The following is a 68,363-nucleotide window of genomic DNA, read 5'->3' as shown; positions in this document are numbered from 1 at the left end:
CCCCGCCCGCCCCGCAGAGCCTGCCCCCGCTGCCGGCGCCCCCCCGAGGACGCGGGCGGGGGCTGCGGCGGGGCCGGGGGGGGGCGCGGGCGGGGGCCCAGGCGGGGGCGGCGGGGGCTGCGGCAGCTGCTGCCCGGGCGGCCTCCGCCGGAGCCTCCTCTTGCACGGCGCGCGCAGCAAGCCCTACTCGTGCCCGGAGTGCGGCAAGAGCTTCGGTGTGCGCAAAAGCCTCATCATCCACCACCGCAGCCACACCAAGGAACGGCCGTACGAGTGCGCCGAGTGCGAGAAGAGCTTCAACTGCCACTCGGGCCTCATCCGCCACCAGATGACGCACCGTGGCGAGCGGCCCTACAAGTGCTCCGAGTGCGAGAAGACCTACAGCCGCAAGGAGCACCTGCAGAACCACCAGCGGCTGCACACGGGCGAGCGGCCCTTCCAGTGCGCGCTGTGCGGCAAGAGCTTCATCCGCAAGCAGAACCTGCTCAAGCACCAGCGCATCCACACCGGCGAGCGGCCCTACACGTGCGGCGAGTGCGGCAAGAGCTTCCGCTACAAGGAGTCGCTCAAGGACCACCTGCGCGTGCACAGCGGCGGCGGACCGGGCCTCGGGGCCCAGCGGCCCCTCCAGGCGCCGCCAGAGCGAGACTAGGGCTGGGCCGGGGGAGGGAAGGGCCCGGCGGCAGGAGCAGGGGGCGGGGGCGAGCCTGGGGGCGTCCTGAGGCCCCACCATCCGATCCTGCCCTTGGTTCTCGGGGCGCCTTCCCTCCCTCTACCCCGCCACCTGCTGGAAGTCGGGAACAGGAATTGCACTCCAGATGGGGTCCCCTGAGTGTGGGGCAGGGGTACCCTAGACCTGTCCGGCCTGAATGGACAGCCCAGCTCTTCTCATAGGGTGGACCAAGGGGGCCGGCGCAGGGAAGGTGCCGGAAGGACAGCGGGTAGGTCCCTCTTCCGGCACCCCCCCTCAGACACCTAGCGTGCCCATTGGGCCTCTGGGGTCACAGATTGTGATCAGGGGAAACCACCAGGGAGTCTCGGAACCCTTCTGAGATAAAGAAATAGGTCCTAAAGTTAAGAGACCCTAAAAAAGGAAGCGAAGGTGTCCTGGTGAGAGGAGGGACGTGCTAAGGGATGGATCTCCGTGATGACAACACTGCCTCGCGTTTGAATAGCGCTTTATACTTTTTTAAACACGTTTTCTATCCGTTATATATTTTCACCCTTAGCCTATCCCTCTGAGGTACGTGGGGTAGGATTTTCCTGACTTGATAGCTGAGGAAAGTGAGACACAGGTGAGATGGTTTGCCCGAGATCACACAGAAGAGAGTGGCAGGGCTGGGACCAGAGCCCTGCCCCCAGCGCAGTGTCCCCACCACACACACTGCCTACCTCTGGCATGTGAGAGACCTCTCTGGCCTGGTCTCTCTCCTCTCTCTTTCCCCTGACCCACCAAAAATAATCAGAAGCAACAGGGGCCAACTCATGGGGTTACTGGGAATGGGGAATAGATTGACTAGAAAATACCCGGGGTTGTGCTTCCAGAAGGTTCTTCCTGTGTGGGCACTGCTGGGCGGGAGGGACGGCCCCCGGCCCCCAGCCTGTCCCTCCCACCTCCAGTCCCTCTACCTGGTGCAGCAGCATCTTTCCACTGCACAGCAGTGACCTGGCCCTCCAGAGGCAGCTAGCACCCTGGCTCAGACCTCATCCTGATGATTTATTCGTTTCCCAGGGCACAGGGGTGAGGGAGAGGCTCTTGCTGCAAGAGCAGCTATCAAGGAAGTGAGTCTCTTCCCAGGAGGGCCAGGGCCAGTAGGTGCTAGTGTCTGAGAGCCTCAGTCTCTCTCCTGCCCTGAGCCTCCCAACTGGTGCTGTCTGTTAACCGACCATGCTCGTGGACATGGACACAGACCCTCCTCTGCTCCAGACCCTGCAGGCGCCTCGGGAGGCGCCCAGAGGACTCCCCGTGTCAGTACATCTGCTCTGTGGTCCTGATGGGCCACAGCCTCCCTATCTGCGTCTTGCATGGCCAGGCACTGGGGTGGGGTGGCACGCCCCAGGACCCTTGTTTGTGTCAAGAATGACTTCCGCTCCTGCCATCGATCCCACTTCTCTCCCAGCTGGGGAGCACATGTGTGAGCGCTCTGCTTCTGCCCTTCCCCTCATCTGTGCCGCTCTGCTTTCCTCAGACCCCTTTTTGCCGTGCAAAGGGAATTCTTGAAATTAAATAAAAGGTGTCCAGATTGCAGACTGCATGTTCACAAGGCCGGAGGGCTCTCCAGCGTGGCTTCGTACAGTAAACCCTCAATGAACTGGAATCCAGCTAACTGGGATTTTTTCCCCCTTTTATTCTGCTTTTTGAAGGAGGCAAATCTTAAGAAAATGAGAAGTTAAATATAGACAAGCTCAATGGAGTTCTGTTGGAGCAGAAGGGGACCCTCTAGTCCATTGTACTGGTTGGGAGGCAGCAGTATTCTGCTTTTCAAAAGCACGTGGAGAAAATCAACATTTTCATAACCTAAATCATGGGAAGTAAGGCCAACAGTTTTTTTTGTTTGTTTGTTTGTTGCTTCTTTGGGCTGTTAAGAGTATGAAGGAGGGGGAGAAATCCCTACTGAGACATGGGTTTGAAACATTTGAGCCCATAGCTCGAGTCTGTCCCTTTATTTTACCTTTGAGGAGCTGATTCCCAAAGAGGTTTAGTGACGGATGAGTGAGAGAGCCAAGGCCAAGTTTCTGGTTTCTCGCGTCCTAGTCTGGTGGACCCCACGCACCAAGTGCCCCTCGGTTATGCCACAAGTCAACCCAGCCTCCAGCACCAGCCCCTGGGGGAGTCCTAGAGTGAGCTCTAACGCCCCCCCCCCCCCCGCCCCGGAGCTGAGCGAAGGTGGTGACACTCAGTGTGGACCTCCCCCAGGCAGCGAGGATCCTCAGTGTGGACCCTGCAGTCCACTTACCGAAGCAGGGCGGCGGTCCCACTTTGGGGGTGGATTTTTATTTTCCTCCCGATAATGTGTTAATTAAAAGTATTTTAATTAAAAGATTAATGCATGCAGTAAAAATCGGTTTAAAAAATAATGAAGAGTAAAACTCTTTCCTACCAGATTCCTGTGGAGAAGCACCCACTGCTGAGAGCTTATATGTCCTTTAGACCTGGAGGAGTCGGGGCTTAAAGGGTGCATTGAATGCAGCAGGGGAAGGAGGGAGAGGCAAAGTGGGATGAGGATGGAACATGTCGGGGAGGCAGGAACTGGGGCAGTAAGGCCGGAGACTGGCCTGGCTAGAGCCGGGGTGTATGAAGTTGTAGGTGATGTAGATGTAAGGTGAGTTGTGACTGGGCCACGGAGGGCCTTCAGTGCCAAGACTCTTCCACAGACGGGCTGCCAGCTAGCCTGCGATCTGCTGTGCCACAGACACCCTCATCCCCCCCTTAGAACTCCTTAGAAACAGTGCATAGCTTCCTCAGAGAGGAAGTCTTGAGACGGCAGGTTTAAGCTGGATGCCACTGAAAATGAAGAGCCACAGGTGGACAAGGTTATCTCACCATCAAGGATTTGGGCGCTGTAACTGGCTCTCTGATCTCTGGTCCCGGAATATTGGGTGATGGCAGAGGGTAAAGGAAAAATGAGTAAACACACCAGGCGCAAGATGAACCAGCCTGTGTCCGTGTTTTATAGTGTTGGCCCATCGGTTTGTTACTGTTAGAAAAACATGTAACAGCATTTTATCATCCTGGGACCCTAATAGTTTGGGGGAGGCCATGGCCGTCATTCCATCCAACACTGACTCGCTAGGGAGCCGTCAAGGAGGGACATCTCTAAAATGGTTATTCTTGAGAAGAGGGGCCCTGGATATAAGAATCTTACATCCCCCTACCCCGTCCAGCGAGGTTCCCATAGGTCTGTAAATCTAGTGAGATGCTGGCAGTGTGTGCTAAAGGCTGACAACCTCTGTTCAAACCTCCTTAGACATATTTTAAACCCATATCATTCCTCAGCATTCTAATCGCTATAGGCTTACTATCTCCTGTTATAAAAGAAGACTCCCATTTAAGAGTACAGGGAGGGACTTCCCTGGTGGCGCAGTGGTTAAGAATCCGCCTGCCAATGCAGGGGACAGGGGGTCGAGCCTTGGTCCGGAAAGATCCCACATGCCGCGGAGCAACTAAGCCCGTGCGCCACAACTACTGAGCCTCGGCTCTAGAGCCCGCGAGCCACAACTACTGAGCCTGCGCCTTAGAGCCCACGAGCCACAACTACTGAGCCTGCGTGCTCCTAGAGCCCGTGCTCCACAACAAGAGAAACCACTGCAACGAGAAGCCCGCGCACCGCAACGAAGAGTAGACCCCGCTCGCCGCAACTAGAGAAAGCCCACGCGCAGCAGCGAAGACCGAACACAGCCAAAAATAAATAAATTTATTTAAAAAAAATTTTTTTTAAATAGTCGGGAGAGAGCCTATATCCAGTCTTAGAAGCGTAAGCCAGCGTTGTTTACCCGGATGTCCCCACACCTTCCGTCCCAATGGGATCGATATCCTTTAATGGTAAAGGGGCTTGAGTCCCCAGCACATAGTGTCAAAACCAGCAGCCCTGCCCCCCATCTCAAGGATCTGGGCGTGAGGAGAGGTTTGTTTTCCTTAGTTACTGCGCGCTTTCTGGATTCCCCAATTCACATATATCTTCCTTCACACTGCCGGTCTTGCCTGTCAGCTCTGCGTTAACCCAGACGGTGGAGCTCTGTGCCCTTCCTTTGCCTTTCCCAGGTAAGACACTTAACGCGTAGTAGACTTTTATAGTTTGAAGTTCATAGAGAGGGGTCTCATCTCAGCCTAGCGCAGGACCTTGCCAACCTCTGAAGAGTAGCTCCCCTTCCCCTTCTCCAGTCCCTCACTCCCCAGGGAAACCCCCCAATCCCAATTTACTCTGGAGAGCAATTTAGTTTTATCTTTGCCCACCTTCTGCCTTCCAAGCCCTGCCCAGGAGCCTATTTTCCCACGATTAAAATGGCCAATAAAACTCTTTTGCTAAACAAAACAATTTTCTCTCCCTAAAAGGAACTCTGCACTAGTTTTTTTTCTTTCTTTCTTTGTTTTTAAATCCTGTTTCTTGTTTGTTTGGGTTTTTTTGGCCGCGCTGTGTGGCGTGTGGGATCCTAGCTCGCAGACCAGGGATCGAACCCACGCCCCCTGCAGTGGAAGCGCCGAGTCTTAACCACTGGACCACCAGGAAATTCCCATCTGCACAAGTCTGGTACATTCAAAATGGGTAAAAGGATGTGCAGTAAAAAATCTCCTTGTCACCCAGACACCCAGTTCCCCTACCTGAGGCTGACTGGCCAACCATGAAGAAAGGGGAAGTTTCTGGAAGGAACCTGGAATCATTCACAGACTCAAAGGAACATTTGAATAACCAATCCTGGACAGAGACAAAAATGTGTCATCTCTGCTCCTTTCTGTGTGTTGGGATCATTCTTTCAAATTAACTTACTCCAAAGAAAACGGGGAACAAGACTATTCCTGACTCACATCTACAGCTTCACCAGACAGAAAATTAACCTGTTCCCTCAGCTCCAGTAGAAGAATCCAAGGGAAGAGCTTAAGTCATATGCCCACCACTGGCTCAACTACTGTGGCCAGGAGGCTGGGGTGTTATGATTGGGCTGGCTTGAGTCAGATGGCTGCTTTTCAGTCATTGTGACCAGGCTGGAATTGTCACAGAACAAGATGGCAGCATCTGTTTGAATTACACGGCTAGAGCCCAGAAAGAGCCATCCCCAAAGGGAAGGAGGTATATATATGCCCAGAGGAAGGGAGAAGTGCTAGGCTGACAAGGTTAACAGGTACCTACTACATACGTATATACAGCGGGGTTCGGGGGTCAGCTTGAGCCAAGGAGTGTTCATTCTGGGGTTCTCACTGACCCAGAAGCTGAGTGGAATATGCTCCCCAGGGGGTTATTGATGGGAGAGGAGCACAAAAGACATGGTCCCGGACATCTAGAGACTTGCAGGGTAGTAAGGGGAACAGACTAGAAAGGGTCTCAAAGCTGTGGTCTATAAACGTTCTCGAGTTAAAAAAAATGTTTGGGCATACATATATGTACATAAATGTGTTAATATGTATGCTATAAATCATATGATAGAAAATTAAAGGGACGAGATAAATATTTTACAACATTATTAAACTTTATATTATTTGTGATTCAAAGAATACTTTTTTCTGTCACTGAAAATGAGGGTTCGGGTAAGATGATGTCTAAGCTTGCTCTCAGCTCTGCATGTTACGTTCATAGTGTACAGATGTGGAGATGACAGGATACAAGTACTAAGAGTATATTTCCTTCATTCCTCTAATACCACTGCCACCAATGGGAATAACTGTGAACTGCATTTAAGTTTATTTAAAGGCATGTGTCAAGATCTGAGTGTCATTGGCAAAGGACAAGTGGGTGGCATCTAAGAGATGCAACAAGGTGACATTTATCTTGGTGAATTCATTGCAGTTCAAGGCTTGGACCTTGCCAAAGCCAAAACAAACCAAAATGAGAAATTGCTTGTTACCGAGCGCTTGCTCTGTGTTAGGCATTCAGCTGCACAAGCACCTTACTTCCATCTGTTATCTTGCAATGAGTAATAGGGATCGGAAGTGCTTCTTGAGCTCCTAACCTGTGACAGGCACTGTTCTAAGCACTTGATTTGAACTAACTCATGTAATCTGCACAATAACTCTATGAGATACGTGCTACTATTATCCCTCACTAATAATGAGGTCATGGAGGTGCTGATAAGTTCATGACTTGCCCAAGGTCCACATCTAGTAAGTGGCAGCGCTGGGCTAGGGACCCAGATGCTCTCACTCCTCATCCCACTTTCTAATCACTGCACCATCTCTGCAAGCCCGTGAGGCTGCAAACCAGCACCTGGTGCTACCTCCCTTGCACATTGGGAATTTGATCTAAATATTTTCCCAGAGTTCCAGGCAGGGATGCTAAATCATGCTGACTCTCAGAGACTGACAGATAAGGCAGAGAATCAGTTTAATAATTTCCAGGGGTGGTCTGGACATTTGCATCCGTCTGACCTGCATGTTGTCTCCCAGAAGCTACACGGGAACCTGCATCATCAGAAGTTTGCCTGGTGGACATAGAAACAGAATAGAGAGTGTGAGTTCTATAACTGAACCGTTTAATCCTTTGTCCTGATATGTCTGCCTCCACAATCATAATACTTTTTTTTTCTATATCTGACAGTAAGTTTTTGTTGGCCTGAGACATATCTCCAAGGCTGACTAATTTGGCCTGAGACATATCTCCAAGGCTGACTAATTTTCTCAGCCTGTCCCATTTTTTCTTTAGGTGTATTAATGATTCAACCAATCCCCTGTCAGTCTGGTTGCTCTGGACATCATGCCTTCTCTTGGGGCTGACTTTTCCTATCCTTATCTTCTGATTCACCATTCAATCATCCAAAAATATTCATGAGCATTTCTGTGTGCAAGAAATGGAGGATAACAGTGGAGATATTTTAGTGAAACATAATTACTATGCAAACTAATGAAAAAAATGAGGCTATTTCAGATAGTGATAAATGCTATGAAAAATTTCGGGCAGGATAACAGGATTGAGTGTTGGGATGGAGGAGGGTGTTGGGCTGTAGACAGGGTGGACAGGGAATGTCTCTCGGAGGAGGTAAGGTCTGAACTGAGCCCTGCACACTAAGAAGGAGCCAGTCACGTGAACATACTTTCCTGTTGATCTTAAGAGTTTAGCTCTCAGGGGAATTGCTTCATGCCTATCATTCGAAGTGGAAATTCATCGCCTGTCTCTATAGAGAAAATGTGGCACAAATTACATAATTACGTTGCATTAGTGTTGTGTGTTGCGTACTCAAATGGTAAGATAACCATGCTTTTCAATCCAAAACGCAGAATGCATGGTTTAACGTGTAGCGTGTGGGCTGGGTATGAAATCAGGGCTATCTTGGATTTTCTAAGGCATGATTACTATCATTGATAAGCTTCAGGGGGTTGGCCTGGGCACCTAACCCACTGCTGATATGAGAAGTGTATTTCTAGTTTCTAAAAAGTGAAATAACAGGTGTACTTTTGGAATAAAACTGCTTGCCATTTGGGACCGTGTCTCTTTTCCCCAACCAGATTACACGTTCTTCCCTCAGAGCAAAGTCTGATTTTTATACTTTTTTGAATCCCTCAAAGCACCTACCAGAGTGCTGGTTACGTAGAAGACACAAAAAGGTCCATGGGTTTGCCTTAAATTCCGAACATGCACTTGACTGGGAAGCACCGAGTCCTTTTGTCCCTCTCGGGCTCAGAGTGCCGAGGTGCTGTTCACCCTCCTGCCGCATGGGAGCGCAAAGGGAATGCCGCGCGGTGAGGAGGAGCGGCTGGAGCCGGTATTGGCCCGGGAGGGCCGAACTCCCATAATGCACCTTGTATCAACACGGCGTTGGGGGCAGCTTCGAGGAGGTGCCGGGGGCGCCCAGCGGACCCGCACGCACCCCGAGGCGTATCAGGCGGGGCCCGGGTGTTGGGGGGCGACTGGCAGCCATGGCGGAGTCGGCGCCTGCTCGGGTAAGAGTCCTCCTGGCGCGGACCCGAGGGCGCGTTCGGGACGGCGGAGCCCCGGCCGGGGCGGGGCTTCGAGGTGCGGGGCTGGGCGGCCGTGGTCCGCAGCTGGCGTGGGTCAACGCCGACCTCCCCGCGCAACCCCAGAGTTCTGCCCTCCCCCTGTCGGTTTCCTCCGCGTCGGGCCACAGCCCCAGTGCCACGCGCCTTCGCCGAGAAACTTATCGGAGGTTTGTTTCGTGTTCTTGGATTTGCTACCGTCCCTACACGTTTTTGTCCCGCCCTAAGAGAGCCCGTTTCCAGGCTGGCGAGGGGCCGCGGATTGGAAACCCTGGGTCCCCGTCACTGCCAGTGAACTTGCCCGGTGCTTCGGGGACCCCAGGACTCTGCCTCTCTGCGACCAGCTCGTTCTCGGGCTGATGGGTTTCCCTCGTTTTTTCTGCCGTGCTCTCCTGCTACAGACTCTGCCCTGGGTTGCAGCCTCAGGTTGAAGTCAGGCTGGGCTTCCTCTCCTTGGGACAGGTGTTATCTCACTGTGTAGTTGTTGGCTTTTGTCTGTAAAGCTGTCGATCTCTTTCCCTCTCCCCCTTCCCCAGATGTCCCCATTCAGGGAATGGCAAGACGTGGAGCTTGGGCACGGTGTCGGGAAACTAGGTGTCAGCCGTAACTCAGCTCTCAGCTATCCACTTTAGTGATTTTAGGCAACTTTGTTCACTTGAAGCCTCCTTTTCCTTAGCTGTAAGTTGAGAGTGTTGGACTAGTTACTAGACGATCTCTAAGGTTTCTGGCAGCTCTGACACTCTCATATTATTACAAAGTGGTGTTTATTTTAATGATACAAGATGATTTGTTAGAGGAAGGGTAGATGGAGTTTAATTGGTTTTTAGTGCAGCATTTCTCGATCTAGAAACACTTTCAAAATCGTGTGAGACCTTTGTGAGGATAGAGGGCTAAGGAGATCCTGTAGTGAAAACTTGACCATGAGCTGGGTACATTGTATTTGTTTCTTGTAGGAAGTGGGTAAGAACTAAGAGGGGAAGGATTGGAAGACTTAAAGAACACAGTGTTTGCTTTCAACAAATTATGGAAACAAGACACAGATGTTCATGATATCACAATATTTACCTCGTTTTGATTCCTTTAAGTTAAGGTGATCCAGTCAAAGACTTGCCTTTTCCCTAAGATCAAACTGTAGTACTAAAGTCGGGCAGGAGGACAAGTTACTAATTTCCAGAGTACTTCTTGACTGGTCAGCGCCGTTACCTACATGTCTACAACAGACCTTGTTAAAAAGAAGTCTTGGGTTTCCCAGGTGCCGCAGTGGTTGAGGGTTCGCCTGCCGATGCAGCAGACGTGGGTTCGTGCCCCGGTCCGGGAAGATCCCATATGCTGCGGAGTGGCTGGGCCCGTGAGCCATGGCCACTGAGCCTGTGCGTCCGGAGCCTGTGCTCCGCAACGGGAGAGGCCACAACAGTGAGAAGCACGCGTACCGCAAAAAAAAAAAAAAAAAAAAGAAGAAGTCTTAAAGATCCTCCAAAGTCCCCAACTATCCTTTAAGTAATTTATGGATCTGTCATTGCAGAACGTATTTAAATTGTCCTTGAGCATATTTCTTTTCTCATCTTCAGATGAAGATTCTGTACCTATTATTTGACAGTATGGCCAAGTGGGTGCCCTGATGAAAACAACTAAAAATGCTGAGGGGGAAAAACAAATATATTTGAAATGTAGCTAGTAAAGAATACGTGGAGGGGCTTCCTTGGTGGCGCAGTGGTTAAGAATCCACCTGCCAATGCGGGGGACCCGGGTTCAATACCTGGTCTGGGAAGATCCCACATGCCAGGGAGCAACTAAGCCCGTGCACCACAACTACTGAGCCTGCGTTCTAGAGCCTGCATGCCACAGCTACTGAGCCCAAGTGACGCAACTACTGAGGCCCATGTGCCTGGAGCCTGTGTCTGCAACAGGAGAAGCCACTGCAATGAGAAGCCCGTGCACCGCAATGCAGAGTAGCCCCCGCTCGCCGCAACTAGAGAAAGCCTACACGCAGCAACGAAGACCCAACACAGCCAAAAATAAATAAATAAAATAAATTAAAAAAAAAAAAAGAATAAGTGGAGCCCAAAGACTAAGTGGAAAATGGAGTGCTTAAGAGGTAAGCAGAGTTCTGAAGCCAACTTTGAGGGCATTTGCTGAACATTCATCTGTAGCGTTTATGACCTCAAGGGGCCTGGAAAATAGAAGACAAAACTCAGAGCCTATGGTGGGGAGTCTAAGATGCCTCCTACTCCAGTCTCATAAAACTGAGACTTCAAAGGGCAACGTTCAGTGTGAACTGGAAGTAAGCTCTTACCCCCAAGGAGTGATTGCAAAGAAAATCATGTCAAACCTTGGTGCTGGGAGATGGGTGCAAGGTGCCCCTTGAAAATTCATGTTGACTCTCAAGTGGGTTTATTGCCTGAATTCACACGACCTTGGTGTCTGGGAAACCTTAAGCCAAGAATTTAGTTTAAAGTAGAGCCTCCAGCCGTCTATAAGAAATAAACACAGATCTTCTCCAGAGGAGTCTACACTTAACTCAGACTTCAGATAATTCTCAGATAAAATTCCAAGAAAAATGAATTCACAATAAAAAGTTATCCAAAAAGCGATGAAAAACTATGAGAAAAAGCCAGTAAAATTAATGGGCCACAAAATTAGACCTTCAGAGATTTCAGATATTGCAATTCCAGAAGAAAAACATATTGGAATTCCAGTAGGAAACACACACACACACACACACACACACACACACACACACATGCACACACACAGTCTGCACTGGAGGACATATTTGATGAATATCTAGTGGCTGAGGATATTGTAGGACTGATGCAAATACTAATACTTAGAAGTCCTGTAGATCCCAATCAGGATAAACATAAAGAAATCTCTACCTAGACACGTAATAGTGAAAGTACAGAATACAAGGCAGAGAGAATTCTTAAAAGCAGCCAAACAAAAAAGATTAACTTCAAATGAACCACTGTAAGGCTGATGAGGTTCAGCTTCTCAGCAACAGTGGAAGCCAGCCAACAGTAGAATGGTTTCATCAAAGGGCTAAAAGAAAATAACTATGTAATCCCATATTTTAAAACTGTGCAAAAGTACCTTTCAAAAAAAAAGGTAAAATAAAATATTTTCAGACAAATTAAAACTGACAATTTGTTACCAATATACTCTTATTAAAGGAAGTTCTAAAGGATATACTTCAGGTACAAGGAAAATTATCTTAAGTGGAAAGTGAAAGTGTAAGAAAGTATGATGATCCATTAAAATGGGTAAATCTAAACAACTATTGACTGAATAAAACAGTAATAATCTCTTGTGGGTTAAAACCAAAGGCAGAATTAAAATACATGGCAGCATTGTTGTAAACATTAGGAAGAGATGATCGGAATTCAGATATTTAAAGGTCTTTGTAAGTAATTTCTAGGATGGTTGCTAAAAGACTAGAAATTGGCTGTATAACTTACAATTTAAAAGGGAGGATAATAGAATAAGAAAAAATTATCTAAAAGAAGGCAAGAAAAAAGATGAGATAAATAGCACAAAAAAGGTAAAAATAAATAAAAATAGGTCAACAATTACAGTAAATGTAAATGGACTAAATATTCTAGTTAAAAGGCAAAGATTGATAGGATTGGTTAAAGTTCAGCAAATGGCTTATAAGAGATACAACTGAAAGATAAAGCTATAGAAATGGTTGAATATAACAGGATATGAAAACATGTACCAGGCTAATACTAATCAAAAGAAAAATGGCTTAACTGTATTAATATTGCTAGAGATAGACAGCTACTACTACTTTTATAATAGTAAAAGACTCAATTTACCAGGCTGATAGGACATTTCTAATCTTATGTGCACCTAATTATACTGTCTCAAAATATATAAAACAAAAATTGATAGAACTACAAGGAAAATCCATTATCATAGTAGAAATTTTAACACAACCTTAGTATTTTATCAAGCAGAGAAAAACTAGTAAGGGTGTAGTGCATTCAATAGAACTTTCTGAGATGAAGGAAATATTCCCTCTGTCCTGTTCAGTGTAGTAGCTACAAGGTACATGTGGCTATTTGAGCACTTGCAATGTGGCTCAATAGCTGAGGAACTGAATTTTTAATTTAATTTTAATTAATTTAAATTTAAGCATCCACATGTTTCTAGTGGCTGTTATATTGGACAGCACAGATATAGAGGATAATACTAATTTTTTTTATCCACATATCAATATATAATTTCAATGTTCAGAGAGATTAGTGAAAAAAGAGAGAAGGCAAAAGTACCCCATTAGAAATGAAAGTGTGTTCTGGTGGCTGATGCTGACTGTAGACCGGGACCTTAGGTAGGGTTGTTGAACAGAACATCACCATCACCACCACCAACATCCCTCTCCATGTGGCTTGGGATTCTTCAGGTGATTCCAGCACCTACATGCCTATGATTTGCTCTGCTTGACATGGAATGGGGCAGACACAAACTGTCCCTGACAAACCCTCCTTTAATTGCAGATTCGTGAACAAAATAGATGTTGTTGTCTTAAGCCACAAAATTTGGGATTATTTATGATATAGCAATTGATGATTGGAACAGATACCTATGGAATATATTTAAATACCAAAAGGTATTAAAGAATACCTTACAAAAGGAGTATATACTGTGTGTGTGAATTGAAACATTTTATCCTAAAGATGTCACTTCTCAAATTTATCTATGGACTTGATGCAGTGCCAAACAAAATCTCTAAAGATATTTTTATGAAACCTTTCGAGCTTGTAAACTATCAACAGGCCAAAATTAGTCAAGATACTCCTGTAAAATAAGGAGGTGGGACTTGTATCAATAATTATCAAAAAGCTGTGGTCATTAAGATGGTAATTTTGGTAAAGCAGTAGAAAAATTGACCCATAGAACAGAACAGAGATGCCAGAAACAGACTGACTGTATGTATGAAAACTTGATTTATGACAGAGATAGCATTAAAAATTAGTGGGTAGGGCTTCCCTGGTGGCTCAGTGGTTGAGAGTCCGCCTGCCGATGCAGGGGACATGGGTTCGTGCCCCGGTCCGGGAAGATCCCACATGCCGCGGAGCAGCTGGGCCCGTGAGCCATGGCTGCTGAGCCTGTGCGTCCTGAACCTGTGCTCCGCAGTGGGAGAGGCCACAACAGTGAGAGGCCCGTGTACCGCAAAAAAAATAAAATAAAATAAAAATTAGTGGGTAAATGATGGATTTTTCATTATATAGTATTAGATCTATTTATTGACTTTCCATATGAAAATCAAAGGTTGCACTGTACAGAAATACTGTCTCAGTTCTAGTTGAGATAAATGCTTAAATGTGAAAGTCAAAACTATGAAGTGTTTAGAAGACAGTATTGTGGGATATAGATTTTTTTTTTACACCTGACACAAAAGTTCAAACCACAAAAGAATTAATACTGATAAAACTCAACTACATTAAAACTAAGGACTTTTAATCAAATGATAATAAAGAGAATTTTAAAATGAGGCACAAATAAGGGAAGTTATTTGTAACACATATGACTGATAAAGATTAGTATACAGAATTTACAGAGAAATTGTATGAGACAACCTCATAGATCCTATGAGAAGTCAGATAACCCAAAAGATAAATGGATTAAAGATTTCAGTCAGAGGAAGTTTGAATGGCCAATAAACATAAAAAAGATGCTTATCCCTTGTTAAAAGTCAAGGAAAATGCAGGTTAAAACCATGATGAGGTATCATTTTAGATCTACTAGAGGGATGCAAATTTTAGTTTGACAGTAACAAATGTTGATGAAGCTGTGGAACAGCCAGAATACTTACAGACTTCTGACAAGAATGAAATTGGTATGACTGCTTTGGAAAACATTTGACATTATCTGCTTAAGTTCAGGATGTGTATATACCCTATGAGCCAACAATTCCCCTCCTAGGACTATACCCTTGGGAAACTTGCCCATGTCCACTAGAAGCCAGACACAATTCTATTTATCATAGCACTGCTTGTAATGACAGAGATGGGGAAACATCAATAGTGGAATAGAAAAATAAACTGTGGTATAGTCACACGATGGAATATCATACAGCAATGAAAATGAATTAATTAAAGCCACCTGCAACAACAAGCTATTTCCAGGAGTTGTAGAAGAGTGACTTGTTCATATAAAATCCTAAAACATGCAAAATTTAAAGAATATATATTTTTTGGAAACAAACGTAAAAAAAAACAAACATGAAAAAGGGCAGTTAATAGTAAAAACCAAATTTGGGATAGTAGTTACTTCAGAGAGTTGCACAAAGGACTGTAAAGGTGATATATATAAAACACACACACACACACACACACACACACACAGGCATACCTCATTGTATTGTGCTTTGCTTTATTGCACTTGGTAGATACTGTGTTTCTTACAAACTGAAGGTTTGTGGCAACTCTGTGTTGAGCAAGTCTGTCATCGACCATTTTTCCAACGTGTTTGCTCACTTTGTGTCTCTGTGTCACATTTTGGTAATTCTCAAAATATTTTGAACTTTTTCATTGTTTTTATATTTGTTATGGTGATCTGTGAACTTTGATGTTAATATTACAGAAAGAAGGCTCAGATGATGGTCAGCATTATTTAGCTGAAAAAATTTAATTTTTAAATTAAGGTATATACTTTTTTTAGATGTAATGCCATTGCATTAGACTGCAGAATAGTGTAAACATAACTTTTTCTATGTACTAGAAAACCAAAAAATTCATGTGACTTGCTTAATTGTGATACTTGCTTTAAGAACCCACAGTATTCTCCGAGGTATGCTGTGTGCGTGTGTATATGTTTGTGTATATACATATATATTTAATTTTAATTAATTAATTTTTTAAACTGACTGGTGGTTACATGGAGATTTGTTGTCACTACTTTATATATTTTATGTATTATGTAAATATTCTTTTTTAAACTATTCAGTAAGTCATGGTATCTCAGAGTTAGAAGTGACCTTAAATATCATCTAGTCCAGCTTAAGCAAGTATCACTTTAGAGCGTTATTTAATTGTTCAGTGTTTTACTCAAGCAGATTGTAGGTGTCTTAACAACAGGGGCTGTGTCTTGTACTTAATGGGTTTCAGACCATGGCTGCAGGCCCAACGTATGATACATGATCTGACACTATGATACAATATGCAAGCAGGACTGTCCCAGAAAATCTAGAAATACAGTTAGTGTAAGTATACTTTTAAAAAATTTCTCACTACCTTCAGGAATTTTCTTATATATGGAACTTAAGAAAAAAATTATGGAGGAATACGTGTTTATTGAAAAAGTCAAACAAGCAATAGTTTATAATCAAAGATTAAAATTCCTCTCTCTCATATCTCGAGGCTGACTCATGTTAGTATAGTTTGGTGAATACCTTCCCAAACCTTTCTGTGTGTGGAAACATATACACGTATCTTTTCTCTTCTTTAGGAAAATGAAGTCAGAATAAATATGTTTCCCTAAAAGTTGACAGCCTATCAATGTATGATGAACAGTCTTCCAAACCATACATATAGATCTAACTCATTCTTTTTAACAGTTGTATAACATCATCTTTGGTCGTGCCATAATTTATTTAACCACCCTCTTATTAATAGACATCTAGAGGGAGTTCCCTCGTGGTCCAGTGGTTAGGACTTGGTGCTTTCACTGCCATGGCCCGAGTTTAATCCCTGGTTGGGGAACTAAGATACCGCAAGCCACGCGGTGTGGCCAAAAAAAATATTAGACATCTAGATTATTTCCAAGTTTTGGCTATTCCAGAGAATGTTGCCAGTAATCATCTTTGTATGTATGTCACTAAACAGTAATGCCATTTATTTTTGAAGATTCCCATAGCGGTACTACTAGGTGAAAGGGTTTTAATGACTTTGTGGATATTTTCTTTCCTCAAAGTTTGTAGTATTTTTCATTCCTTCCAGGAGTGTTATGAAAGTGCCAGTTTTACCACGTCATAGTCAGCTCTGAATGTTGTTCCTGCCCCTTTCTTGCATGTTTCTCAACCTCGTGGGTGAAAAGTGGTTTCACTTGATTGTATGTGCATTCCTGACTGCTAATGTGGCTGTCTTTTCATTGGCTTATTGACCACCTGCATTTCCACTTTCGCAAATTATTTATAGTTGCAGTTTTATCTTTGGGTTGTTTATCTTTCCTTTGTGCTTCATATCCTGTTTACAGATATTCTCTCCCAGTTTGTTTTTAGACTTTGTTTATGGTATCTTTTATAATAGCTAATATTTTCTCCTTAACATTCTGAGTGTTGCTTACTGAGATATAATTTACATACAGTAAAATTTACTCCTTCGGCATAACTGTAGTTAAGTGAGTTTTGAAAAACGTGTAGCCATCATATTACCAAGTTATAGAATATTGTCATCATCCCAGAAATTACCCCTAAGTAATTAATTTCCCCCAATCCCCGCCTCTGGCAACCACTGATCTCTGTTTTGTGTCTATAGTTTTGCCTTTTCCTCAATGTCACGTAAATGGAATACAGTATGTAGCATTTTGTGTCTGGCTTCTTTCACGTAGCCTAGTGATTTTGGTATTTACCCATGTTGTTACAAGTCTCAATAATTTGTTCCTTTTCATTGCTGAGGAGTATTCTGATATACGATATGTCTTTCCTAGGGCTGCTGTAAAAAAATCCCACCAACTAGGTGGCTTAACCAAAAAATTTATTGTCTCACAGTTGTGGAGGCTAGAAGTCTGCAATCAGGGTGTCCACCGGGTTGGTTCCTTATGAGGACTGTGAGGGAGAGTCTGTTCCATGCCTCTCCCCCAGCTTCTGGTGGTGCCAGGTGTTTCCTTGACTTGTTGCCGCGTAACTCCAACCTCTGCCTCCACTTTCACGTGGTTGTCTTCTCCTTGTATGTGCCTTCACATTGTCTTCTCTCTCTGTGTGTTTGTTTCTGTCCGTATTCCTCCTTCTTTACTAGGACACCAGTCACATTGGATTAGAGCCCACTGTCATGACCTCATTTTAACCTGATTACTCGATAAAGACTATCTCCAAGTAAAATCACATTGTGAGGTACTAGGGGTTAGGACGTCCACATACCTTTTTGGGGAGACACAATTGAACCCATAACATACGAATGGACACTGTTTGTTTGTTTATCCATTCACCAGTTGATGGACATTCAGATTGTTGCTGTCATGATAGATAATTTAAAACAAAAGAAAAAAGGAACCTTGGCTTGCCTGCTCTTTTTAGCCTTTGACTATGTGGAAGAGGAGAGATGTTATTTCTCTGCTCAGATCCCAACCCACCTTCCTGTTTGGAAAAAGTGCTAGAAAGCAACACAGTGCTGGCCACAGAAAGGAAAGAGGAGATTCCAAAAAACTAGAGACTTAGAGACTTAAAAGCAGAACATGTGATGAAATGAATTTACCCAGTAATCTAATTTTTTTGTTTCATTTGTATTTTTCTTTTACATTAAACTTTCCTTTAAATCTTTTTTAAGGGGGATATTTAAGCTTTTGACTGTATGCTCAATAATGAACTGAGTTGGTTAACTGGAGTAGGTCATGGCCAAACTTAAGAGTTCAGTTCTGTGCCGGTTGGTTTCATCTTGTCCCCTCTTTCTCCAGACCATAAGCTCTGGCCCTAGCAGTTCTTTCAGAGATATTTCCTTTCAGTGCCTTGTTCTCAGTGTCCTCATTATGGTTAGAGAAGCAGCCTTGAATCAAGTGTATGCTGTTACACTTGAGAATATGAAGTTTCAGGGGTTTAGGACTGAAATGAACATGCAGTGAGACAGTGAGGGCAAGAGGCAGTTCAGGAAGACTTCCCAGGTGTTGGTTTTAGTAATTTTGAGGTTCAGCCACAGTGATTTTTCTACTGTCTGGGACAGACCATAAAAATGTGAAGTCTAAGGACAATGTCCGAGGACTTAGTCAAGTCATTTAAGTAAATGTTTATGAAGGATTTAGTAGGTGTTTTCACTATACTAGTTGCTAGGGTGCAAAGATGAATGAGGTGAGTCTTGTAGGTCCTGCTAAGGAATTTTGTCTTGATTGTGGGGAGCCACTGAAAGGTTTTTAGCAGGGCTGACGTGATCAGCTACAAGTCAAGAAGGAATGTGAAGTTGAGTGTGGATGTAAGTTACATCATTTATCATAGCAAAGTGTTAGAAATAGTCCAGAATATCAAGTAGAAAGAAATGGGCTTAAAAACTGAATACTGATGCAGGAAAGTCTTACGGAATATGCTGACAGTGAAACACAGGTAACAAAACATGTACAATATGATTGCAGTTTTGTTGCAAAAGAAATAAGTTAAAAGATGAAAAAAACTTATAGGAAATACACCAAAATTCCAAGCTTATTTCTGGATGGTGGTATTTTACATACATTTTTCTTTCTTTCTTCTTTTCAGCTTTTTCTTGTTACAGGATAGATGTATAGTTTGCAGTATCAGAATGTAAAAGCACCTGCTTTTTATTTTTATTTTTTTATGTTTTTCATGCTTTTATTAGTTTACTGCGTGGTACATGCCTCTTAATCTTTTTTTAAAATAAATTTATTTATTTATTTTTGGCTGTGTTGGGTCTTCGTTGCTGTGCGCGGCCTTTCTCTAGTTGCAGTGATCAGGACTACTCTTTGTTGCGGTGCGTGGGCTTCTTATCGTCGTGGCTTCTCTTGTCGTGGAGCACAGGCTCTAGGCGCGCAGGCTTCAGTAGCTGTGGCACACGGGCTCAGTAGTTGTAGCTTGCGGGCTCTAGAGCGCAGGCTCAGTAGTTGTGGCACATGGGCTTAGTTGCTCCGTGGCATGTGGGATCTTCCCGGGCCAGGGCTCAAACTTGTGACCCCTGCATTGGCAGGCGGATTCTTAACCACTGCACCACCAGGGAAGCCCCACACATGCTTTTTAAATTGAAAAGAAAGAAAAGAAGTAGAAACTAGGTGCTGTAAGCGCTCCTGGACCCACTGGACCCATTGCGTTTTTTCACCTGTTGTTTGGAAGTGACACTGACTGCCTGACGCCGTATCTGGTTCTTCAGCACAGGAGGAAGCGCCGCTCCACCCCTCTGACTTCCTCCACGCTGCCCCCACAAGCACCAGAGGAAAGCTCCTATTTGCAGACTACAGATATCTCGCTCTGGACAGTGGTGGCCGCTATTCAAGCTGTGGAGAAGAAGATGGAGTCCCAGGCTGCCCGGCTGCAGAGCCTGGAGGGCCGGACGGGGACGGCTGAGAAGAAGCTGGCCGACTGCGAGAAGACGGCCGTGGAGTTGGGGAACCACATGGAGGGCAAGTGGGCGGTGCTGGGGACCCTGCTGCAGGAGTACGGGCTGCTGCAGAGGCGGCTGGAGAACGTGGAGAACCTGCTGAGGAACAGGAACTTCTGGGTCCTGCGGCTGCCCCCGGGCAGCAAGGGCGAGGCCCCCAAGGTAAGCCTTGAGGGTTGAGAGTCAGACCAGAGGGGGTGGGCCCAGCCCTTTGTTAGTGAACATTCTCAGTGGCTGGCTTTTCCTTTGTGGCTTTGGTAGGAGACACTCACTATGTGACATTTGTGATTTCAGGTGTCCAGGTCACTTGAAAATGATGGAGTCTGTTTTTCAGAGCAGGAGTGGGAGAACCTGGAGGGCTGGCAGAAGGAGCTGTACACAAATGCGATGAAAAGCAGCTATGAGACTCTGGTCTCTCTAAGTAAGTAGCAGAGTTTTCTCCCTAGAATTTGCTCTCAGGCATCCTACAATTCTTGGCCAAGTAGCTTGTGACCCAGGCTGCATCTGTGATTCTAGTGGGCTGTGGATCCTCTCTTGGCCTCAGCCAGGTTGAGAAATGGGAGTCTCCAGGCCCTCAATTTATGAAGACTTTCGGAAAGGTCTTGATGTTGTGCATTTTGTATTTCTTCCCTGTGCTCATGTAGTCGGTTCACCGCTGTGGCCTGTCCTGTTGCGGAGCACAGGCTCCGGACGCACAGGCTCAGTGGCCATGGCTCACGGGCCCAGCCGCTCCGCGGCATGTGGGATCTTCCCGGACCGGGGCACGAACCCGTGTCCCCTGCAGCGGCAGGCGGACTCTCAACCGCTGCGCCACCAGGGAAGCCCCCAGTCAGTTCTTGATAACATTTACTAATAGATAAGATGTCATCATGTGCCTTAGAGTTTAACATGGCTAGGGTTCCTCATGCTGCATTTAATACTTAGGACTGCTTGACAGGAAATCCTTTGTCGCCTGGGATGGGCAGACAGCATGGGCTCACCAAACACTGTTTCTTGGCGTTTACCTGGAATTACAGATGGTCCTTGTGGTCCCAGTGTTCATTTTGTGTTGATGAGAAGTGCCGGTTGATAGATGTACATCTTTATATGTAAAATGTAGGCTATTACGTAATAAATGCATTTTGTTTGGTTGACAAAATCTTTTAGCACCTAGGTCCGTGGAGGCTTGTCAAGAAGGCCAGCGTGCCTGGAGCGAAGCGGAGGGGGAGGGGAGTAGCAAATACGTCAGAGATGGGACTGTGTGACCTCGACTGGCTCACGTGTTCTGCTAGTGGCTGTTTCCTTGTCTGTCATAGTGCGGGATAGCAGTGCTGACCTTACCTTGCAGTGCTGTAGCCCAGATGAAGTTAGATACCCGGAGAGGAGCCCATGTCTGTGGGTGGCAATGGTGGTGTTGGAAGGAAAGCAGTGGGCTCTGAAGCCTGACCACCTGTGCCTCAGACGGCTGAGAAGGGGCACTGAAGGCAGCAGTTAGCTGAATGGATCACTCGAATTGGCCATAATTTTCTAATTGTCCCAAACTGCTAAGGGAAAGTGACTTTGAATCTTTTGAAGTTTTAATATCAGCTCCTTGACATTGGTCACCTTGTTCATCGGCAAATGACCAGTACTGTCTCCTGGGCTCACACTGTGCCGTTTCCAACCCAGAGGTGCTCGGCCAGCCAGAAGGAGAAGCGGAGTTGGGTACAGAGATGCTGGGTGACTTGGAGGAGGAAGACGCTCGTGGTGTCCACCCAGGTGAGTGGCTCCAGAACACTCCACCCCAGGCCCGCTCCCTGCAGCCTGTGGTGAGCTGCCCCACTGCTAAACAGCCAGACACTGATTGTTAGTAACCTCACCTGGCATTTAGTTGTTCTAAAGTCCTTTATGATTATCATCAGCTCACCTATTATATGTGTATCTTACCTCCTTAACTGCTGTGTGGAGTCCCTAAGGTTCACGGCCGTGTCACACTTCTGTATGCCCTGCAGACAGTGTAGAGTGTCTAACAGGCCTTAGTCAAAACCCACTGGAGATTGAGAATAGGGTTGGTCAGATCTTCAGGAGTGAAGCTAACTGGGTAAGGGGCAGGAGAAACCGTTGTAAACCAGGTAATTTGGGGAGAATATGCAGGAAGAACAGAGCTGGATACGTGAATTTTTAAGCTATAGGTTCAGTTGTTTGGTTATTTTTAAATTATTCACATGTATTATTTTAACACTCTGTAACACTTAAATTAGCTTAGGTGTTACCTATGTATACTTTACCATTTTCCACAGAGTTGAATATAAATTTGTGGACAAGCTTAGAGAATTTGTAACACTGTTCTGTAAGAATAACATATTCGGATTTCTGATCAGTATGTCTCTACCTGAGTATAGGTTACTTTTTCAGGTCTTGCAGCCCAGTCTGTCTTATCCTCTTCCAAATTATCCTGATTCCCTTGATCCTGGGGTACTTTGATTTGAGCCCTTCTGAAATTCACAGATGTTTGTTCAGCTCTGAAAAAACCAAAGGTGCTAGAATGTGATCTTTTTTGTGGCTCTTCTTTGTCTTGGCAGCGGAAGGGGTTATGATCAAGCAGGAGATACAGTACACGCAGGACGGCTCTGCAGAACTTCCTGGAGAGTTCTCGGGCATTGCCGAAGAGCACGCTTTCCTGAGCCCGGAGCAGCCTGAGCTCTGGGATGGTCAGGGACGTGCTGTCCTCTTGGAATCAGGTCCCGGGGACACTAACCCAGAGGAGCCCATTGAGGGCAGTAGAGACCCTGGCAGTGGCAGAACTCTGGGCTGCCCCCCGAAGCAGAAGTCTAACAGGCAGCTGCAGCTGGGTCAGCAGCGTGGGCAGGGCCTGAAGCTGAAAAGGGACACTGCTGGCCCCTACGAATGTTCCGAGTGCGAGGCCATCTTCCGCTGTAAGCAGCAGCTGGCCGCACATCTGCGGACCCACTCAGGATGGGAGCCTTACACGGCCTCGGAGCCAGAGGAGAGCCTTCGGCCCCGGCCCCGGCCCCAGCTTAAGCCCCAGCCCCGGAAGGCGAAGCTGCACCAGTGTGATGTGTGCACAAGGAGCTTCAGCTGCAGGGTGAGCCTGCTGACCCACCAGCGCTGCCACCTGCAGGAGGGGCCCGGTGCCGGCCGCCGGGTCCAGGAGCGGTTCTCACCCAACAGCCTGGTCGCCCTGCCCGGCCACATCCCTTGGAGGAAAAGCCGGAGCGCCCTCATCTGTGGTTACTGCGGCAAGAGCTTCAGCCACCCGTCCGACCTGGTGCGGCACCAGCGCATCCACACGGGCGAGCGGCCCTACAGCTGCCCTGAGTGTGAGAAGAGCTTTGTCCAGAAGCAGCACCTCCTGCAGCACCAGAAGATCCACCAGCGGGAGCGGGGCGGGCCAGCCCTGGAGCCCGGAAGGCCCAACGGCCTGCTTTAGGGGTGCCGGCCCCTCGCCCGACTGGGGGAGGCGGAGGGGGCTGGCACTGTCCCCCCGAAGAGACAGTGTAGCGTCAGGGACTGACTTCTTTCTGAGGGGAGTCACTTTGATTTGCTTTCCCTTGACCAGGCGCCAGGCCGAGCCCAAAGGCTGCCCTGAAAACCACGGAAGAGGAGGAGTCGGGGCCAGGCCTCTCCTGCTGTCTTCACCCTGCTGCCGAGTTTGCCATCTCTGTGGCACCGTCAAGTCTCTGCTTTTCCCATCCGAGTTGATAGTCGTGGACTGGGGTTGGCTCTCCGAGCCTGCAGGGCTGGTGGCCTGTTCCAGGGCCCGTCCCGGCATTCAGGTCTTCCCGAGGGTTGAGTCGGGCCAAAGGAGCGAGCAGACACGTGGAAGCATAGCCCTCTAGCTGCTCTTCTTTTGTCATCTCCTTGTTAATAACAAGTAGAAGAAATAATTTAAATGAACTGCTTACCGTGCTCTGAAGACCCTTTTTTTTTGGAATTAGATTTTAGTTGGTTAAAGAAAAAGTCTGACAATTTTTAGATTTCCAGAGTTGTAGAAGTTGTTCCTAACATGGGGACTGGGCCTGCCCTCTGGGAGGGGATCACTTATGGGGCTCTTTTAGCCCACCCACATTTAGTCAGGGCCGTAGTGCTGGGCTCCCTCTTGTGCGGGTGCTTGGCACTCCGGAATAGGGCTACCTGACCGAGAGGAGGAGAGTAGTAGGGTTAGACCCCAGAACCCCTGCTGGGAATGAAGGGTCCTGTAAAGGAGCTGAGGTACGGTCCTGCTTCTCTGAGTTTGGGTTTCTCTCTGCTCTTCCATCCCATCCTTGCTGCGGTTCTGCAGCCTCCCAGCATAGAAGACTACTTTTTACTTAAGGTTGTTCAGCTTATACCAGTGGTTACTTGAGTTGGTTTTTATTATACCAGTTGTTTCTTGAGGTTGTTCAGATCACACACTTTCCACAGTAGCTCTGGGATTGACTATTCCTGAAATGGTGGAAAAAAAGCACACAGATGCCCATCTCTCAGGAGTGTTGAATGCCTGCCCCACTGTTGTTTGGGGAGATGAGAGTGGGCTCCTGGGTCCTATGTGAATGTCCCGTTTGATGTTTGCAGTTGCCTAGAATAAAACTTAACTACTAGCCAAAAAAAAAAAAAAAACCCACAAAACTCCTGTTTGATGTTTTTCTCCATTTGTCAAGAATACCCTCCTGGGGCCAAGATGGAGGCGGTGCCTGACCTGGAGCAGTGCCAGAGACCTGATGGCATAGCCTGACCTGCATCCTTCCTTAAACCTAGGGAGATGAGAAGAGGCGTGTATGGGAATACTCACCAACACCTGTGGTGGCCGAGGGCTGCATCCAGTCTGAGCATCTGAACGTTGGGAGGTAGAGAGGGCAGGTGAGACACGGTGGGTGCACCAGGAGTCCTGGGGAGCACTTAGGGGTATTGGCTGAGCTACACATGTGGCCGTGTGGGTCCATCTTAAACATGGTGCTGAGTGGCAAATGTAAGAAGCTGAATGAGATCTGTAACACAATACCATTGCTGTAAATTAAAAACATGCACACAAAACAAATCACTTCGTAAGAACACATAGAAGCGAAAAGTTACGTACAGGCATTATGGTTGCCCATGGGAGGAATGAGTGGGATATGGGGTTGAGAAGAAACTAAATAAATAGATAAAAATGAGCTTGGTCGCTGTAAGGTAAGGGATTATCTTGGTGTAGAAACGGAATGTGGAGGGGAGCTGTCGTAGGGCAGCGCCGTGAGAGGTGCTCAGCTTCATTGTGTGGAGGAAAACGTCTGGAGCGTCTCTCCTAAATCCCTTCTCCAGTCTCCTGCCTGCGGGTTTTTGCATTAGAGATACCCCCTATCCCATCCTTGACTATTCTTACCTCCCAGTGAGTGCTTTAATGTGACCAGCCTTTGCCTCGCATCATGGGGAGAAAAAGTACAAGATAGGCTCCTATTTCTCCAGCAAAGTTAGATGGTTCTTGAGGCAGGGAAATGATTGTCTTAATCCGTCAGACTAGTGTGATAATGGCTAATGTTTACTGAGCACTCATGTGCTAGTCACTGTTCTAAGTTCTTCACATAAAAGTGAACTTAATCCTCACAAGACCCTATGTGGTGGGTACGATTATTACCCCATTTCCCACGTGAGATGCGGGAAGAGACCTGAAAGGTGATGCAGAAGCAGAGGTGGCTGTGAACCAGGCCATCTTGCTTCAGTGCCCACACGCTCCACCACAGGCTCTGTTGCTTCTGGCTGACCACGATTAAGGACCTCGTGTCTGGGTTGGATTCTAAGTCCTTGTTACCCAAAGTGTGGTCTCTGCACCAGAAGCATTGGCACCCCCTGGGAGCTTGGTAGAAGGGCAGGCTCTGAGACTCACTGAATCAGAATCTGCATTTTAACAGGATATCCAGGTCATGCTCTGCACACAGAATACACTGTTTTAAGTGATACAAAAAATCTTGGCCTGCTTCAACTGTCCTTCATTGAAAGTCTGCTCTGCTGGGTGATGAGAAGGAAGCAGACTGTGCAACTGCCTGAAGGACAGGGATGATCAAGTTAGATTAAATCAGCATATAGTGAAGAGTGAAATGCCAAACATCAGAGACTCATCTGTCCAATCTTCTCCTTCCTATTCCACCAGGTAAGGGCCTAATCATCGCCCACCCAGTTTTCACTCAGTAACCTAACTGGTCTCCTACCCTTAATCACGTCCTTTTTGCTACCAGGGTTATTGTCCTGGAACACAGATTGGACATGGGCTTTCCTCAAAGCCTTGCAGTGCACTGACGCTACTGATGAAGAGCAAGCTTTTAAGTGTAGATTCAAGACTTGGACAACCTAACCCGCTCCGGGTTTGTTCGCTTCTCACACTAAATTCTCTCTCCTGCTGCCACAGTGGGATTCCCGTCACTTAGTCAATAAGCCGTACTTTCCCACGACTGAATTCAGCTCAGGCTTTCCCTCTCCGGGGAATGCCCTTCTCTGTGAACCAAGTACTATTTAATTTTCACTACTCAGTTCGTAGGCCTGAGTGAAAGCTTCCCTTGTTCATTTCTTTTATTCAACAAATATATGTTGAGCACCTATTATTTAGGTACTGTTTTAAATACTTGGGGTATGTCAGTGTACAGAAAAACAGTCTTTGCCCTAGCTGAGTTTACATTCGATCAAAATACATTTCCTTAAAAAAAATTATTTTTAATTGAAGTATAGTTGATGTACAACATGTAAGTTACAGGTGTCCAGTATAGTGATTCACAGTTTTTAAAGGTTATACTCCATTTATAGTTATAAAATACTGGCTATATTCCCTGTGCTGTACAGTATATCCTTGTAGCTTATTTTATGCCTAATAGTTTGTACCTCTCAATCCCCTACCCCTGTGCTGTCCCTGCCCCCTTCCCTGTCCCCATTGGTAACCACTAATTTGTTCTCTATATCTGTGAGTCTATTTCTTTTTTGTTATATTCACTGGTTTGTTGTATTTTTAGATTCCACATATAAGTGATATCATACAGTATTTGTCTTTCTCTGTCTGACTTATTTCACTTGCATAATACTCTCCACATCCATCCATGTTGTTGCAAATTCCATTCTTTTTTATGACCGAGTAGTATTCCATTGTATATATGTACCACATCTTTATCCATTCATCTGTTGATGGACGCTTAGGTTGCTTCCATATCTTGACAATTGTAAATAATACTGCTGTGAACAGTGGGGTGGAAATCTGTTCCCTTCTTGTACTGTACCTTTGCATACCTTAGATTTTGTTCACACGTGAATATCTGAGTAGCCTCCATGTGCAGAGTCTACAGAGGGAGGGATAAAAGGTTAAATCAGATTTTGTTCTTGGGCTCACAGGCTGTCAAGGGACTTTAATAGAAGATAGAAAATGAAGCTAAAATTCTGTAAGAGAACAATTACATTCAAGTTGCAGGACATTGGGAAAGGCTTTATGAGAGATGACATTTGAGCTGGACCTTTAAGGATGAGATGAAGGACATTCTAAAAAGGAGAGACATGACCAAACTAGACCTTATGGGGCATGTACCAGTAAACACCAATTCATTCGACTTGTCTGGAGGGTGGGGTGGGAGGAGGGGAGGAGGGGGACGTGGTTGGAAAGAGAGGTTGGGGTCAGACTAAGGAGTTTGGATTGTATTGAGTTAGCAATGGGGAGCTGAGAGTTCTGAGCAAAAGGGTGACCTGAATCTAACTGCGATTTGGGACTATTAACCTAAGAAGAGGTACAGCATGCTTTTGTTGTTGCCGGGGTGGGGGATATGTTAGAAGGTTTTTGAGTGAGAACAGCAAGAGCCAGTGAGGATCTGCCTGGGTGCAGCTTCAGCGCGAAGAGAGTGATGGACAAGATCACCGAGGTGGAGTCAACAGGAGGCGATGCTCTTTGAAGGCAGGGACCAGGTCTTAATTGTATCCAGATTCCACAGCTCTGAGCATGGGGGCTTCCCACATAGATGGTCACAGCACGTTTACTGAATGAACAGGTATAACAGGAATTCACAGGATAGGGAGCTCAGTGCTGTCTGAACTAGGGAGGGCTTCGTGGAGGAAGGGGGATTTGGTTATACTTCTGGTCTCCCTCTTCTAATACTTCCCCTCCTACCACTTTACAATTCTGGGTGGGTCCACTTTCTAATCTAAAGGTAGGGTGAGGGGGCCACGGGAATTCTCTCTGAGCTGCCCCATCTCCTGGCTGAGGGCACTAGCACTTGAGTATCTTGGCCACCCCCCAACCCTACGTGACCCTAAGGTGGTGTTTTAGTGGCCCTCACCTGACCAGCCCACCTTCTGCAGCACAGGCCGATGGCCAACTGTCTCAGAGTGGGCTGCACCTGGGTGGAGTCACCCCTGTCCCTGCAGGGTCTGTGCCTCTACTTTGGAAATCCAGTGTTGTCAACTCACCCAGAGGTGTTCAGGCCCTGGAGACCTGATCTAAAAAAGAGCAATCCACAGGAGACAGATTAATAACGAAGGATGCAAGTAATTTTAATTTATATTAGAGCTACACCTGGCCTGACACCCAGGCTGGTCTGCTGTGGAAACCACATTATGGTGTCAAGTTTCTGTATTTTTTGTTCAGTATATTTATAAAGTCAGAGCGTGGGAATGAGAGGCAGCTCTGGGAGCTAATGCACAGGGCAGTGTGATCATTCAACCAGTAGAAGCAGCATTTCATGGCAACTAGTTAGAAATGAAATTCTGGACTCCTACCCACTCCAGCCGCAGGCCGAGAAACTCTGAGACCGGTGCCCAACAGTCTGTATTTTAACAAGCACTCCAGGAGAGCATGATGCACACTGAAGTTTGAATACTGACTTACAGAAACTCTTCTAAAAAACGCAGACCAGCTGTCAAAAATTAGAGCACTCTTCCCTGAACAAAGCTTGTTTAATACTAGCATCTTCCTCTCCAATCCATTTTCCAGACTCTTTCTGTTTGCCTTGGACATTAACTCTTACTTTATGAGATCACAACTTACCAATTTATAAGAAATTTATAATCCTTAATATATTGGTCTTACCCCTGCTGAGAACCGAGGGATGCTCTTCCTGTCTTCAGCACAAGTTTGCAAACTGTCTTAAGGTCAGGTTACTTCAACAAGGATTTCCACAATAAACAATGCCATATATTGATTTGACTTCTTGTTACCTTAAAGTAACACTTCCTAACCTTGCCCCAAATTCTACGGGTGCACCTTACTTGGAGAAGGTATCAATTTACTTATGTTCTTATTATATTGATTGACCACACTTTTGCTTGGATCAAATACATGGGCAAATCATTTTCTCCCTCCCTCCCAAGAGAAAAATACTAAGAAAAGAAACAAAAACAAAGCATACACACAAAGAAACAAAACTGTAGAGTAATTTCTAGTGGCAAGAATTTCCGGGCTTGTTGGACAAAGAGTGAGGTGATTGGGAAATGCAGAAAAGATAGAAAATAAAAGTTAAATGGCATGCAGCATATTTTACTTTATATTCAGAGATTAACAGGTTTTCCAGAGCAAGGCTCGGTGGGTTGCAGATGAGGAAAATAGGTCCTAGATTGAGTCGTTTATTCAAGATGCCTCAGGGCCTGAATTAGTGATGAATTTACTCTTGCTGCAGAGGATCCCCAGCTGGTGGCTGATGCGCGAGTGAAGACTGGGCGTGGCAAAGAGGGCTTCAGAGCACTCTGCGGAGGATGCTCGAGTCGCGTGTCTGCTGAGAAGGTGGGCCCCAGGGAAGGACGAGGAGACCCAGGGTCCCCAAAGGGAGGTTTGGGGAGGGAGGTGGGGCTTTTTTTTTTTTAAGGAAATAAAATTTTCCTGAGGTCTTTCTATTTGTTCTGGAAAACTAATAAAGTTTAAAAACCCTTATTGATCCCTCCCACCCCCCTGGCTTTTCCCGGGCAAAATGTATAGTCACTTTGGGTCCATTAGAGGTGTTCAAACGGCAAATCAAGGGCATACACTTGAGATTACCCAGCAATGACTGACCTTCTTCCCCCAGAGCTTCGAAGTTTCCTGCGCGTTTCCTTTATTAGCTCCCTGACTGGATTGCCCCAGCACCCCGGAGAGGGGTTAGGGTCCCACCGTGCCGGCCCTGCGCGTGGCCCGCGCCGCTCGGCCCAGGCCCGAGGGTCGCCTCCGCCCGAAGGGAGCCCGTCTGGAGGGCCCCGCGGCGCGTGAGGCCCGGCGTCGACTACCGCGGCCCAGGAGTGGGCGGGCACCCCGCTCCCCCCGGGAGACCCCCGCGGCCGCCGGGGCGGGTGGGCGCAGAAGGCCGCGGGCCGCGGGCGTGCGGTCCTTCGGGAGGCAGGGGGCGCTGTGTGCGCCCTCGGGCAGGGCCGCGAGCGCAGCTCTTGTTTAAAGGGCCGGCGGGGCACGTGGCTCGGACGCAGCTCGCGGCCGCCCGGCAGGAGCTCCGAGGCTGGGCGGCTCAGCTCCGCCTCCGCCGCCGCGCCGCGCATCGCCGCGCCGGGCCCGACAAACCGGGCCTGAGGAGAGCCGCCCAGAGAAGGACGCGGACAGCCATGGCCGAAGAGGCGCCTGCCCCGGTAAGCGCCCCCGCGCGGACGCCCAGCCCGGCCAGGCCGCCGACTCCACCGCCGCGTGGGCCCGCGCGGGTCTCGGTCGGGCGGCCCGAGCGGCCCGCGCGCCGCCTCCGCCCAGGCCCGCGCTTCTGGCCCTCTCGTGCCGCCTGGCCGCCCTCGTCTGCCTCGTCCGAGCGGCCGGGCGGCCCAAACGCGAGGCCGGGCGCGGCGGGCGGACGGCCCCGACGTCGGGGGACAGGCCGGGCTTTCTAGTTACACTTAAGATGACAAGCCCTCGTCTTTGAACCGAATGGCTGTTTCCCCGCCCCGTCCATTGTCTCACTGGAGGTCCGGCGGCCCCGGAGGCAGGCAGGGGGGCAGGGGCGCCGGCCCCATTCGGTTCTGACGACCGAAGTCTGGGGCTCGGGGCGGGGAGCGGTCCGAAGTCGCCCACCTAGTAGGGGCCAGAGCCTGACGCCCACCAGGGGCTCCGGAGTTACACCCCCATTAAGGTGCCCAAGTGTTCTTCTGACACCTAAGAGGTGTCGAGTGCTGTTTACTGGCGGGATTGTAGGTGTGGTGCTTTTGTTGTTGTTTTTCGTTTTTTTGTTTTTGTTTTTAAGATTAGTTTAGCAGATGTTACAATGTTGGCTGATAATGTGCAGTGTGTCCAATTCGGAGAAAATAATCTGTCCTTTTTTGGCATACTCGAAAAACATTTGTAAAGAGCTCAATAAACGGTATCTACTATTATTAATACATCTTAATAAAGTGTTTGAAGCCGTGATCTTTCTGGATGCTGATTATTGTGGATGATTTTTAAGGAGGAACTTTTCTCTCCTCTTTAACTAGTGAGTTTGGTGTGTGCTTTTTTTAAGGGTCCTCTGAGTGCGAGGCAGAAGAGGATGGGAGTTCTTGGCGTTTATGGCCCCCAGGAAGGCCCTTCTGTAGGGGGACAAGTGACCTTTTCAGCTCCCACTTAGCCCAGGCCACTTTCTCAGTACTCTTTCTGACCATTCTTATCCACCCGCCCCTTTTCCTCTGCTGTCTTGTGTAGCACCTGAGATCCGAAGAAACTCCTCAAACAGGACAGATTTGCCCTCAACTTTCGATAGCCCATGGTATCACACTTATTTAATTTATTATGACTATTTTTGTACAAAACTTTTCTCCAGGAGAAGGAAGAACCACATATTTTTTTCTGCATCCCCATTGCTCGTTTACTATGACAGATGTTCAGTAATTGTTATTGGATGAATGTGTTGTTTAATTGTTTAGTCAGTCGCTCATTCAGTAGGTATTTATTGAGCGTCTTCTATGAATGAGGCAGTCTTTTAGAAACTTACGTCATCATGGAGCTTATGTTCTCATGGGCGAAGCAAACCATAACACAGGCATACACATGGCACGATCATAGTTTATTAGTGCTGTGAAGGAAGGGACTAGCAGGGGGCCTATGTTAGATGTGTCCATCGGCGAAGGTCTCTTTGAGGCAGTGTTTAAGCTGGAGCCTTATACGAGAGGGAGCCAGGCGTACAGAGAGGTGTGGGAAGAGCTAACAGAAAGGTGGAAGAGAGAGCTGGGTGCATCATAGGAATCCAAGGAGACCAGGGTAGCTGGAGTGTAGTTGATAGCCAGGAGGATATAAGCTCAGGGAGGTAGGCTGGGATACGATACGAAGTTTAGGTTTTATTCTGGGTACACGGGAATCTGTTGATCGGGGACTAAAATGATCTAGTCTGTGTATTTAAAAGATTACTGATCACCCTGTGGAAAGTGTATTGTGGGGGAAGAAGGGCGAACTGGGGAAAACAGCTGGGCAGGATTGCAGTGGTTTGGGGGAAAGATGATTGGGATTTTGACTAGTCACGGCAGAGAAGGAGAAAAGAGGATGGATTTGAGATAGTTTCAGAAGTTACACGGATAGGACTTGATGGTGATTTGACCATGAGGATGAGTGCAGTGAAGGGATGAAGTGTCAATTCACCTTTCCAACAAAGCTTTCAGCGAGATGAACTGGGACTGAGACTTTGTCATCAGGCACCAAGGTAAGCTGAGGCACTGCAGGAGCTCTTTTCCGAGATGCTGAAGGACATTGTAATGAAAGAGGTGGAGGACAAAGGCCATATGAACTGCTGCATCCCTGAGCCAGAGCCACCATCGTCATCATCCCCCTCGTGATCAACAACACAGGGCTCACATTTATTGAGTATTTGCCATGTGCTATTTACAAAGATTGTACCATCAAGTCTCACAATCCTATCACGTAGGCACTGTTATTACCCCCATTTTATAGATGTGGGATTGAAGTTGAAGTGCTTAACAAACCTTGCCAAAGTCAGCCAGCTCGTGAGCAGTGGAGCTGCCAGCTGCACTCTGGTTGTTTGACTGCAGAGCTTCTGAGTTTCAGAGGAGGAGACTGAGACCCGGAAAGGAAGTCACCTGTGTGAGGCCACAGATGCTTTCCTGCTTTGGCCATGCCTTTCCTCCTGTTCCCACTTGCTAACACCCTGGTCCAGCCAGTGTTTCCTGTCCTAGAGGCTGGATGTCCCCCCTCCCCATCCCTGGCTGCCTGACTGGTCCTCAGGATCCCAGATGGGGCTTCACCTGGGCAGGTGCCATTCTGAGGTTTCTTTTAGAGATGGACATTTTGACTGGATAATTCTGATAACATCTCTCTTTTCTCTTGTGGACAGGCTCCAGAGAGGGACAGGCAAATAGGGGATGAAAGGCCTTTGACGCCTTCTCCATCACCCCAGCTGGCTGCTGAGAAGAGCTCATACCTCTACTCCACGGAGATCACGCTGTGGACGGTGGTGGCCGCCATCCAGGCGTTGGAGAAGAAGGTGGATTCCTGCCTGGCCCGCCTGATGACTCTGGAGGGGCGGACAGGGAAGGCTGAGAAGAAGCTGGCCGACTGCGAGAAGACGGCCGTGGAGTTGGGGAACCAGCTGGAGGGCAAGTGGGCAGTGCTGGGGACCCTGCTGCAGGAGTACGGGCTGCTGCAGAGGCGGCTGGAGAACGTGGAGAACCTGCTGAGGAACAGGAACTTCTGGATCCTGCGGCTGCCCCCGGGCAGCAAGGGCGAGGCCCCCAAGGTAAGCCCTGGGCGCCGGGGGTGGGACAGCCCGTGCCCGTCAGCGTGCGGGTGAGCGTGCGTGACACTGTGGTTCCAGGTGCCCGTGACCTTTGATGATGTGGCCGTGTATTTCTCTGAGCCAGAGTGGGGCAAACTGGATGAGTGGCAGAAGGAGCTGTACAAGCACGTGATGCGGGGCAACTACGAGACGCTGGTCTCCCTGGGTAAGGCTGTGTAGGTGGCACCCTGGGCCTCGGTGCACAGATGGGCCTCCTGTGGTCTGGGTCTTGGCTTTGGCTTCTGTTCCTCTGGGGGTCTCTGCATCTCTGTGGGCAACTGCATGGTGGGTGTGCAGTCCTGACCCAGCTGCCTCTGTTCTGTGTGCAGATTATGCCATCTCCAAACCGGATATCCTCACCCGGATGGAGAGGGGAGAGGAGCCTTGCCCTGAAGGCCCGAGGGGCCGGGAGGAGGGGAGTGACAGAGAGGAAGCACGCCCAAGGAGGCTGGGCGCTGGTGAGTGGGGGCAAGATGGAGGCGTGGCTGGGGACAGTCCATTCATGTCCCCAGCCTCCTGCGCTTCCGAGCCGTGAGCCCAGGACAGAGCGCAGGCCCTTAACCCAGGGTGGGCCGCGCCCTAGCCCCCTTCACTCGTTTCACCTACCTCCACCCCTCACCTCTGACAACCGCCAATCTGTTCTCTGTATCTATGACCTCATTTTTGTGTCTTTGTTTTTAATAGATTCCACATATGAGTGAGATCATACAATGCTTGTCTTTCTCTTATTTCATGTAGCATAATGTCGTCAAGGTTGCGCCAATGACAAGATTTCATTCTTTTTTGTGGCTGAATAATATTCCATTGTATGTATATGTGACATTTTCTTTATGCATTCATTGATCAGTGGACACTTCAGTTGTTTCTATATCTTGGCTATTGTATATAAATAGTGCTGCCATGAGCATCAGGGTGCAGATATCTTTTTGAGTTAGTGTTTCTGTTTTCTTTGAAAGAATACCTGGAAGTGGGATTGCTGGATCATATTGTAGTTCTATTTTTAGTTTTTTGAGGAACCCCTATAGTGTTTTCCATAGTGGCTGTACCACTTTACATTCCCACCAACAGGGTACAAGAGTTCCCTTTTCTCCACATCCTTGTCATTTCTTGTCTTTTTGATAATAGCCATTCTAACAGATGTGAGGTGGTATCTCATTGTGGTTTTGATTTGCATTTCCCTGATGGTTAGTGATGTTGAGCATCTTTTCATGTGCCAGTTGCCCATCTGTATGTCTTCTTTGGAAGAATGTCCATTCAGATCTTCTGTCCATTTTGTAATTGGATTTTTGTTGCTGTTGAGTTGTGTGTGTTCTTTATATATTTTGGAAGTTAACCGCTTATCAGATGTATGACTTGCAAATATTTTCTCGGATTCAGTAGGTTGCATTTTCACTTTGTTGATGGTTTCCTTTGCTGTGCAGAAGCTTTTTAGTTTGATGTATTCTCTCTTGTTTATATTTGCTTTTGGTGTCAAATCCAAAAAGTCGTTGCCAAGACTGATGTCAAAGAGCTTACCGCCTGTGTTTTCTACTAGGAGCCTATGGCTTCAGGTCTTACCCAATTGCCTTTCTTTTTCTGATTGTGAGCCTTATCCTTCCGTTATAAAGTTCCCCGTCAACTTTTCACCTAATGATTTTATTAGCCATTGAAGATTGTTGCCTGGATTCATTATTTTATTAGGGGTTGCAAAATGGTGAAATTTGGTCATTACTTTTGTACCTAATAGCTGAAATTCTTTTTTTTGGTACGCGGGCCTCTCACTGTTGTGGCCTCTCCCGTTGCGGAGCACAGGCTCCGGACGCGCAGGCTCAGCGGCCATGGCTTACGGACCCAGCCGCTCTGCGGCATGTGGGATCTTCCCGGACTGGGGCACGAACCCGCGTCCCTTGCATTGGCAGGTGGACTCTCAACCACCACGCCACCAGGGAAGCCCTAAAATTCTTTTATAAAGAATAATTTCCCTAACTAACTCTTAGTTACCTTGAAATATAGTCTGTACAGAAAAGGCAGGATAGGTGTTTAATTCTTTCCCTTCATCAGTTTTTAGAATGAAGAGTTGCTTCCTTAGACACCTCCAAAGGTGACCAATACTTGGGCTTTTCTTTCTTTTTTTTTTTTATTATTATTATGACTTCATAGATTGTTAAGTACTTTATACATACAATCCTTTGCAGCCATTATTTTCATGCTTAAGTTGTCCCATTTTTAGCTCTTGGGAGCCCCTTCAAGTTGACCTATAGGTCATTTTGATGTAACTTTGATGGCGTTCAGACACCGTAAGATGTTCTAGTTTCATCTTGTATATTTCCTTCCCCAGACCTGGAATAAGAGTTTCTCCAAGAAGTTTTATTTCTTTCAATAAGGAACGGTATTCTGAGACTGCAGTATGAGTTCTAGTAGTTGCTAATTTTTGGCATTACTTCTAGGCCTTCTCAGAAAATATGTATTTTTGAGAAGAAAAAAATCATGAGTTCGTAATGATATTTAGAATTCAAATTTAATGTCCTTTGATTTTATACTTGTATGTCACTTTTACATGGACATCTTAAATTCTTCACTATATTAGCATAATTACTTACTTGCATTATTTTGTATCCAAATCTTAATATTTCATTATCCTGTAATATCTTATTTGGAATAATAATAATTTGGAAATAATTTCAAATAATTGAGTCTGTATTACTACTAACAATTACACTTCTAATTGAAATTTGAGATTTCTTTGCAGCTCTTTTTGTCATCTGAATGCATATTTCATTCAGGACTTAATAGACAAAATAATGCCTTTTAAAGTCGCTTGAAATAATTATTTTCTCTATGTGGTTATGACACCAACTTGATATACAGTTAAGTTTCTTTGTTTCTGCTTAATTTTACTTATTTATTTTTATTTATTTATTTAATTTACTTATTTTTGGCTGCGTTGGGTCTTCGTTGCTGTGTGCGGGCTTTCTCTAGTTGCAACGAGCAGGGACTACTCTTCATCGCGGTGCGCAGGCTTCTCATTGCGGGGGTTTCTCATTACGGTAGCTTCTCTTGTTGCGGAGCATGGGCTCTAGGCACGCGGGCTTCAGTAGTTGTGACACACAGGTTTAGTTGCTCCGCAGCATGTGGGATCTTCCTGGACCAGGGCTCGAACCCGTGTCCCCTGCAGGCAGATTCGTAACCACTGTGCCACCAGGGAAGCCCCTGCTTAATTTTAGGTTTTTAGCGATAGTTCTTTTTAATTATGATTTAATTTAACTTTTTGAACATGTAAGACATGGTTGCAAAGTCAAAATGATTTAACAGGATACACTCAGGGAGGTCTCATTTCCACCCTTATCCCCTCCCTCTCCCTATAGATAACCATTTTTATTAACTTCTCGTTTATACTCCAGTGTTTCCTTTTGAAAATATCACTAATACATAGATACCTTTGTATTCCCCCATACTATTTGTCTTTGAAGTACCTCATAGCAGTATGTAGAGATCTTCCTAATTTTTTGTGTGAATATGGAATGTTCCATGGTATGATATACCATAGTTTATTTAACCAGTCTTCACTGATGGATTATTTGGGGAATAGCCAGTATATTGCTGATATAAATAATGCTGTAGGAAATATCTTGTGCATAAATCAGTTCATATTTTTGTCCATGTATCTTTGGGATACAGTCCAGAAGCTGGACTGCTGGGTCAAAGGTAAATGAATATGCAATTTTTAAAGAATTTATCACCAAATCCCCCTCCATAGGGGTTGTATCATTTACATTCCCGTCAGCATTGTGAAAGAGGGCCTCTTTCCCCACAGCCTTGCCACTAGAGAATGTGGTCAGACTTGTCAGATTTTTGTCTGCATAATAGGTAAGTACTTCAGTGTAGTTAAAAAAAATAGATTTATTAGAAATAATTCACTCATTTAAAGTATACAATTCAGTGCTTTCTATCATATTCATAGATAAGTGCAGCCAACACCACAGTCAATTTTATAACATTTTTGTCACCTCAAAAACAAGCTCTGTGTCTTTCAGCTATCACCCTGACCCCCTTCCCAGCCCCCCAGCCATAAGCAACAACAAATCTGCTTTCTGACTCTGTAGATTTGCCTATTCTGGACATGTCATGTAAATTGTAAATGGAATCACGTAGTATGTGGTCTTTGGTGTCTGTCTTCTTTCACTTAGCGTAATGTATTCAAGGTTCATCTATATTGAGCTGTGTATTAGCACTTTATTTTTTTTTCTTATTTTAGTTAAATACATATAACATAAAATTTACCGTATTATCTGTTTTTAAGTATACAGTTCAGTGATATTAAATACATTTACCATGCTGTGCCACCATCACCACCATTCATCTCTTTTATTCTTTTACTGAAATTCTGTACCCATCAAACAATAACACTCCCCGCCTTTCTCAGTCCCTGGCAGCCACGGTTCTACTTTCTGTCTCCCTGAATTTGGGTACTCTAAGTACTTCATATAAGTGGAATCGTACACTGTTTGTCTTTTTGTGGCTGGCTTATTTCACTTAGCACAGTATCATCAAGGTTCATCTATGTTGTAGCGCATGTCAGAATTTCCTTTATTAAGGCTTTTATTATACTGAGGTAGTTTCCTTGTATTCTTAGTTTTTTGAGTAGTTTTTTCATAAAAGGGTGTTGAATTTTGTCAAATGTTTTTTCTGCATCAGCCGAGATGATCATGTGGGGTTTTTTCCCCCCTTCATTCTCTTAATGTGGTGTATTCCATTGCTCCAGTTTCATATGTAGAACCATCCTTGCATTCCAGGAATAAACTCCACTTGGTTATGATATTTGATCCTTTTAATATGCTGCTGAATTCGGTTTGCTAGCATTTTGTTCATATTGGGATATTGGTCTGTAGTTTTCTTGTAGTGTCTGGCCTTGGTAACAGTGTAGCTTTGTTTGTTTATGGCCATTTTAATTTTTTATTCTGTGAAATATTCATGTCTTTTCCCGTAGGAAGCTTTTTTTAAAAATAAATTTATTTTATTTATTTATTTTTGGCTGCATTGGGTCTTCTTTGCTGCACGCGGGCTTCTCCAGTTGTGGCGAGTGGGGCTACTCTTCATTGTGGTGTGCGGGCCTCTCACTGCAGTGGCTTCTCTCGTTGCCAAGCACGGGCTGTTGGCATGTGGGCTCTGGAGTGCAGGTTCAGTAGTTGTGGCGCACAGGCCCAGTTGCTCCGCGGCATGTGGGATCCTCCCGGACCAGGGCCCGAATCCTCGAATCCGTGTCCCCTGCATTGGTAGGCGGACTCTCAACCACTGCACCACCAGGGAAGCCCCCTCCCCTAGGAAGCTTTTTAAAAATGCATACTTCCTAGGCCCACCCAGAACTAACTGATAAGAATCTTGGGGGTGCTCCCCAGGGGATCTTTATACACCAGCCTGGTGGAGGACCTGGGATTGGGAACTACCGTTGAAATGTTCTGAGCCAGCAGTCCTTAAAAAGCCAGACCTTTGGTCCTGCTGTGTCATGACCTGTGTGGTACTATCGGATAACTTAACATGCTGTATATACCATTTCCTTTTCTCAGATATGGAGGCTTTAGTCTAGAATCTAGTTACTAGACGATCAGTAAAGTTTACTGAATTATCATACCCTGTGTTTGACCTGATGCTCCAGGTGACTGCATTTAGCCACTCCCCAGAGGCTCCTGGGAGACCTCTGCGTTGCCCGTAGTGTCACTGATTTGCATTCCCCAGGCCTTCCTCCATACCCAGAGCACACCTCCAGCCCAGTCAGCCCTGCCCGGAAGGAGCCAAAAGAAGGTCAGGCCTCCAAGCACCAGCAAGACTCAGAAACAAGAGTAACCCCACCCGAAACGAGCACCGGTGAGTGAGCGCTGGGCAGCCGTGTGAACAGGACCAGACAAGCGGTACTGAGCATAAGTGCTGCAGCTCGAGGCGGGGAGAGGTGGCTGGGGGCTGGGCCAGGCCGGGCAAGGCTGGACAGGTTTCCTGGAAAAGGGGCCCCTGAGACGGGCCTTAGAGGTAGATTTTGCTGGGAACACAGGGTATTTTCAGCGGGAGGGAACAGTCTAAGCAAAGGTATGGGTTACTTAGGTATGTTGGGGGCCAGGTACACTGATCGGGCTGGAGTGAGGGGAAGGGCACAGGAGGGGGACATTGGGTCTCTTCAGGGTTCTTAAGACAATCCCGTTAATGGGGCAGTACGTGCCGTATGCCTAGCAGAGTGCCAGCATATGTGCTCCTCAGTGAGTGTCCTCTTCTGAAGACTGGTGAAGCTCCAGTCACCGCTTCCAGTGTTCTCTGCTTTTGTTTAAAGGAAATTCTTGCCCATCCTGTCACAAAAATGGAGTATATTCAGGGGGCATTTAGCATAGTACTTGGCAGGTAACCCAGAGCCTTGTTTTCTGTCTCCAGACCGCTCTGTGCTGGCTTGGCGTCCCCCTCCTGCCGGCCCGACCGTTCAGTCTCTGGGTTGCTTTCTATCCAGTTACTTCTGTGCATCTTTCCCACTGAATATGGGCCCCTGCAGTTGGAGGTGACACCCCATCCCCACTTCCCTGTGTCCATCCTTCCCAGCCAGTGTGTAAGAGGACTGGGACCTTATCATTGTCCTTTTGCTCTGTTGCAAACCCGGTGCTGTGCCCTGGGGCCTCCCCAAACCCTCTGTCCTTTTGAGGCCCATCAGGGCGACCCCCAGATGCAGAGGGGCCAGTTGTTAGCACCACGTTCATAGGAATTGGGGGTGTGGCCTTCCCCGGTCTCCGCCCACCTCTGAGCAGAGGCTGCGGGGTGGGGCACCTGCCACCCTTGGGACAGAACCCAGCGCTCCCTCTTCCTGGGCCTCAGGCACTTGAGCGTGTCCTGGACCTGCTAGGGAATGGCTGGGTCTCCCTGTGGGAGCCTGCTGTTGGGAAAGGCCCTCATGGGACTCTCTGTCACAGGACCACTAGCCAGCACTAGCGTTTTGTCCTCGGTTAAACGGGAGGAAGAATCTTCAGATGGGGAGTCACCCACCTCCCCTCCCAGGGACATCCTGCCCGGCATGGGGCCAGGTGAGTGAAGGGAAGAGGCCCCGTGGCCACAGCAGAGCCTCGGAGGAACTCGGGGGCCCTTTGGGAGTGGACCTGGTAAGGGGTTTCCTCTTGAGGGCTCCCTCCCTCACCCCCCAAGTGTTACTTTCCTGGGGCTCTGGGGACCCAGGTCACCTGTGGTCCTGTTTCTCCCGCATCGTGGTCTGGTCTGGCTGGAAAGGTGCTGCTTAAAACAAGCTGTGTGCCACCGGGTGTGGCCTCCTCGCGGCCACCCTGTGAAGTGGCCCAGCCACAGCCTCTGGCGTCTTGCAGCTGGAGTCTGGGGGCCTGTGATTTAAATTTAGCTCTTCCTGCTTAGAGTCTGTGTGTTTTCTATAAACCGGGCTTACCTCCTGATAAGCAGGGGAAAAGAAAGCGATTATTGCCTATTTTGGCCCAATAGAAAGGGATCCAGCTGTCCTCCCATTCCATTCCGGTACCTGCTTCGGTGGGAGGCAAGCATGAGATCTGGGCCCGCCTTGGGGTTGTGGTGTGGCTGCAGATGGGCTGCAGATGAAGAGATCTGGGAGCCTTGGCCTTCACAGAGAAGAGGGCCTGAGACCCTCACTAATTTCTAAGCCCAAGACCACCATGGGGGCCTCTTCAATGCAACAAGGTTTTACCTCAAAGTTTACAGGATTCTTAGACTCTTAACGATTCTGTAGCTGGAGGACTAAATTAAAAACAGTGGGTCATTTCTGACATAGAAATAAAGTTCTGCCCTGAGTTAATTTGTGAGGATTACTGGGTGAGCGGTGAGCAGAGAACCCAAGGTCTTGCTGTCGGGTGCTGCCCTGGAGGTTCACCAGTTAAGGGGTCTCTTCCTCAGTGGCCTCCCGGCTTGTGGTTTAAGCTCAGGCTTCAGCAAGAATAGAAATCACTCTTGTCTTGGACCTTGGAAGTTGCCCAATGAGGGCTGTAAGTTTTCATTCTAATAGGCAGCGGGCAGGGTTCTCTTGTCACCGTTGAGCAGACTGTGCGGTCTAGCAGCTGAGGCTGCCGGATCCTGGGGGATGGTTGGCTGGCTCCAGAGGAAACCAGAGGTGGTGGGAGAATGCCGGGTTCCAGGCAGGGCTCTGCGGCCAGGACCGGCCTCCTCAGCGACAGGGACCCCTGGAGCTGCTGCTGAGACCACCTGTCGCTGCCTGAGTCCCACCTCAGAGTCAAGTGTGACCCACACTGAGGCCCAGCCGGGAAGCCCAGGACTCGTGCCCGCTTTCTGTCAGGGCAGGTGGTGGACGCTCGGTGTGGATTTGTTACTTGGCTGCGTAGCTCTGAGGGGGGCTAAGTCACCCACCACCTCCAGGCCCGAAGCCTCTTACCTAGTCTGGGGGCAGTGGTGGCCCGCAGGGCTCATCGTCATTCACAGATCAGAACTAAAGTCGTCAGAACTTTGGGGGTCCCGCATGGTCAGCATGCCGCAGGGCACAGGACGTAGGCCTCCCTTTGTCTGCCTTTCATTTTCCCACCCATCTGCCTCCCCGGTCTGACCCCTGACCCCAGCTCCTGGGTTTGCAGCAGTGTTTCCCTGCTCTGGCCGGGAGCGCTGGGAGGAAGAAGGGCCCGGGGAAGGCTGGGGGGTGGGGGCGGGGCTGGTGTGGCTGGAGCACCGGGAGGCCAGGACTGGGTCTGTGGCCCGGGTGGGGGCCGGCGGTGTGGTCCGCTTGAAATCAACGCAGACTCCATTTGCCAGGTGGTGGCGGTATGGTCATCAAGACGGAAGCACAATCTGAGGACGAGATGATGCCTGAGCAGCTCTACCTGGGGGAGTCCCCGAGCCAGCCAGAGTGTAGACTCCCCAAAGGGCCCAGGAGCAGGACCGGGGGTTCTGGCCGGCCTCACTCGGGGGCAGCGCCCAGGGTGCGGGCAGGGGACCCTCTAACACCGGGGGCACCGGGGAAGGGGGGCGAGCCGCCTCGCGTCCTCCCCCGCCGGCGAGAGCGGGCCTTCCCCTGCCCTGACTGCGGACAGAGCTTCCGCTTGAAGATCAACCTGACCATTCACCAACGGACCCACGCGGAGGAGGAGCAGCGCGCGGAGGCCCGGGGCGGCTCGGCCTCCGGGGCCGGGGGACGTGCCCAGCCCGCGCTGGAGCCGGGGGAGGTGGTGGTGCCCGGCCCCGTCATCCGCTGGCTCCCAGAGGGGCCCGAGGGCCGCCGCTGCTTCGTGGGGCGGAGGCCGGCGGCCGCCAAGGTGTACCACTGCAGCGAGTGCCTGCGCTTCTTCCAGCAGCGGAAGAGCCTGCTGCTCCACCAGCGCCTGCACACCGGCGACAGCCAGGGCTGGCCCGCCTGCCCCTACTGCGGCAAGGCCTTCCGCCGGCCCTCGGACCTCTTCCGGCACCAGCGCATCCACACGGGCGAGCGGCCCTACCCGTGCCCCGAGTGCGGCCGCGCCTTCAACCGCAACCACCACCTGGCGGTCCACATGCAGACGCACGCGCGCGGCCAGGGCGGCCCGCACGTTCCAGCTCCCCCCGCCCGCCTGGGCAGCCCGCCGCTGGCACGGCCCAGCCCCTCCGAGGAGGGCTGACCGGGCAGGAGCCTGCGGGGCACCCCCTGCTCCAGGACCACCTCAACACCGGCGGAGCCCTTCTACTTGTGCCTGATGCTGGTTCCTCCTTCTGCGATGGCTTTGGAGAGATCTTTTTACATGGGAAGCAGTGGCCTTTTTGATGACAGAGTGTATGCGTGCCAGATGCCTCAGTTTCCTAAGTTTGTCACTCTGCTGCCTTTTCTACATTCCTGACTTACACAGGGGCCACTAAGGCTTAGGGGATGCCAAGCTTTGGTGGGGGCCTTTGACGGGTACCGTGGACAGGCAACAGGACCAGAGGCCATGGCCTTTCTAGTAGGGGGTGTTCGAGACACGGAGAGCCTGGGGTTTGATTTTATACACAGAGGTCTTGGCCTTCTGTCAACACGAGAAACAGCAGAGTGGACAGACAGCCTGAAGAATAGGCACTGGAAATTTGAGTTTTCTACTGTTATTTTGAAACTTTTTTTTATGGAGATTTTCTAAGTGCTTCTGTAAGTATTGTGTGTGGTTGTAAAGGGGACCAAGAACTCCTGAGGGGCAGGGATGATTCTGCCACCTCCTTGTGTGTGGGGATGGCAGAGGGACTGTCCAGACCAGCCTGGGAATGCCTGTTGATGGGGGTGCCTTGGCTGCTGCCCTGGAAACCAGGTGTCTTCCCAGGTGTGTGTTCCTTGGCCTAGACTGATTCCCAGTATTCCTGGTCCTTTCCCCAGTGGGTGTTCACATCCATGATTGACTTTGGTAATCAGCTGAGAGTGGGGAACTGCAGCCTGGAGTGGATGACATTTCCCCCAAGGTCTCAGTGTTCACGGGTGTGCACGCTCCATGGACTGGACCCCACCTGACACCTGGGGGGTGGGGGAGGTCAGGTGCAGAGCGGGCCCAGGAAGTTCCTCCCGAGAGGAAGATCCTGGTCTGAGGGAGGCTGGTCAGCCCACGTGGACTGTGGGGTTGCCAGGCCTGATGTGTCACGTTAAAGGAGGGGGTTGTCTTCTAGAACTTGGGGCTCATGGCAGAGTTAGGCCAGGAGATCTAGGTGAATCTTTTAACCACCTCCATCCTCGTGTTACTTGTCTGTCGAAGGTGGTAATGACCCCAGTGCATCCTACCTCACCTTAGAGTTGTCAGGGTCATAATAGATTTAGAGGCAGCGGGACAAATAGGAAGCCTGATTTCGACCTTCCTTTCAGGTTCAGGGCCCCCTTTCTCTTTCATGTTGATCTTCCAGCCCTCTTCGCAGTCAGAATCACTCAAGAAGGACCTTTATTTTCTGGAGTGAGTGGAAGGTCCCACGGGTGCAAAGTGAGGTAAGACTTTCCCTTTGGGCTATATCCACCTGGAGCCTTTTGTACCTCAGTGGAACAAATTCTCACCAAAGCAGTGAGGTTCAAACTGTGGAGGTTCGGGCTCTAGCGTCGCGCCTCATGGAGAAGTCTCGATGGCACCTAGCTTCTTGTGCCTCTTCAGTCACACCACTTTGGGCACTCCCTATAAACTAGCCCTTGGTCTGGGTGACTTTGAAGCTGGAGTGATGGGTCCTCAGCTCTTCTGATTGTTGTCTTATTTATCTGGCACTATGTGAAGTGTCCAGTGTTCAGGCCTGCTTCCAGGTGCCTGGGTCCCTGGCTGTGCCACTTCCTCTTGCCCCCCTCTGACCCTCATACCTCTCCTAAAGTCCTGAACAGGGTTGGGGGCAGATGGAAACATTGCTGTCATCTCTGGGGCGAGAGTATACACGTCAGTGACTGCTCAGCCAAGCTCCTCTGGGCTTGGGAGAGGCGCCCCCCTCCCCTGCCATAGATCCTGTTTGTCTGCTCTGGTATCCCCCAGCTCTTGCCAGGGCCCCGCAGTCAGGGCTGGGCTGTCAGCAAGTGCTCAGACAGGATGCGGTGCTAGTGAAGCTGCTGAGAGCTTAGCCCTCAGCTGCAAGAGCTAGTCTCAGGTGATTCCTTGGAAGGCCTCAGGGCTCAGAGTTTCCAGGCTTTTCTAATGCTTAATGCCCTGTGTAAATACGCAAACTCCTAACAGACGCAGTAATCACTGTGCAGTGGTGCTCCTCTTCTTCTAAAGCATTCAATGTGCCGGGCTCCCGGCTAGGCCCTGTGAGTTTGCCTGGCACTCAATAGGTGTTCAAAGGACATTCTTTACACTGAAATGAGTCAGCGGAGGCTGCGTGACCTGGGAGGCTGGAGCCTGGTCTGACCCCAGTCTCACTTCCAGCTCTGGGTCTCGGGTTCCTCATTTGTAAAGCAAAGTTGGGGTTCTGGTGTTAAAAGGCTCGTAAGAACTGTGACGGTGGTGAAACCTTGGCCCCATCAGTGCTCAATAAATATGTTGGACTCTGTACGTGCACGTGACCTGGTTCCTGCTCTCTGGGAGTCTGCGGCGGTGCGGAAAGTCCCCGCCCGCCACGCGGGTGGGCTGCTCGGCCGAGCTCGGGTCCGCATTCACGCTTGAGAGCTGCCCTCGCGCCGGGCTCTCCCACGGAGCTGGCGCCCACCCCTGCCCCGCGCCCACAGAGCCTTGGCGCACGCCGCGGGGGCGGGGCCTCCGGGCCGGCCAATGGGGGGCAGGTTCCGGGCTGCCGGGGTGGCCCGCGCAAGGGGCGCGGGCGGAGCTTCCCGGTCTGGCCAATGGGGAGCCGCCTCCGGGTGGCGGGGTGGGGCCCAGCTCGTAGCGCGGGGCAGCGCTGCTGCTCGTCCGGGTCCTTTCTTTCCCGCGCGTCCGGAGCAGCCCGGCCCGACGGCCGCGAGAACACGAGAGAGCTTGCAGAGAGGCCGGGCGCTGGCCTGTGTGGGCCGCCCGGCGGCGGCGGCGGCGGCGACTCCCCCGCCCGGCCGGACAGTGCAGGGCCATGGCCGAGGCGGCCCGGCTCCGGTGAGGGCGGCACTGACAGAGGATGTCCTGCCCCCACCCCGCCCCTCCTGGAATTGGGGAGGCTCAGCCTGGGTAGAGGGTCTAGGAAAAAGACGCTTGAGGCCGAAGGGCCTGAGGGGAGCTGTCTGAGGTCTCACGATAAAATCCCTTCTCCTTTCTTGGCCCCGGTTTGCTCGCCTATAGACTTAACCACAATGTTTCCGAGGTTTCCGCCAGCCCTGACGTTCTGTGACCCGGCTCAGGGGCTCAGGGTGGGTGTGTGGGGCGGATGGGCTGTGACCATCCTCACTCCAGAGACACTCCAGGGCCCCCCTCCTGGACCTGTCTTTCAGCCCCCATCCCCTAAAATCGTCTCAGGGAGACCGTGACCCCATTCTCATCCCTTTCCCAAGCTAAGATCAGTGCTATTGTCTGGTGACCTTATTTCCACTCCAGTCTAGGCCCTTGGCTTCCTCCCGTCAGCAGTCTTGCCTCTGGCTGTGGGGGTCGTGTAAAGCTCTTCTAGGTATGAACTCTGATTCCTATCAGGATGTATTTGGGTGTCTGCTCACTCTTTTCTGAAATTGCCCAGGGTGTCCCTTCTATTGCTGCTAGGACGGGTCTGCGTCATAGAGAACTTCTGGTTAGTGGCTCAGGCTCAAGTTTGAGGCCATCCCTGGCCTGTGTGACAAGAGCTATCAAGATGAGGTTTTTCTATGTCTCTGAAGGCGGAGGAGTCATCTCCTGGTGGACATAACTTTGAGATGGTTTTAGGTACATTCCTGGATGCCAGATTTGTGACAGGGCACTGTGGGGAGATAAGCTGTTTTGTCCCTAATCTGTGGAAGTGGGGTCTGCCCCCTCTAGGCTACACCTTGTACCGGTCAGAGACCAGACTCAGAGGTGGAACAGTTATGCTGTGAAGGAAGGAAGGGACAAGTGTGTGGTGACCAGTCCCTAGCACGTGTGGGCCACTTGGCGAAGTGCTTTTATGGAGAAGGTGTGGGGGGGCCTCAGGTGCACAGAACTGGATTAATCACAGTCTTTGGTTTATAAACATTATGATCATTGGTCCACAGCCTTTATATTTGTTTTAGTGATGTAATACGTGCCAATATAATGCTCCCTGAGTGCTTTTCCGTACCTGCAGTGCATTTCAGCCTCGCAAAATGCACAGGATTCAAATGGCAGGATAGGTGTTGAGTCAAGTTCTAGCAGAGTTCCATTTCCAGGAACGTTTCCATTAAATGTCAGCTGTCCCCACTGAGGCATTCATGAATTTCTTATTACTCCTAGTAATACACGGTACATTTTCCACCTCCCGTGGCAGGATATTCTTTGAAATATTTCTTTCTTCTGACCACTCTTAAATGCTGGCTTTTGACTTTCTCTGGCTCCATCACCTGGCAGCTAGGACCTGGCCTCCTAGTGTGGAGACAACCCTGAAGCTGGTTGACAAGGCACCTGGGTCACGGGGACCTGATATCTCAGGCAGGTTAGGAGGTCACGTACTAGTAAATGTCAGGGTGGAAGTGCCGTAGAAATCACATCACCAAGGTCAGAACAACAGGGCCTCGCTCACCTCTGTGCCCAGGAATGCGGGCAGTAGGTTTGCTCTAGAACACCCAGGAACTGAAATAGCAATCTGTGTGTACATTGGTCCCCTGAGAAATCTTCTGGATCTCACTCACTTCCTTTCTCCTGCTGGGCTGTGTTCTTGGGTGAAGTGGTTGGTTAAATAATTGACTAAGTTTATACCACTATTATGTGGTAGGGCTGGGATTCAAATTCCTTACACTGACTGTCCATTTATGATGGTAATGCTTTGTCATACCATTTACCATTACCCCTGGGTCTTGGTTCAAGATTCTTCCCACAGGAGCTCTATGGGGTCAGTGTCTGCTGTCTTTGACAGTCTGCCGGGTGGGGTCTGTTTGGAGGTCTGACCAGTGAGGCCTTCTAGCACCTGGAAGAAGTTTCCCCCTATTCCAGGGGATCCTGACCTTTCTGTAGCTGGGAATGGCTCTGGGCCCATTTCCTGGTGGCTGACGCACCTCCCTGTGTCTAGTTGCAGGCATGGCACATGGGGACTGACCTCCAACGAGAGGCCCAGATCCAGTCTGCAGAGATTTCCCTTCTGGCCATCTTGGCTGCCATTCAGGCTGTGGGGAAGGTGGAACGCCAGGCCATCTGACTTCAGAGCCTGGAGAGGTGAACAGAGACAGCCAAGGAGAAGATGGCTGTGGAGATAAAGAGTCCGCTGGAGGGCAAGTTGGGACCCTGCTGCAGGAGCACGGGCTGCTGCAGAGGTGGCTGGAGAACACGGAACAGGCAGCAAGGGGAGCCCCGCAAGGTACAGGAATTGGGTGTGGGTGGAGAGGGCCTGCTTGGACTCAGTGGGGTCCTCAGACTCATAGTGGAGGGAAGCCCGGTGGCTGCCAAGGCCTGACCTCTTGGTGCCTAATGCTAGTCACCAGTTGACTTTAAAGGGCTTGAAAAACGTCGGGAGGAAGGTGTGACACGGCAGAGATGTCTGCTGTGGCGGATGGCGTGGAGTTGGTTGGGGAGGGTGTGGCTGTGCAGCAGTGGTGTGCCTGCTACTCCAGGAAGACCTCTGAGCATGAACTCAAGTAGGGGAACTCACAGGACGTGTGTGTGCACTTAGGAGAGGGGATGAGAACCTAGGAGCCCTGGTCTTGAGTCCTTTTAGCCACTGGCCTCTGCCCTTTATCTGAAGCAAACATGATGGAGATGCTTTTGCAGTTGCCCAGTGGTTTGGCCAGTGATGCCTTGTGGTTTGGGGCGAGAAAAGAGGAGACTGGAGCTGGTTTTAGCTGTTCTCTGAAATGGCCGGTGACTCACGTTGGCACAGGTGACCTGTACTTCTAGGTGTGGGCGACTGCAGAAGATGGGGCCACGCGCTTCTTAGAGTCGGAGTGGGGCAGCCTGGGAGACAGGCAGAGGAGCTCTGCGAGCACGTCGTGAAGGCGAGCCCGGGTAAGGGGCCAGCCGGGCGACTTCCAAGCCTGAAGTCCTTGGGATAAAATCCTTTATTGAATCAAATGAGCCTCTAGGCTCTGAGAGCTGGAAGCACTTTGAGATAATTTGACTGGCCCTCTGTCTTCAGGCAGGTAGAAGGTATCCTTGATTCTCGTTTTTAGTTTTTATGAAATGAAATGCAGGGAGGTTAGCTGTCTTGCCCGAGGTCTCACGGAGACTAAATATGAACTGGCCTCTGCTCCGCACTGTCTGCCCTTCATGTAGCACCAGAGGCAGCTCTTACACACGCATCTTCTCACTTGCTGGCGAGCTAGGGCCTCTCGTTATCTGTATTTGCAGCCCTCGGGCTCACCGAGCTGTACTCTGCACTGTGAGTACTCCAGAACAACTGCTGAATGAAGGATTCTTTGTGGGCCCCAGGCCCAAAAAAGGAGGTTCAGTCCTGGAATATTAAGTTCTTCAGGCTGTGGATTAAGAATAGGTGTGCATGAGCATGCGTGCTTGTGTAAGACACAATTAGATCTAAGTTTTTCAAGCTACCCCGGCCCCATTCCGTCCCAGCTTGCACCCCCATATTCTCCCACTGCTCTGAGCAGGTAAGCAGCTGGCTTGTGTCCACTCTCCCCTCCTAAGGGGGCTGAGGCCCAGAACAAATGACTTACTTGCCTTCACCTGGCCGCCAAGGTTCCTCTTCGGGAAGGGCGTCCAGCATGCTGTGAGGCCATGGGGAGAGGGAAGATGTGGCCTCAGGGGAGGCGGGGACTATGTGGAAGGGAGGACGGCGGGAGGCCTGCAGAGTGGACGGTGCGCCCAGCTGAGAGCTGACTTCCAGGCATGCCTGACTCCCCCTCCCGGACCTGTTTCCCCGTCTGTCGAATGAGGTGGCTGGGCTGTGACTTTGGGCTCCTCCTGTCTCTCTTGGATTCCACTTCTTCACTTGTGAGGGCAGTGGGATGTGCCTCCCAGCTTCGGTCACCTGCACTGCCGGCCGGGGAGCCTGGGAGCACTTGTGCTCCGCCTGAGACACGGCGCTTTTCCCCCCCGCACATCAGGAAGAGGGGCAGATCCTGCGCCAGACCCCTGGCTGCGGCGTGCTCTCCCTTCCAGGCTTGCAGAGCTGAGCCCCGTCACCTCGCTTATGGCATACGGGCCCGTTTTCCTCCCTCATAGACTGTGCCGCCACTGAGCCTGAGCTGCGGAGGTGGGAGGGGAGGCCCTCAGAGCCTGGCCTCCCACCTTTGCCTGCTGAGGGCAGCCTGGTGTCAGGGGTCTGTGTTTCTGGAGAAACAGAGGGAGAGGAGAGTGGGATGAGCTGCTCGATGTCACACAGCTGACGGTTAGGGCAGGCCCAGGTGTTCTGGTGCCCAGGGAGCGCCTGTGCCACTTGCTGCACACATATCAGTGTGGCCTGAGATGGCCCTGGGAGCTTGGGGGAGTGGCAGAGGGCAGACCAGACACCCAGTCCTGAGACTGAGAAGGTTGTCATAGAGCAGGCAGAGTCCTGAGGGCAGACATGGGCGGGAAGGTGGCCTCCTTCTGAGACCTTCTCTGACCAGTATCTGCCCCCGCGTCTCTCAGCACCTGCTCTCAGGTGCCCTCACTCTGCACTCCAGCTCCTTCTTCCTTCTGTCTTCTCCTTGGCTTCAGTCTCCTTGTGGGAAGGCACTGAGTCTTTCTGGAATGTCCCCAGCACCTAACACAGTGCCTGGCATGTGTGTAAATAACAAATAATGAGTGATTATTAAATGAATGATGAACCAAATAGGAGCTCAGTTTTCTTTATCTTTCAAATAATAGCACTGGATCTGATATGCAGTTTTCAAGGCTTTTTAAAGGCGAGGAACCCTTTATTTAAATGACAGCTAGAAACAACACAGGGCAAAGTGGGACTACCCTGGTTGAAGCAGGGGACAGGAACCCAGGAGCCCTGTTCTCTCAGGACATGAGGGATCATGCCAAGACACCTGTTCCTTGCTTTCTAGACTCTGACATTTTATTTGGGGAGAAAGCCTTGCCTTTGAAGCAGGTCCTTTGAGTAGGTAAATTAAGTTACCATGAGCTCAGAGCTGGGAAGAAGGTAGGTATTGACCAGGGTATTGAGTGGCTGGCATGTAAGACTGGTGCTAAAAGTGGCATTTTCAGACTCCCGCCGGGACGGGGCATGACAGCAGGACAAAAGAAGCAACGAGTGAGAGGCTGGCAGGCAGGGTTGCTCTTGTGGTTTCTGACCTCTCTGTGAATGCCATTACTGCAGGAACCTGAGAGTTGCTTCCTCCTCTGTGGGGCAGGGAGTGAGCTGGGCCAGCCCTGCAGTCAGCCTGTAGCCACCGGGGCTGGGCCCCTACAGCAGACGTGTCAGGACTGGGCTGTTCACTAGCTCCTAGGGCGATGCAGCGCATGCAGGGCCTGGTCGAGGTGCCCCGGCTTCAGAAGCCCCCAGCCCTGGCTCAGCTCTGCCATGGAGCGGGGCTTTGCTCTTGAGTGGGGCTCGAGTGAGCATTGGGAGGCAGAGGAATGAGGTCTTCGGGGGACTCGGCTACCATCCTGTGGTCTGGGAGGTTCCTGATGTTTCAGAAGTTACTTCCTTGCATTCCACCCTCTCTGTAAGCTTTTCCAGATTCATTAGGAGAGAGCTGTGCTTCCTGCCTAACCCCCAGGACAGGCCCTGCTCCTGGGAGCTGTTTCCATACACTCTGGCTCAAACCTGCGGGCTGACAGAGTGTGTGCAGATTGCTTTATTTACTTGTGTTTCCAGGGGCAGGCTTCTCTTACTGGAATTCTAGGACAGGTGTATCCTGTGTTCTCCGTCAGGAGGTCTGGGTGTTGAAGTTCCAACATGTTCCTCAGGGGATTCGGAGGCAGGTCCACATTGGAGGACCAAGGTTGGAGATCCCTCTGAACAGACTAACCAGCCTCTAACCTTTGGAAGTGTTTGCTTTTTGACTCTGCAAACGTGTTCTTACAAGAATACATTCTCACCAAGAAAATGTATGCACATGAAGCTGAAGGGCTCTCTGTGCTGGCCACCCTCCATCCCCAGCCCTCTCTCCAGGGTCTCCACTATTGTCATTCTGGTGTGTAGCCTTTCAGCCTCCTTCCTTATGCATTTTCATACGTGTAGGTAGTGCAGAAAAAGGTTTAAAAGGGGTTAAAAACCACGCATACCACACTGTGTGTATCATTCTGCAGCTTGCTGTTTTCACTTAGGAATATGTCTTAGGGACCTTTTCCCCTTGGCACATTTTGATCAGCTGCACTCTGAGAGCCTGGACTCGGCTGCATGATAGGAACTTGGTTTCCAGAGCCCTGATTAAGTGTGGCAGCCAGTAACAGAAAACTACTAGAGCTCATCAATGAATTCAGTAAAGTTGCAGGATACAAAATTAATACACAGAAATCTGATGATTTCTATATACTTAACAATGAAATATCAGAAAGAGAAATTAAGGAAACAATCCCATTTACCATCGCGTTGAAAAGAATAAAATACCTAGGAATATACCTACCTAAGAAGGCAAAAGACCTGTATTCTGAAAACTGTAAGACAGTGATGAAAGAATTTGAAGACGACATGAACAGATGGAGAGATATACCATGTTCTTGGATTGGAAGAATCAATATTGTTAAAATGACTGTACTACCCAAGGCAATCTACAGATTCAGTGCAATCCCTATCATATTGCCAATGGCATTTTTCACAGAACTAGAACAAAATATTTTAAAATTTATGGAAACAAAAGAACCTGAATAGCCAAAGCAATCTTGAGAAAGAAAAATGGAGCTGGAGGAATCAGGCTCCCTCACTTGAGACTACACTACAAAGCAACAGTCATCAAAACAGTATGGTACTGGCACAAAAACAGACATATAGCTCAATGGAACAGGATAGAAAACCCAGAAATAAACCCACGAACCTATGGTCAATTAATCTATGACAAAGGATGCAAGAATATACAATGGAGAAAAGACAGTCTCTTCAATAAGTGGTGTTGGGAAAACTCGACAGCTATATCTGAAAGAATGAAATTAGAACATTCTCTAACACCATATACAAAAATAAACTCAAAATGGATTAAAGCCCTAAATGTAAGACTGGATACTATAAAACTTCTAGAGGAAAACATAGAACACTCCTTGACATAAATCGCAGCAATATCTTTTTGGATCTGTCTCCTGAAGTAATGGAAATAAAAACAAAAGTGAGGGACTTCCCTTGTGGTGCAGTGGTTGGGAGTCCGCCTGCCAATGCAGGGGGCACAGGTTTGAGCCCTAGTCCGGGAGGATCCCACATGCCGCGGAGCAGCTGAGCCCGTGCGCCACAACTGCTGAGCCTGCGCGCTAGAGCCCACGAGCCACAAGTAGAGAAAGCCTGCACACAGCAACGGAGACCCAACACAGCCAAATATAAATAAGATAAATAAATTTAAAAAAAAAAAAAAAAAAAAAAAACACAAAAGTGAATAAATGGAACCTAATTAAACTTAAAAGCTTTTTCACAGCAAAGGAAACCATAAACAAAACAAAAAAGACAACCTACAGAATGGGAGAAAATATTTGCAAATGATGCAACCAACAAGGGATTAATTCCCAAAATACACAAACAACTCATACAGCTCAATATCAAAAAACAACCCAATCAAAAAATAGGCAGAAGATCTAAATAGACATTTCTCCAAAGAAGACATACAGATGGCCAACTGGCACATGAAAAGATGCTCAACATTGCTAATTATTAGAGAAATGCAAATCAAAACTACTATGAGGTATCACCTCACACTGGTCAGAATGGCCATCATCAAAAAGTCTACAAATAATAAATGCTGGAGAGGGAATGGAGAAAAAGGAGCCCTCCTACACTGCTGGTGGGAATGTAAATTGGTGCAGCCACTATAGAAAATGGTATGGAGGTTCCTTAAAAAACTAAAAATAGTGTTACCATATGATCCTGCAATCCCACTCCTGAGCATATATCCTGAGAAAACTCTAATTCAAAAAGATACGTGCACCCAGTGTTCATTGCAGCACTATTTACAATAGGCAAGACATGGAAGCAGCCTAAATGTCCATTGACAGATGAATGGTACACACACAACACACACACACACACACACACACACACATACATATATACATGTATATATTATATACACACACCATGGAATATTACTTAGCCATAGAAAAGAATGAAATAATGTCATTTGCAGCAACATGGATGGACCTAGAGATTATCATACTAAGTGAAGTAAGCCAGACAAAGACAAATATCATATGATATCACTTACATATGGAATCTAAAAAGATGCAAATGAACTTATTTACAAAATAGAAATAGACCCACAGACATAGTAAACAAACTTACGGTTACCAAGTGGGGAAGGGGTGGGGAGGGATAAATTAGGAGTTTGGGATATACACACTACTATATATAAAATAGATAACCAGTAAGGATCTACTGTATAGCACAGGGAACTATACTCAATATTATGTAATAACCTATAACGGAAAAGAATCTGAAAAAGAATATATGTGTGTGTGTGCGCGTGTGTGTGTGCGTGTGTGTGTGTATAACTGAATCACTTTGCTGTACACCTGAAACTAACACAACATTGTAAATCAACTATACTCCAATTTTAAAGAGACTGTGGCATCCAGGAGCAAGTGGCTAGGCTGGCTGTCCCCGAGCATCATGGTGTCAAAGTTGCCTGCGTGCACCACAGAAACAGAAGAGCTGTACCCTGTAGTCCTGGGGACAAAATCTGGCATGGTGTTGCGAGATGTGGGCGGCCATTAGATATTGGTGGTCTGGAATGTCCTACATTCATTCATTTAACAAAAAGTGTGCTTCAGGGAGATTGGCTCGGTGCTTTGTGACCACCTAGAGGGGTGGGATAGGGAGGGTGGGAGGGAGACGCAAGAGGGAGGAGATATGGGGATGTATGTATATGTATAGCTGATTCACTTTGATATAAAGCAGAAACTAACACACCATTGTAAAGCAATTATACTCCAATAAAGACGTTAAAAAAAAAAAAAAGTGCCTACCCTGTGTCAAACCCAGGCAGGGAAAAGGAGCAGTAATTATTCCTTATTCTTAAGATGGGTTTTAGAAATTGGCGCCAATTGGTGAGGTCACCCATTCCACCAGGCTTGCTGTCTTAGAATGTCAGTGCTAGATAACAAGCTAGCAAACAAAACAACAACAACAACAAAAGGTATCGATCAAGAGACGTTTTTGAAAGGCAATGATGTGACCAGATTAATTTTGTAGATGTTATGGGCTGAATTGTGTCCCCCACCAAAATTCGTAGGTTCAAGTCCCAACCCCCAATACCTCAGAATGTAGTCATGTTTGGAGATAAAGCCTTTAAAGAGGTGATTAGGTTAAATGAGCCCATTAGGGTGGGTCCTGATCCAATAGGACTGGTGTCCTTATAAGAGGAAGAGACACTAGTGCGGCACATGCACAGAGGAAACGACCTGTGCGGACATAGTGAGAAGGTGGTCACCCGTAAGCCGAGGAGAAGGGGTCTCAGAAGAAACCAACCCTGCTGACACCTAGATCTTGGACTTGCAGCCTTCAGAACTGTGTGAAAATCGACTTCTGTTGTTTAAAGCCCCCAGTCTGTTGTACTTCGTGATGGCAGCCCAAGCAGACTAAGGCAGCTGGTAAATTGCTGGTGGCTGTGCAGAGGGTGGACGGCTTAGTGGATGGAGGAATGAGCTGAGGCTGGCAGGCTGAGGCTGCAGACATGGCCCCCAGACCTCCTCTCTCTGTGGATGCGGCACCAGGATCTGCATATGCTGCAGGTGCCGGAGGTGCCTCACCTCCCCCTGCTGCTGAGCTGGAGAAGGCGTTCTGTCAGGATTGGCCTTTGTCAGCGCAGAAAGATTCTCTCAACCTGAGTTATGTACCAGGTACTGCGTTCGACGATGGGGCTTCAGAGGCAAATATAACATAGTGGTTGTTCTCAAGCAGCTCAGTCTACTGGGGATACCTGTAAATAAACAAATTATCACACTAGTGCTAGAGCCAGTGGTCTGTAAAGTTAAGGTGCTAGAAATTGCAAGTATGCATCCTTTTTTATTTGCATTTTATTATAAGTTACACAAAACAGCTGGATTTGGGAACTGTATCACTCCTAGTATCTTTATTGTGAATGTTTTAATAACTTTTATTTTTTGTACGAAAAAATGTACATGTTTATGTGGAGGATAGATGCCCAGTGGGAGGGGGTGGAGGTGAGGGAGAGTGTCACAGAAATGGTGACACTTGGGCTACATTGTGTTTCTGTTCTTGTTACACTTTCTTTTTTAGATGGGTAATGAAATACTGAAATAAAGAATGCATTTGCATGGTTCAACATTCAAACATTAGGAAAGGGTGTGCAGGAATATTCCATCTAACCTCTGCCCCCCCCACTTCCCCTCCCTGCAGGCATCTAATGTTGGCCGTATATCTTTCTAGAGAATTTTTATGCATATGGAAGCAAATATATTTTCTCCCCTCCTTTGTTCCTCACTGACGGTGGCGCTATATGGTGTGTACATACATTGTTCTGCAGCTTGCTGTTTTGTTTCTTCTTTGTCCGTCTTTCCGTATCGGTGCATAAAGAGCAGAGCATCACCATTTTTATGGCTGTTTATTAGTATTCGACTCCAGGATGTTCCATGACTTACTTAACCAGTCCTCGGATGAGGGACAATTGGGTTGTTTCCAGCGTTTTGGAATTACAAATAATGGTGCAGTGGAATAGCCTTGCACAAACATCATTCCACAAATATGTGCATATGTCTTTAAGTTTCTAGAAGTCTCATTTCTGGGTCAGAGTTATGTGCTTTCGTCATTTCGAGAGTCATGGCCAGATACCTGCCACCAGTGTAATCAGTGTGTGCTCCTCGAGGACGCGTGCCCACCCCTGTTCCTGCGCGTCGTTCACGCCGCCCCAGCGAGGAGCAGTTGGTCAGCTCTAAGTAGAAGAGCTGGGAAGAGGAGGGAGCTGGAGCTGATGATGCCCCAAAGTGAGGGAATCAGAGACTCCGGACTCCCCAGTGAACGGTGTTTGCCCATGGCTATAATAATACCGGCAATAGCTACTTTTTATTAAGTATTTGTTATGTATCCGGCAGAACTCTATAAAGACTCGAAGTCAGGAGTCAGCACATTTTATTCTGAAAAGGGCCAGAGAGTACATATTTTTAGTTTTATGGGCATTTGGTCCCTGTTGCAACCACTCAACTCTGCCCTAGTAGAGGAAGGCAGCTGCAGATGGGTGAGAGCAGCTGTGCTCTGATAAAACTTGATGGACTCTGAAATTTGCATTTCTTATAATTTTCACATGTCACAATATATTATTATTATTAGAAATAACAGCTAATGTTTATTAAGCACATACTCTGTACCATTTCCACCCTCCAGCCATTTGAAAATATCAAAACCATTCTTTGCTCCTGGGGCTGTACCCTGGCTGTGGGCTATAGTTTGCTGACTCCTGCTCTAAAGGATCTCATTTAATCCGCACAATTGTAGGGCCTTTTATAATCCCCACTTAACAGATGAGGAAACAGAGGCATAGAAAGGTCAAAGATCTTGTCTGCCAAATGGGCTATGATGTGAATAAGAGAGGACATTCAGAACATGGAGACGACATCAGGACTTGAACCCCAACTTCTTGACCTGCCGTCAGTGCTCCAGCCTCAACACATTGGTGGGTCTGACTATCCCTTCTCTCTCCCTGGAGTTACACCCAGGGCCCACGTGGCTCATCAGTTCCCGTGGGGGTCCTGCTGCCTACAGACTGTGCCATCTCCTCTCCAGGACCCCCTCCCACCTCACCCAACACCAGCCGTGTGCACCAGCCGTTCTTGAACCTTGTCAAGAGCTTCACCTGATTCCTTAGTCCTTAGTGCCATTTTCACCCAGAATTCCTTCCCTACCTCCCCTGTTTATTAAATGAGCCCCTCAGAGTGCACAGCCCATTTCAAATGGGGAGCATGTCATGACCCCCGCCTCTGGTCAGGCTTCTAATGAATGCTCTCTCTCTCTGTGTTCCCATAGCGTCCGGTTCTCACCATGTCAGTATCACTTGTTGCCGTGTCAGACACCTCCTCTAGGCTGCCCGCTCCTGAGGCCAGGAACTGTGCGGTTGATAGGGTCAGGCACACAGTAGCCACCTACGAAGTACTTGTTGGATAAACGAGCGAAAACCGTCAAGGAATCTGTGGCTGTGGAGGGCTTCTGAGGACTCCAGGCCGCAGAAGCAATAGACTGCTCTCCTGCTTCGTATGGTAGACTCGACCGGCGAGGCCCAGAGCTGCAGAGGTGGCCCCCTGGGGCCATGTCTTGGCTGCCCCTGACTTCTTTTGGGGGCTCACCCTCCCTCCCTGTACTATAGACGTGTATTCTGAGTGGGAGCAGATACATTCTTATGTGACATCACTCCTGAAATGGTTATACCACTTAAGTACCCTGTCCCCTGGTTGCACTACAACCCAGCCAGGCCAGGCCTTCTCTAGGATTTTTCAGAGTTAAGCCCTTTTCTCCCTGGCAACCACGGTGTGGAGATGTGAGCCTAGAGGTGCTGGAGGTGGGGTATCAGCTGCGTGGAGAGATTGGTTTGAGAGATTAAAGCTGATTTGAGAAGGAAGCAAAGAAAAGGGAGAGTCCTGATAACTTTTGAATTTCTGGAAGTCAGTTTCTTCTCTGATCTAAATTGCTTAAAAATTTTTTTTATCAGTTGAAATTTAATCTCTGCCACTGACTGTCGGTGTTAACGCAACATGATTCTGCACATGAAATGATATTAGCAGGACAGTTGTAACTGGGGGTATAGCTCAGGGGTAGAGCATTTGACTGCAGATCAAGAGGTCCCTGGTTCAAGTCCGGGTGCCCCCTTGTTTTCTTCACTCACATGACCCACCTTAGAGCTCATCTCTCAGGTGAGAGTATTTGGGGGAAAAGGTGAGAAATGGGGGATTAATAAAGAGCTGGAGAGATGGATGCTGGGTAAACAGACTCAACAGATATCGCTAGAGGCAGTGATCAGATTGAAACTTGAAACAACAAAACCTCGTCTGGCCCTGCACTCTTTGGGTTGGAGGAGGACAAGACAGGGAGGAGAGACACTAGACTGTTGCCTGATGGCGTGATGAGCTGGGCTGAGCATTGCTCCCTCTCCTGGACCCTCAGCCCTTGCTGCCTTCTCCTCCCCTCCCCCTTGCTGTGCACAAGGGCATTTACAAGACAATCATTTCTCTTTGTTGGTCTGCACGTGCAGCTCAAGCCACAGAGGCCCCTTGGCCTTGGGTGCAGAGACTAACCCTGGCGGCCTGAAACCAGGACGATGACCACGTTGTCCTTTGGCAGATATATCGCCAGGGAAGTCCCAAGATTGAGGTCTTAATCAGCTAGGGGTCCCCAGCACCTGGCACAGGTGGGAACATGGTAGGGGCTCAGGAAATGTCTGTTGAAGGCATGAACTAGCCCTGGGCTCCTCCCCCACTCTCCCCTCCTGTGTGTCTGACCTCTACAGGCTCTTACACATCCTATCTCTTCTCCCTACAGCCCCCTGCCCCAACCTTCCCCAGGTGCAGATGTGAGAAGGAGGCCCTTATTGAAGCAGCTCAGGGAGAGGGTGGGCACATGGAGACGGTCCTAGTGTCAGCACTAGGTTCTAAGGAATAAAAGCTTGTAGAAGAACATTTAACTTGTAAGGAGCTACCTGGAATTTTTTACTTGTGGTTCAGCCACCTGGCCTGAGTTCTGTCCTTTGTTCTGCCCTAAACTCAGAGGAACTCATTTCCCTCTTTGAGGAGGTAGGGACACTTAGCACAGCCGTTCATATAGGATTTATTTCCCTTTCTTTCATTCAACAAATATCTATTAAACACTTACTATGTACTAGATTCAGGCTCAGGGCTGAGCATCATTAAGAAAAGTGAGGCAGGATCCCTGTTCTCGAGGGACACATAGACCAGTGGGCGGTAGGTGGCCCTAAGCTCAGCGCTGTAGTATCGAAAGTAGGCATTTGAGATGCACATCCTGTGATCATCAGTGATGCTTCCACCTTTGAGGTCTTGATTTCAAGCACAGTATCTGACCATTACCTGTATCTTCTGACCTTGTCAGGTCCTCTTTCCTGTTCCTGTTTGGCTTTTCATCACCCACCTCCCCCTCGTGTTCTCTCCTCCTGCCCACACAGCTTGGATTCCATGACCCAGCGCATCAACCACTGTCTTGCAAATCTCTTACCTGTTTGGCCCTCTCTCCCTGTATTGTACCCACCTGGCAAAATCACAGTGCAGGTATTCGCTTATTCCATGCCCACTTCCGAGCAGCCTAACACTGCTGGGGAAAATCATACAACTGTGCTGACGAAGTTCACCTGTGACCAAAATCTCAAGTCAGCATTGAACGTAGCTGGGCAGTCTTGTATACCTTTGCTGTCTCACTTTCTGAGACGGCTACTTCACCTCTTCTATGCTCTTTTTTTTAAAAAAAATTTATTTATTTATTTTTGGCTGTGTTGGGTCTTCGTTTCTGGGTAAGGGCTTTCTCTAGTTGCGGTGAGCGGGGGCCACTCTTCATCGCGGTGCGCGGGCCTCTCACTGTCACGGCCTCTCTCGTTGCGGAGCACAGGCTCCAGACGCGCAGGCTCAGTAGACGTGGCACACGGGCCCAGTTGCTCCGCGGCATGTGGGATCTTCCCGGACCGGGGCCCGAACCCGTGTCCCCTGCATTGGCAGGCAGACTCCGAACCACTGTGCCACCAGGGAAGCTGTAAAAGTCCAAATATTTCTGTTTTATGGTATGACGATGTAAAAATTGCCAGTTTTTCCTCAACATAAAGCAGCACTGACAGCATCCTTTGAACATTTTGTGCAACAAATGGGTAGAGGAGCCTCTGGCTGGTCCTCTCTCCTACCTCTCCCTCCACTGGAGCAGTTCCTGTGATCGCTGCTCAGCGAGAACACGCCTCACCCGGCTGAAAAGCCCTAGTCTCTTGCTTTCCGTGAGTAACTGAAAAATTTGACTATGCTTACTTATGGCTTCTTTCTTGGTAACGACAATTAACTAAAACAACGTGGAAGAGCTGTGCCTTCCCCGTCCCCAGTGTCTCCGTGGGTTGGTCTCCCCCACAGACGGTCCTCAGCGTGTCTTCTCTCGGGGTCTTCCTTTCTGCCCCACTGCCCAAGGGCCTGTCCCTGCGAGCCCGGAGCGCATGCCCTTGGCTACTTCAGCCCCTCAGGCCCGTTTCCTAGCACAGCTGCTCAAACAAGTCCTCTTCCCAGGGGGTCCTGGAGTGGCAGCCGGTGTCATGGGGGTGGAGACTGCGGGCCGGGGGTCCTATATGAAGCAGGAGCCAGCCGGTGAAATCCTGCCGGGTCTCTGCCAGGGAAGGTGCCCACCAGGCTGGGCCGACCTGGGCTCGCCTGGTGAGGGAGAGGGTCCATATAGGCAGGTGTTGTGCCCCAGGACACCTACCTGGTCGGGGACCAGTTCCAGCTCCATCAGCTGTGCTGGGGCGCTGGTTGCCACCCTCTTCCCCCGCGGTAGCTGAAACTGAAAATGTCACCCCCTTGGGTCAATGAAGGGAGGCAGGTCACAGCGGCCTCAAGAGCAGAGGAGGGCACAGTAAGTGTGCGGTCACTTCAGGTGCCAGGAGAACTGGCCACCAGCCAGCCCATGTGGACTAGGTCTCCCCTCAGTATTTCTGGACGAAATAGCTACTTCCCAAAGCCCATGAGCCTCGTAGACGTTGCTGGAGACCGCTTCCGTGGGGAGAGGAAGGGTTGATGGGGGAGTCGAAGCCTGCTTTAGCGTCTCCCTCAGTGGCCGGGAGGGGGCGCCCCGGCTCCGTTCCACACCAGCGCCCAGCCTTTCTCGTGAGAGGACAGCCTCCTCCCTGCCTGCCTCGCCCTTCCCGCTGCCCAAGCAGGGCTGCCCACCCTCGGCTACGGCTGTGGAGCTTGCCGCCCGCCGCCTTCCATTCCCCGGGGCTCACAAGCAAGTCATCATGGTGTTCCACCCCCTCCCCAAATCAGTTTTCTCCTTGAGATGAAATTCGGACCTGGTTCAACTTATTTCTCCACAATATTTGCAGGTTGAGTGGATGAAGGGGGTTGAGTGAAGGAAGGGCGTGGGGAGGGGAGAAGGGGGGGGGTCATCTGTGTCTCAGGGGGTGGTGTCCTGGCCAGGCCCTCGTCCCCGCTCCCCACCCTGTGCAGGGCCCTCTCTGCTCCCCAGCGCCTTAGTGCAGGAGGGGAGGCGGGGACCACGGTCCTGTGAGGTGGGGAAAGCCAATGATGGCCCACTGCAGGGCAGACGGAACTGGGGTGGCAGAGGTAGGCGGAGCCAGAGAAAATGGAAGGAGAAGGAAGGATGTGTCTGGCACATAGAAGCTGTTCAGTAGGTGTTTGGAGGTGGGCGAGTGAGTGAGTGATGGTAGTGAGAGCAGGCTGTCGCGGGGCAGGCTGCCTGCTCCCGGAGCTGGGCTGTAAGAGGCCAGAAACGGCAGTCAGGTGCCCAGATCAAGAGGTGCAGTTCACAGCAGAGGCAGGCTTGTGGCTGTAGCTCAGGGGTAGAGCATTTGACTGCAGATCAAGAGGTCCCTGGTTCAAATCTGGGTGCCCCCTTGCTAAGGTCACTTTTAACTGTGATAAGAAGTAAATATAAATAAATAGGAAATCAAATAGGAAAGAGGCAGTTGTCACCCACAGCCCTGGGGCACTCCATTACCATGTTCTAGTATACGCGGTGTTCTTGATGTTACCTGGGCAAACCTGTGTACCTCCTCGTGTCTACACTTAGACAGCTGGGGTTTTAATTAATTGAAGTTATGGCTAGTTGTGCCGTGCGTCACAAGCCTTCCTCCAATGACAGTCGTGGTGGGTGAGTCCTACTCATCACCAGACTTCCAAAGTGTCTCCTGGGTTGATGGGCACACTTTATATGTGACATCAGTCTCAAGCCTCACTGAGTTCCAGATACACCTGACCCACTTATTTATCTGTGATTTTATTCCTGCCTTGGCTGGAAAACCCCTCCAGCTGCTTCTTCCAGCAAACCCCTTGCCCATTACCTCCAGAAGCCCCTCCTGACTTCGCAGGCCGGGTAGCTCCGACTCCCTGCTCCCAGAGCTCTCTGCTTGGGCTTCTGCCACCCTTTGGAAATCCTTTAGTTCATGGGATCGTCTCCTATTTGGACTAAGACTCTGAAGAACAGGGACAATGTTTTGTTTGTCTCTGTGTCCTCAACATGGATGATAGGGCCTGGCACCTAACATGTTCCATGAGTGTTTGTTGAGTGAATGAATGAATGAGTGAAACAGTGAGCACCCTCCTTGAGGCCTCAGAGTGTGGAGGAGGCTCTCCCTGCGCTGAGTCTGAGGTTCACTAAAGACCCGGAACCAACGGCCTTTTCCTGTGAACTATGTGCCGGCTGAAGTAGAACCAGTAGTATAGACTCAAATGACCAGGTGTAAGGGATGGTGCCATTACCACGACCTGAGGAAGAGGAGGGCTGGAGAGGGGAAGACAGGAGAGCGGACTACAGTGGAGAAGACCTGCCACCTCCTGGGACATGTGGAAAGAGCAAGGAAGAATAGGCAGGGAGAAAGCAGCACCGTGGGTGAAAAGGTGCTAATGAAAAGCTCAACATAAGTGGGGGGTATGGCTTAGGGGTAGAGCATTTGACTGCATATCAAGAGGTGCCTGGTTCAAATCCACATGCCCCCTGCTTTGCTCACATTTTCAATTACTGAAACAGAGACTGTGATTTCAGGCCCTTCCTTCCACATTTGAAATTTAAATTAATGTGCTATGTCTTGTTATACAAATTTAGGGTCCGGACTAGGACCAGCTCCAAGTATCCTCCCTTGACTGTCACACAGACAAGAGGTACTGAGGTCACATTTCTCTGAAGAGGCTGCTGAAGTTAACCCAGTTTCCGCCCCACTCCCCCTGGGGACTCGTCCTTCATGGCTGGTGTGGAGACCAGTTTCTCATTTCCTCAACCTTACAGTAATCTCCAGAAAGAAGGCTATCTCTTTGCTCTTGCTGCTACCACTTGAGAAGTATAGAGGGTGTATATGCATCTTCCTTCCTAATTTCCAGAAGTGACTGTAAAGATTTGAAAACCACGTCAAAAGTAAACCCTCTTTCCTCCCCCTGGGAATTTCTCAGGGTGTTGCCTCTACCACAGATTTGGACCACTTGATTCTCCCTTCTCCCTCCTTTCTCTCCTACCACTTTTTCTTTTTTGAACCTCAGTCAGTATTTCCTTAGTGAGAACGCCTAAAAGTAGACCCTACTTTATATAATAAGATCTAAAAATCCAGATAAAATAGTTAAGAGATATAAATGGTAAAAAGAAACCTGCAAAAGAATCTCCACGTTCCTTAATGGATAAGGTGATTTGAAACACTCTTTCCTATGAAGACAAATTAAAAAGCTGGAAAACTGTTAAAAACATCTCATTAAAAGAATCAAAGAACTAACCTTAGACAGAAAATACTAGGTGGAGATTTGAAAAGGATGGGAAACAGAAAGTTAATGCTCCATACTACAGGCTGTTTTGGCCCTGAGTGTGTTTTTCGGTCCAAAAGAGGCAGCTGAGAGGCTAAGTGGAACTTTTGGAAACCTCCCAGGATTAGGGGGATAAAAATCAGAATTCTGGGCCCCCCTGAATAGGGACACTGGTAAAACTATCTCTGGCTTTGGGCTTGAATCCTGAGGAGTAGGGGTGAACTGAAAGAAAACAGCCACTGCAAGAATTTGTGACTGGTCTTTGTGACATCCGAAAGGCCCAGAAAACTCAAACCTTGACATTATGCTGAGGTCCTTTGACTGCTAGAGCTGCTCAGGTCCCTGGAAAAAGCAAATGAAGGAAGATATTATTATCCCCAGCCTCGAGTTAGTTCTACAAATAAAATTTTGAATACAATGCTCAACACACAGTCAAGGATAACTATGTGCACGGGGAAGCAAAATGCCATCAGTGAAAATCAACAGAAACAACAGATCACATAACTAAACACGGGGACTTTTTAATTAGAACTGTCAGAAACGCACTGTAAAATGACAGTGCTTGCTGTGTTCAAGGAGAGGAAAGCCAAGCTTCAATATTTCAGTAGGAAACTGGAAAGCATAAAAAGTGACTAAGAAGATTTGAAAAGAGAACAACCTAGAAAATTTTTTTTGAGTTTTTAGAAATTTTATATCTAAAAATCAATAACTAAAATTAAACACTCAATGAATATGTCTATGTTCTACCCAGTGAATAGATTCAGCTAAAGAGAAAATCAATGAATTGGAACATTGGGAAGAAAAACTATCCATAATAAAGCATGGATAAACAAAAGTATGACAAACACAGAATAGAGAGTAGTAAATACAGAGGCTACAATGAGGTGGTCTAATGTCCATTTAAATGGAGTCCTGGAAGAAATGGGTGAGAATGAAGTGGATGCAGTATTTGAGGAGACAGCCATTGAGATTATTTCACAACTAATGAAAGACATCAGTTCTTACATTCAACAACCCTAATGAATCTCAAACATAATAAGCAAGATGAAATCCATACCTAGAGTTACTGTAGTAAAATTGCAGAAAATCGGAGATAACAAGAAACTCTTAAAAATATAATAAAAAAGAAGACATTACTTTCAGTGGAGTGCAAGTTAAATTGACAACTGAGTTCTCAAGAGCAACAATGAAAGCCAGAAGGCAGTGGAATTGTGTGTACAGTTGGCCTTCAGTATCCATGGGTTCTGCATCTACAGATTTAACCAAGTGCAGAATTAAAATATCTGGAAAAAAATTCCAAATAGTTCCACACAGCAAAACTTGAATTTGCCTCACACTGACAACTATTTATATAGCATTTACATTGTATTAGGTGTTATAAGTAATCTAGAGATGATTTAAAATATATGGGAGGATGTACATATGTTACATGCAAATACTATGCCATTTTATATAAGGGACTTGAACATCCGTGGATTTTAGTATCTGGGGTGGGAGATCCTGGAACCAGTCCCCTATGGATACTGAGGGACTGTACTGAAACACTGTAACTGTTAACATAAAATTTGGTACTCAGGTAAAGTATCCTTCATGAGTGAAGGTAAAATAAAGACAATTTCAGACAAACCAAAACTGAAAGAATTCATCAACACCAGGCCTGCACTAAAGGAAATTCGTAAGGGGATATTCTAAGCAGCTCGGAACTGATCTGGATGGAAGGATAGAGATGTAGGAAGGAAGAAAGAGGCAAAGAAATAGTAAGTATATGAATAAATCTAAGCGAACATTGACTGTATAAAACAGTAACAATAATGAGGTTAAGACAACATGTGGAATAACGTAAGATGAGAGGAAAATAAGTGGAGTTAAAGTGTTCTAAGATGTTTGTATTACCTAAGAGGAGGATATGCTATTGGTTAGCCACAGACTTTGAGACTTTGAAAAGTAACTATGCATATTGAGTTTCTAGCATAATCACTAAAATAGAACAAATAGCATTTATATTTTTCAAACTAACGGGGAAATAATGGCATTACAAAAATCTCAATCAATCAAACAAAAAAAGGAAGAAGGAGAGAAAAACATAAGTGACACATATTGAAGCACAAAATAAGGTGGTAGATTTGAATACAAAAACATCAGCAATTACATTAAAAGTAAAGAAATTAAATGCCCCAGATTAAAAGACAATGATTATCACATTGAGTTAAAACAACCAACTATGTTTTATTTACAAAAGACACGTCTAAAACTTAGGCATACAGAAAGATTGAAAGTAAAAGAATGAAAAAATATATGACTTGTAGAACATTAACAAAAAGAAAGTGGGTGTATATTATTATCAGACAATATAGACTTGAAGACCTGAGATATTATTAGAGATGAGAAGATCACGAATTTATGCTAAAAGGCTGAATTTACCAGGTAGATATAAGAATTCCTAACTTTTATGTTTCTAATAATATAGCTTCAAAATATGTCAGGCAAAAACTTGACAGAATAGCAAAGAAAACAAATCTAGAATTAGAGTGGGAAATTTTTACATACTTTTCTCACTAACTAATAGAATCAGACAAAAGCATCATGAATAATTTAGAATTTTTTGTTTCGTTTCTTTTTCCTCTCAGCTTTATTGAAGCATAATTGACAAATAAAACTAATGTATTTGAAGTGTACAATGTGATGATGTGATATAAATACATTGTGAAATGATTACTGCGATCAAGTTAATTAACACAGCAATCACCTCACATAGTTACCTTTTCTTTTCAGGGACGGGTGAGAGTGCTTAAGATATACTGTCATAGCAGCTTTCAAGTATACAATACAATATTATTAACTGTAGTCAGAATGCTGTGCAGCAGATTCTCATAATTTCTTCATTATAACTGAAAGTTTGCATCCTTTGACCAATATCTCCCCGTTTCCCCCTCCCTCCAGCCCCTGGCAACCACCAATCTACTCTCTCTGTTTCTATGAGTTTGATTTTTTTTTTCCAGTTCCATCCATGTTGTCACAGATGGCAGGATTTTCTTCTTTCTGGCTGAATAGTATTCCATTTAATATATATATATATATATATATATATATGTATATATACCACATTTTCTTTATCCACTCATCCATTGACAGATACTAAATCAGCATTTAAAGGAATACTTATAGCTTTGAGCAATATACTAGAAAAGAAGAATAAATATAAATAAATGAAGGATCCATCTCAAAAGTTAGGGAAAAAAACTGAATAAAAGAACACTACGAGGGCTTCCCTGGTGGCGCAGTTGTTAAGAATCCGCCTGCCAGTGCAAGGGCCATGGGTTTGAGCCCTGGTCCAGGAAGATCCCACATGCCACAGAGCAACTAAGCCCAGGCGCCACAACCACTGAAGCCTGCGCGCCTAGAGCCCGTGCTCCAGAACAAGAGAAGCCACCACAATGAGAAGCCCTCACGCTGCAACGAAGAGTAGCCCCCGCTCACTGCAACTAGAGAAAACCCACATGCAGCATCAAAGACCCAATGCAGACAAAAATAAATAAATAAATTTATTTTTTAAAAAAAAAGAACACTACGAGAAAGGAAATACAAGGAAGAGCAGAAATCAATGAAACGGAAAACAAACATGCAACAGAGGTGACTAACAAAGCCAAAAGTTGGCCTTTGAAAATCAAAATAAGTTTGATTAACTTTTGGTGAAAATGATAAGAAAAATAAGAAAGCAGACAAATATAGTCAAAAGCATGAATTAAAAAGAAAAGCTGCTTGGGAGATTGAGATTGACATATATACACTAATATGTATAAAATAGAAAACTAATAAGAACCTGCTGTATAAAAAATAAAATAAAATAAAATTCAAAAAAAAATGCTGCATTGGGACTTTCCTGGTAGTC

At 48.0% G+C, this 68,363-nt stretch overlaps 3 protein-coding genes and 1 non-coding gene across 7 annotated transcripts in view; all 4 read left to right on the top strand.

The window, feature by feature from the left end:
* Positions 1-2,255, top strand: part of ZNF282 (zinc finger protein 282) — a 25,554-nt gene extending 23,299 nt beyond the window's left edge. The window contains exon 9 of the mRNA XM_027101599.1: positions 67-2,255. Coding sequence (XP_026957400.1) covers positions 67-652 — 586 coding nt within the window. The 3' untranslated portion in view covers positions 653-2,255. The remainder of the gene's footprint in view (positions 1-66) is intronic.
* A 6,192-nt stretch (positions 2,256-8,447) lies between these two features.
* ZNF212 (zinc finger protein 212) lies at positions 8,448-24,471 on the top strand. The gene is made up of 5 exons (XM_027101589.1): positions 8,448-8,587; positions 19,666-20,055; positions 20,188-20,314; positions 21,541-21,630; positions 22,434-24,471. Exons 1-5 carry the CDS (start codon positions 8,564-8,566, stop codon positions 23,300-23,302), a joined length of 1,500 nt encoding a protein of 499 aa, XP_026957390.1. The 5' UTR covers positions 8,448-8,563; the 3' UTR covers positions 23,303-24,471.
* A 122-nt stretch (positions 24,472-24,593) lies between these two features.
* ZNF783 (zinc finger protein 783) lies at positions 24,594-45,442 on the top strand. 4 transcript variants are annotated; one of them, XM_027101585.1, is made up of 8 exons: positions 24,594-24,711; positions 25,737-25,975; positions 33,069-33,470; positions 33,549-33,675; positions 33,839-33,967; positions 39,222-39,350; positions 40,430-40,540; positions 42,252-45,442. In XM_027101585.1, the coding sequence occupies exons 3-8, from the start codon at positions 33,243-33,245 to the stop codon at positions 43,088-43,090; spliced, it is 1,563 nt and encodes a 520-aa protein (XP_026957386.1). In that variant the 5' UTR covers positions 24,594-24,711; positions 25,737-25,975; positions 33,069-33,242; the 3' UTR covers positions 43,091-45,442. The 4 variants fall into 4 exon arrangements, with proteins under 4 accessions (XP_026957386.1, XP_026957384.1, XP_026957385.1 ...); XM_027101583.1 differs by lacking the exons at positions 24,594-24,711; positions 25,737-25,975 and adding an exon at positions 30,263-30,396; XM_027101586.1 differs by lacking the exons at positions 24,594-24,711; positions 25,737-25,975 and adding an exon at positions 30,454-32,420.
* A 13,330-nt stretch (positions 45,443-58,772) lies between these two features.
* Positions 58,773-58,844, top strand: TRNAC-GCA (transfer RNA cysteine (anticodon GCA)). Its single transcript has one exon. It is a non-coding gene; the product is annotated as a tRNA-Cys (tRNA).
* Positions 58,845-68,363: the final 9,519 nt, after the last annotated feature.

Source organism: Aethalodelphis obliquidens, unplaced genomic scaffold (genome assembly GCF_003676395.1).
Source record: "Aethalodelphis obliquidens isolate GAN/ISIS:26980383/991018 unplaced genomic scaffold, ASM367639v1 scaffold5, whole genome shotgun sequence".
Lineage (NCBI taxonomy): Eukaryota > Metazoa > Chordata > Mammalia > Artiodactyla > Delphinidae > Aethalodelphis > Aethalodelphis obliquidens.
Note: the sequence above shows the minus strand (reverse complement) of the source record. Positions and strands in the feature narration are given on the sequence as shown.

Bases quoted from the DNA above. Each gene is read 5' to 3' on its own strand.
- ZNF212 (XM_027101589.1), top strand. From the start codon at position 8,564: ATGGCGGAGTCGGCGCCTGCTCGG. The intron at 20,056-20,187 runs GTAAGCCTTGAG...TTGTGATTTCAG, and splicing joins GCAAGGGCGAGGCCCCCAAG to GTGTCCAGGTCACTTGAAAA. The intron at 21,631-22,433 runs GTGAGTGGCTCC...TTGTCTTGGCAG, and splicing joins CGCTCGTGGTGTCCACCCAG to CGGAAGGGGTTATGATCAAG.
- ZNF783 (XM_027101583.1), top strand. From the start codon at position 30,373: ATGGCCGAAGAGGCGCCTGCCCCG. The intron at 33,968-39,221 runs GTGAGTGGGGGC...TGCATTCCCCAG, and splicing joins CCCAAGGAGGCTGGGCGCTG to GCCTTCCTCCATACCCAGAG. The intron at 40,541-42,251 runs GTGAGTGAAGGG...TCCATTTGCCAG, and splicing joins CCTGCCCGGCATGGGGCCAG to GTGGTGGCGGTATGGTCATC.